The 69,898-nt window shown below is 46.7% G+C and overlaps 3 protein-coding genes across 5 annotated transcripts in view; all 3 read left to right on the top strand.

Annotated features, from left to right (window-relative positions):
- Positions 1–11,175: 11,175 nt before the first annotated feature.
- LOC121342402 (suppressor of cytokine signaling 1-like) lies at positions 11,176–15,621 on the top strand. The gene is made up of 2 exons (XM_041416806.1): positions 11,176–11,247; positions 14,414–15,621. The coding sequence occupies exon 2, from the start codon at positions 14,480–14,482 to the stop codon at positions 15,161–15,163; it is 684 nt and encodes a 227-aa protein (XP_041272740.1). The 5' UTR covers positions 11,176–11,247; positions 14,414–14,479; the 3' UTR covers positions 15,164–15,621.
- A 10,244-nt stretch (positions 15,622–25,865) lies between these two features.
- Positions 25,866–46,116, top strand: NFAM1 (NFAT activating protein with ITAM motif 1). 2 transcript variants are annotated; one of them, XM_041416946.1, is made up of 6 exons: positions 25,866–26,235; positions 31,736–32,074; positions 33,122–33,231; positions 35,712–35,813; positions 40,305–40,391; positions 43,783–46,116. In XM_041416946.1, exons 2-6 carry the CDS (start codon positions 31,828–31,830, stop codon positions 43,840–43,842), a joined length of 606 nt encoding a protein of 201 aa, XP_041272880.1. In that variant the 5' UTR covers positions 25,866–26,235; positions 31,736–31,827; the 3' UTR covers positions 43,843–46,116. The 2 variants fall into 2 exon arrangements, with proteins under 2 accessions (XP_041272880.1, XP_041272879.1); XM_041416945.1 differs by lacking the exon at positions 25,866–26,235 and adding an exon at positions 29,470–29,673.
- Positions 46,117–55,146: 9,030 nt separating this feature from the next.
- Positions 55,147–69,898, top strand: part of TCF20 (transcription factor 20) — a 130,479-nt gene continuing 115,727 nt past the window's right edge. The window contains exons 1-2 of one of the 2 annotated variants that reach the window (XR_005953523.1): positions 55,147–55,407; positions 66,772–66,882. The gene's annotated coding sequence lies outside the window, so the exon portion shown is untranslated. The remainder of the gene's footprint in view (positions 55,408–66,771; positions 66,883–69,898) is intronic. The other variant, XR_005953524.1, reaches the window with a different exon arrangement.

The raw sequence follows: 69,898 nt of genomic DNA on the forward strand, positions 1-69,898 counted from the left end.
GTTTGTATAGAGCTTTTTCAACAGGAGAATTCACCTGGTATGCACACACTAGGGAATGTGTGCAGCATCTAAAGAAAGTATGTAGGTGAATGAGAGCTCTGATTACGTGATCAAATCATAGCTTCATTACAGGTTAGGCCTTTAAACTGTGAGGTTTGTACTGAATTCCAAAGTTTATCTTTTCTTCTATTACATCTATTCTCTCTGAGCAGCAATATATTTACAGTAGGCACCATGCTGTGCACTATTTATATTTCATATCATAACGTTTCTCTGCATTTGCAATTTTTAACATGATTTCCAGTATTTTAATTTGAACCAGCAACGCAACAGCGCGCGTTTCGTGGCACGCTCCTTAAATGCGTATTACCCTGCCACACGCGCTGTGCTTCCAGGGTGCCCGCTGTCCTTCTGAGAGCTCCTGCAGTGTCCGAGAGGAGCTGGGGGAACTCTGGCAGTGAAGGTCAGGGGCAGGCTCTGCTTTCCGCTGGTGTAAAGAGCCCGCAGCGCCCCCTCCCCGCCCCCCCTCGGCCCTGGACATTGCCCCTTCCCCAGAACTCGCGAGTCCCGGTGCCCCAGCCCCGCGCCGCAGGGTAGCTGATGCTGGAGGGAGAGGGAGGGAGGGGAGGAGGGGCAGAACCCCGGCCGGACCGCCGCCTCCCCGGGGCGACACGTGGCTCCGGCGGGTCCCGGGGCTGGCGGATGCTGCGGTGCCCTCCCGGTGGGGTTCCTCTGCCAGTCTGCGGCGGAGGGGCTTTCACAGCATCCTTTTTTTTTCCCCTTTCCTTTTTTCCTTTCTCTCTCCCCTATCCGTCCAAGTTTTCTTTTACAAAAACCCAAACTTTTTTCTTCTTTACTTTTTTTTTTTTTTTCCCTTGCAAGAGCCACGCCGTGGAAAGACGGCGTGGTGGAGGAGGGAGAAACCCCTCCCCTTCCCCTCCCCCCGTGGCTCCTTCCTCGGAAAAGAAACATTTTGGGGGTTTCCTCCCCTCCTACCTCTCCCTTCCCTTCTGCGCCGCTCCGCTCCCCCGAGCCGAAGCCGCCGCCCGCCCCGCGGCCGAGGAGGGCCCGGCGGGGCAGCCGCGCCGCCCCCGGTAAGCCGCGCACCGGCCCCTTTGTGAGCAGAGGGGCCGGGGGGGGATGCGGAGCGCGGCGGGGAACGGGGCCGCCTCCGTTTGGCTTCGGGGCGGGAGAGCGGCGGGGGCCGGGCCAGGCAGCGCCGCTGTCGCCCCGGCACTGAGCGCTCGCTCGCACCGGAGGCAGCGCCGCCCGCCCGTGGCCCCGGAGGTGCCGAGAGTAAGTTGTGCTGCGTTAACTGGAAAAGGCCTTTTTGGGGGGCGGGCTGCGAGGAGTCTGTCTGTCTGTCCGTCTGCGTGTCTGCTCCGATCCCCCCTGGCTTGCGAGGGGGTGCAGCCCCCGCTGATTTGGCTGCTGGGGGCGTTGGGGCCGTTCTTGGCTGGGAAGAAGGAGCGTGTTGGGGCTTGGGGGGCTGTTCCCGAGGAGTCGAGGGAGATTTGGGGTGCTGGCATCTCACTGCCGCTCTTGAAGAGGCACATGTGCTGTATTGGGGTGGGGTGCTGGGAGTAGCCTGGGACGCTCCATGGGACTGTCCTGCTGTCAAGGTGTTCTTCACAGCGTCAAGGCAGGGAGATGTTTCTTTTAAAGTGAAACCTGCAAATTATGTAATGTCTTAGATGGGTCTGTAGGGAAGCAGTCGCACAGGTCCGGGTAACTTGGTCTTCACAGCTCTTCTTTCACATAAAACCCTGGAGAAACGATGCTCAGTGTTACACTTAGCTGGAAAAGGGAGCTGCCTGCCAGAAGCGAATAGCTCTTTCACATAAAACCCTGGAGAAGCGATGCTCAGAGTGTTACACTTAGCTGGAAAAGGGAGCTGCCTGCCAGAAGCGAAGGCGTTACAGGGAAGAGGGGTAACTGTGAACCGGGGGGGTACATGCCCGTTTGGGGTTGCCTTGGAGGGCGGAGAAACTCGCCATCCTCCAGACCTGGCACAGGCAGAGCGCAGCCTCACACCTGCCGTTTCTCAGAAGATCAGTGCTGCGCGCCCATGAAAAGCCTCGTCGCAAAGGTTATCGCTAAATCCTCCTTCTTTATGCAATCTGAGTCACGGTGCCCACAGCCATGCAGGATCTGCTACTCACTTTTTCCCACAAACGCACGTGCTGTTACTGAGAATTTTGGAATGGTTACCACGTAAACCTCAGCTCGTGCTACTCTTAGGTTTTGTTGTTTTGTTTTTTGTTTTTTTTTTTTTTTTAACTCTCTTTTTTAAAAATTTAGTTTAAGTGTGTATTACTTTTTGCTTAATAGAAGCTTGGTGCCGGATCTGGATGAATCTCAGAGGTAGCTGAGAAGAACTCAAGAATGCTAAGTTAATGTCCCTGGCTTTTTTCTTCTCCTACATGGTGAAGAAGGGGGATGTGGCTTGACCATTGTTCTGGAAAGTTGAGGGTAAAGAGTATTGTTAGCAAGCTGCTATTTAGGACTATGTGGTCCAGACAGTGCCATTTACTAGTTTTAGTCCTTGAAGCTCTCAGAGAATTTCAATGAAAAACCCAATCACATGTTGACTAAACTGTGAAATGGGGTGTAATCAGAAATAACTAGTTTCCTGATGTTTCATTCTCTATTGACTGTGTCCTTAAGAAGGTATGCAAGCATATCTTCTTTCTCCAAACAACTGCAATTCAGATGCTGTGTGAATGTCAAATGGCCCATTCAGTCACAGCAGGGCAATGGTCATGTGCTTTAAAGTCATGCACATGCACAGAAGTTTGTGAGACTGAGGCTGTATTATCACATAATGTTGCTTTTAGTTGAATCAAGTTACTACGAAATGTGGCCAGTCGTTGCAGATGAAGCCAAGCTTTGTTTCTGTGTTCATGAGTGATTCTGCTGGGTATGTGATTTAAAACATAGTTGTTGAAGTATGGATTCTTGTTCCCTCCAGAGGGGAAGGCTCTTGGGCACAAACTCGCAGGATTACTGGGATGCCAGCCTCCCACACAGGTTCCCATGTTTTCCTGAGTTAAACTGGGATCTGGGCCTTTGTTATTTCTGTGCTCCTTGTTAATATTCTGTATATTGCATGTCCTTTAATAGCCTGGCTTATCACTTACTTAAGTGTAGTGGGGTTGAGTGGCAACACAGGGGTTTTCTGTAAGATTGTGTTGGAAGACACAGGTAAACTGTGCTAGGGTCCCCAAAAATGGGAACAGAGGAGCGCTGGGGAGAGGCTGAGCTTCTTCAGATCCTCCCAAGTGTGTGTCTCTGTCCCCAGTCTGTGCCGCTCAGAGAGGGCAAAATTCAGTTTCCAGATGACAGCTTCAAACATGCAGCCAATGCCTCTTACCCTCCTCAGTGCAGCTGGGATTTCTGTGAAGTTGGTGGTCGGTTTGCGCAAGGATAGAGCTGGGGTTGGGTGGTGTAAATTCTTAATTGCTGTCACTAATACTGTGGTTGCATTGCTGAGAAACAAAGGAGAAAATGTGCCTTTAGAGCTATGTTTTTTCCCTTGTTTCTCTTTTTCTCTGTCCCCACTGGGAATGTTTTGCTCTTTTCTCCTAGTCATTCCCTGCAGCTCCTTGCCACCCGCTCTCCCCTTGCCACCCAAAGGCTTCTCTGTCCTGATTTCTCCAACCTTGGTTTGGTCAGCCATAAAGAGATAGTGCCAATACTTAAATATGACATCATTTGGTTCGGGTTGATACTGTGGTTAGATTAATAAAAGCTGTGGGGAGGTGGTGTGTTCCTGAGCTGTTATTCCAGGCCGCTGCAGACCTCAGCTGGTGGTGCTTGCCAAAAGCTCTCAAGATGGGAGAGGAAGGCACATGCATCTCTGTAACTTAAGATGTGGATGGTGTGAGAGCTGAGTAAGCCATACAGGAACCATATCTTTTTAGAGAGTAAAGGTGTTAAGTGTATATGTCATAAGGAGGCATATTTATTTAAAATAATGCAACTAAATGCTACATTAATTAGATCCTTGATTACGTGTAAGTAAAGGCAGAGTCAGGTATGATAGCAACTTATCCCCTTTTGTCCTGTCAGTCTACTTCATTACAACCTACTCTTCTGGTTTGCATTTGTGCACATCCTGCATCCTTCTGCCTCAGCAAGGTATGTATTAGCTCACCATTTTGCTGAAATCAGTCTCAACCTTTAAAAAAAAGGTGCAGTGCTGTTTGCTGTAGCAGGATTTGGTGATTTTGTGTTAGTGAGTGGTCAAAATGACGAGTAGAATTCTCGCCCCTCACCCCTCACCAAGTGCGAGATTTCAAGTTAAGATTTAGAAGTGAGAGGTGTAGAAAATCCTACTTTTTAAATTTCTGGAACTCAATGCTTCTGTTCAATAGGTATTTAAGAGTGTGAAAATGTAAATTCAGTTTTAGTAGAATGGTTAAATGCTGGTTGATGTTGTCTTTGGAGAGTTCAGAGCTGCCCCTTATTTCCATCCTCTTCAGTGGAGAAATGAAAAGGCCTGTGTGCACTTCACAGGAAATGAGTGTCTGATACAGGCTTGCAGGCTGCACATTTCCAAGAACCGCTCTCAAGGTATTTTGATAATGCACATTCTCTCTGCCTTCTCCCTTCCTGCTCCTCCTGCACTTTGTGTGCTTCTGTTGTTCACAAACACATGCAAAGTTGAGGGGAAGAATCGAGTGGTGCCACTGTTAAGTTTGCAGATGGGCTCCTTTAGCTTTGTACTGGAGCAGTCAGTGGCTGGGTTAAGCTGGCAGCATTCACTTGCCTTTGTTGCTGAGGGTTTTTGTCCTTCCCCTCACTCCCTGCAAATGCTGAAGAAAAATTTTGACTTCAGACTATGACTTGTGCAATGAGGGAATTTTTTGCGTGTATGTGATTCTGCAGTTCAGAAACAGTTTGGATCTACTTTTGTACTTCCTCAGTAGCAAAGTTTATTTGGAAACTTAGGCTAAAGCTAAGAAAATGAGTGTGGCTGTTAGCAGTTGGAGAATGCCAGAGATCTGCAGTCTGTACTGTGTAGCTGGGCTTCTGCACATCCTGCTGAAGCCTTGCTGAAGCTAAGGGGATTCAGCATAAGTTTGCCTTGGTTGGCACACTAGTGGTGATGAGCACAGGTTTGATTGTGTGCAGGAATGGTTTGTTTATGCTTTTTGACAGACCAGCAGTGTTGTTCTTTATCCATATTTTAGTCCTTCCTTGTTTTCTGGTGAGATTTTCTGGTGTGGAAGGAGAGAAGTTGGAGCTGGAGAAACATATACTGCTTTAGCAGTAAAGAGTGAAATCTGCTGTTGTCTAGGGGGCATGCTGATATTCAAAGAAGAGATGCTGTTCTTTTTAGTCATCAAAGAATGAGGAAAACATGGACAGAGCTATTTTAAGTCTGCAGCAGGTCCATAGTTGACTCCTCATGTTGACTTCATATGCCCTTGTTTACTACTTCAGTTTTGCACAAAGGGCATTTATGCCGTGTGCTGGGCTCCCCTTACTGTTGTTAGGTTTGAATGGTTAAGAGGTGACTTAAAAAGGTGTAGCTCAAAAACCCAGCCCTTTGCTGCTGGATTCCTCTGCTTAAGGTCTACTAAAGCATGATGTGGTGTGTACAGCACAGAAACAAAGCAAAGACATTTGAGAGAGAAGAGAAATGAGACTTCTCAGATCAGCTTTCTCACTTTCCCCAGTCTACATGATTGGAGTTTTTTCTTTTATGAGTTTTAAAATTAGTTACTTTTCAGTCTTGGTCACCTTTGAACTTCCTCTCATCTGGTTTTCCTGAAAGAATACAAAAAGAATGTCCTGATTGTATTGTATCTTTCTCTGGCATCCTCTTATATATATATATATATATATATATATGCTCTCTAAACTGAGCAAGAAATTTCTCCAGTCTCTCTCTGTACAGTTACGTGTTACTTCTTATTACCCACCTTTAGGCCTACCCTCTTTGTTTCAGCTCTCTGTGTTTTTATTTCAGGTAACTAGAACTGACTGTATTCTCTCAGGTGGTGACATTACTGTTATGTTCCCATCCATTTTGCACCCTCCCAGTCCCGCTTGCCTCTTGGTTTTTAAATGACTGCTTTTGCATTCGGAGCTGGAGCTTTCCTTAATGAGCCCTCAGCGCTGTTACTCGGCTCATTGGTCAGCTGCACCACTTAATTTATTGCTCTTGAAAAGATAGACCCAGCTGGTTTTTCCACAAGCCTGCGTGCATTTGCGTGTGTCAGGACAGAGTCTTGCCTGACCTCCTGCTGCTTTCCTGCTGACAAATTTTTAATGACCTCTGACTTCTCTGTCCTGCAGGGAGTGAAGTGATTTTGTCACTGTTTACCCTGGGAAGGCGATGGAGAGGGCTCACTACATTTTGAGTTGTCTGCCTAGATTTAAGTAACACGAGGCTGTGAGCTGCCTGCTGGGGAGCAAGGTTAAGCCTTGGGGGTGTTCTGGGTAATGACAGCTTGAAGATGGAGAGACAATTCTAGGAAGAGACCTGGGTCAACCTGTGAGTTTGCACAGTCGGGGGGAGGGAGCTGCTTGCATAAAAGATGGGGGAACCTTTGGGCTGCTTGTACCCACCAGCATGTTGAGGAGTGAGGTGGGATGCTCTGCAAAGTGGGCTGAGTCAAACCAGGGGAAAGATGCAGTGGCTGGGAGGGTGGCAGAGAGGTGACCAGATGTGCAGGGGCTGAAATGCCTTGGTTTCCTCTGGCCATCCCTCTTCCGTTCACCCTGTGGCATGACTGCCCCATGCCTTCTGCCCATCTGCTGGTACAGTTCCTGGCGTGCTGCTGACTCTTTAGCTCGTGTAGCTGTCTTGCTTTTTGACTTGCTTTGGGGAAGCACAAAGTGTGTCCTGTCATCTGTTGCTTCTTCAGGTGCCATCTGCCTGATGGGGAACTCTGCCTGGGAGTTGGTTCTCCCCCCACACCAGGTAGCCTTGTGCTGCTCCTGCCTTAGCAGCACATGTCAAAAAAAGTTCATTCCAATACTTGCAGCACTCTGGCAATTGCTAGTGCAGCTGATTTGCTTGAGGGAACACTTCTCTTTGTATCTCAACCATCCACTTCCAGTTCCAAATCTCCAGGTATAGTCCACCGTGCCCGGCTTGCTTTCTGCTTTAATGTCACTTTTCCCTGTCTTTTCTGATAGAACACTCTTGTTTTTCCTTTCAGGTTAATCAGCATTAAATACTGGGAAATCTCCTCAACATCCTGTGCAAGAAAAAAATAATACCTGCTTGATTGTGTAACTTTACTGCAGTGTCCCTGTCCCACTAGCTGGTATCTCACTCAACTAAATGATTCCCCCCGAGGTTTTCTGGTTTTGATAAACTGGAAATGCCATATGTTTTCTGGGTTTTGTTTTGTTTATCTTGGCCACCTACTGTCCCAGTTTCATGACAGCCATCCTCATATAACTTTGTTCCCTACTGTCAATAATTTATATTCCTTTATATTGGCTCCTCCAGGATTATTTTTTCATCTTCTGAAGGGTTATTGAGGTTAGAGAGAGATTTGAATAGGGACTGTGGTTTTGTAGTGTGTGTGTTTGATGTCTCTGATGCACAGCAGAAGCCCTTGCCAGCTGTTGCACCTACAATGATACCTGCAGTGTGTCCTGTATTGTCCCCAAGCCTCAGGCAGCATCTCTGTGCTGTCATTTGTGGGAGCTCTGCATGCTCTGTCACTTAAGATTTCCTAAATAACTTTTCATGACTTCTTTTTTTTTTTTTTTTTAATTTTTATTCTTTGTACTTTTGACTCTCAGGACTAGTTTCTTTATTTTGTGTGTTGGAAATCCCCCACTATAAAACTTAGTGTTGTGGTCTGCCTGTGCTTTCTGACCCTTGCCCTTTGCTCTGAAGGCACAGTAACTGGTGCTGCATAAAGGCTCCTCACATCTTTTGAAGCTGGTCCTCCTGAAGAGCCAAGGCAGGGTGTTTCCCTTGTCCCCCTGTGCTCCTGTTGGTTAATCATCTGAGACTCCTCTAGCAGCGTCGTTCTGGTAAGGATACTGAACCAGCTTTAGCTGCAGACACTGCTAATTCCTCAGAGTTAGCTGCTTCTTTGAATTCCTTTCAGGCTTAGTGTGATGGTTTTTATAAAAAGCTCTGGTTGTGGTCGGCACAGGGACCACTGATGGCCTTTGTGTCTCAGGATTTACTCATTTCCTCAAACAGGGTTCTGGAACAAAGTCCGTTTAGTAGAGAGAGGCAGAGGAAATGTACCTGTGCTGCTGGTCTGGGGGTGGGGGACGCTGGTAATGCTGAGGAGCCATGGTGGGTTGGAGGCAGCCCTGGGCATCGCTACCTCCCTCCCGCTGATCCCCCTCTCAGCAGGGAGATGGGACAGAGCAGTTCAAGTAGGGAGACTTGAGGGACTGCTGTTATCTTGGCTTCTTTCTTCTTCCTCCTTGTGCCCTCTCGCTGTCTCCTTGTTTCTGCCCCCAAAGTGGGGAGAGCTCCAGCCACCTTTCCAGAGGGCTGCTTCCTGAGCCGGTGTGTGGTGTGGAGGGAGGGATGGCAAGGCAGCAGCACAGATTCTGTGTTCCCTGGCCAAGCACAGGGCTGAGTTTTGTGTAGCTGTGCAGCGCTGACATTCACAGGAATGGCTGCTCGCTGTGATACTGCAAAGGTCAGGAGCAACGCCACTGGGCTTCCCTCACTTACCAAAAATGCTGTTGGCCAGAGGCAAGCAAAAACTGTCTTTGCTTAAGCCATAGCAGGATAGGCTCAGCTGCAGCTTTGGAACTTAGTAGTAACTCCTCCTGATTTCCTTTTTCTGTTTTTTCTTCTTGTTTCCCCAGTTACAGGAGAAGGCAGAAATAATTCAGTCTTCAGTAGAAGATGTTTTTGTCAGAAGTCAGATGGTAGTTTTGTTAGTTTTACTTGCTGTGGAATAAGCTGTAGTTGCTTGTGGCTACTGCAGAGCAGCCTCTGAGTTCAGGGAAGTGATGACGCTTCTCTGTTCTGAAATTGCAGGATTATAGTTTCACATTGGACTATTTAGATGAGGAATAGGCTTTTATTTGAAAGTATTTCTGAAAGTGCATAGCATTTCCAAGGCTTGAAGAGGGAACCCTAAAAATGGATGTCTTTCTTCCTGCTGCTTCAGTTAGCCCAGTAAAGACAATTAGTTTTTCCTTTAATCTGCCACCTTGGTGGGTTTTTCGTAATGTGTGTCATGGAGAAACCAAAGTGCTTGCAGACTTCCCTGCCTTGAAGAGTATTTGGCACACATCACAGTCTTGTTGGTTTTCTTGGAGTAAAAACCTTTCAGCCCCTATCAGCAAAGTGCCATATTAATTCAGAAAACACATGTCATAGAAAATTATGTTAAGAAGTACCAAACAATAGTATTAGATCCATGAAAGTTATTTGTGGGTTTTGAAGTATGTTCTCCAGACCCAAAATGTCAGGAGGTGTTTGATAAGACAAGTGTTCTTGCAAGATGTCCAGCTGCTGATTCCCAGAGCCCACACGCAGGATCTTCCTGCACTGTGTCTCTGCTGTGTGAAATAGGAACTGCCACAGTGTGTGTGCTGCCTCAGCTTGTTTTATTTGATATTGCATCCTTGGATGCTGGTTGTATAGGGAAATGCAGTTTTGGTTTGGGGTCTGTATGTGTGGTGTGGTTTGGTTTTTTCCCCACATATTCTCTCATGTGTCAGACATAATGGCACCATGGCATCAAACTGCCATGGCATAAAAGACAGAGGGAACTGCAATGTCTCCAAGGCCTGCTTTGTGCTGGAGAAATTGGCTGTGATTAACACTGGTCCTCTTGGCTGAGCTGGGCCACATTCCTCTTCTAACCACAGCTCCCTCTGTTCTCTTTGGCATGTCTGTGCATCTCCTTTCCCTTCCCCCTCCATGATCCCTTTCTGGATCAGCTCTGGTCACCTTGGCTGTGGCAGGGTGCTCATGGTGAGGGGCTTTGGTGTGACCGTGCACCGTGGCGGTGACAGCGCGATTCCAACCAGTGCCGGTGTGTGGCAGGCGGTGGCGGCCTGAGAACCAGGCTGGCCTACCATTAAAACCCAGTGCTGCGTGCTTGGCTCTTACCAGGGAGGTTTCTTCCAGCCCTTTGCTCAAGCTTTCCTTTGGAGCAGCCTTCCCAGCCACAAATCAGTAGGCAGCGCATTTCTGTGGGATGCGGACGTGCAAACAAGCGACGTCTGCTCCGACTCTGCTGCCTGCAGTAGGGACGCTGTCGCAAGGGCTTGCAGGGTACGTCAGGGAGAGCTTTTCCTAATTATCCCAGCCTCCATCTAACTGCTCTGGGGACTGCAGGGTTGATATCTGGGAGATGTCAAAGCCCAATGGAGCAGTAATGGGAAAGTGTAATAATGGGATGGACCTGCAGTTTTGCTAGTGGCAAGTCAGTGTAGCTTGTGGGGTGTGTGCCCAGTTTGGACTGGGCTGGGCTGGAGGGTGCAGAGAAGCAATGTTATGTGGGTACAAGTGAAGCTGTGCAGGGCCTGCCTCTGAAAGGCGTGCAGAAAGCTGGGATTGTTTTTTCAGCTTGCTGATGGATCCACTGGCAGACACGTGACTGCATACGTGGTGGTCTGCTGCTCCACCAGGTCAGTGGGTTTGCTTTTCTGTCTGCATGGTGAGGAAGAAAAGTCTTGAGAGCTGGGGAAGCAGGGCAGAAGAGCATGGGCCTGAACAGATTGAGTCACAGTGAATGGATACCTGTGTGGTATCAAATTAGATACTCTAAATGTTGTGTTTTGTATTCAGAACAAGTTGGGACTTTGCTGTTCTGAATCCTTAGGTTTATTTCTGTTGCCATGATCTCTTAATTTTTGGGTTTTATGGTTCCTGCTTTCAGAAGATGATGGCAACTTTATGATCTTTCCACTTGTCCTTGGGCCACCTGTAAGCTGCCTGGACCTAATCAGCTCATGGCTTTGTAAATAGCAATAATAACAACAGCAGCAACAATCTGCTGTCTCTGTTGCTATCTGAAGTGCTGTATACATGTTTCTACAGTAACACAGATCAAAGAGATAGAGACAAACAACCTGTCCCCAGATTTGTTGTATTTTAGATCCACATTACAGCAAACTAATGGGCTTAGTCACCTGCTTGATGGATGTCTTTTTCTTTTCAAAGGATGGATTTGCTCTTAAGTAAAGCTGTGCAAAAACTGGGAAGTGCCACATCAGAGCTTTTGAATTTGGACCACTTCCAGTCCTGACATTCAGAAACTCATCCCTATGGGTGGCAAAGACAAAGAGGTAAGCTTTTTCAAGTGTCCTAGAAGAAGAGTGCGAGGATGCATCATAGCTGAGTACTTGAGGCTGATGTTGAACATGCCAGATTTGTCAAGCCCCAGGGTGCAGGGTTGGCTTGGCTGACACCACACAATGTGTACAGTCCCCTGGTTTACTAGAATTGTCTCCTTATATAAAACACCCTACCTTGCCTGGGTCATGAGTGAGGAGGAAAGCAGAATGCCCTGTGTCAAGAGCACTTATTTTGAAAAGCTCTTGAACTTGCAGTAAATCAGAAAGTCTGGGAAAACTTATCCAGCCTTTTCATTAGCAGGACACCAGCTTTTTAGGGTACGTTGCTTTGACTGCAAGCATTGTTCTGACTTGCAGTAGGGAGGTAGTAACTTGTTTGGGTGTTGGGGTTTTTTGCGTTTTTTTTTGAAGGGGAAAAGAGGGAAAGCAAATCATGGTGTGATAAGTCAGCAGAACTAATTATGCATGTATGTTTTATTACACCCCTGGCTTGGTTTATTCCTAATCCTGGGTCTGCACGTCCTCCTTGATGTGAAGGCCATGTACGCCTAGGACTTGTTGACCCATTGAAAGTGAACCTTAAAGTTAGAATCAGGAAGCACTTCTAGGGCCAATATTACTGTAAGTAATGCTGTGCTGCAGGCCAGGCACTTACCTCTTGGAAATGGGTCACTGAAGCTAAACAAATTCTCCCTATCTGAGGCTCTGACCTATATGTAGATTTCAAGCCAAGTGAACAAATTGTCAAGGTGCTATTTTTGCATTTACTTTGAGTTTGAAATGATGACAGTCTCAGTTCTTAGTCAGTCAGATTTCTAGTAGCAGTGGATTTTTCTTAAAGGACTTGGGTGAATGACTGAAGGTTGAAAACCGGGACAAACCAGTTTGGGGTTTTCTTCTGTCAAACAGAATCTACAGCCCTAAACAAATTATATATTTGTTGTTATTTTTAAAACTAGCCTGGAATTGAAAGACAGCTGCCTGCATCTGTTTTTGTGCTTGAATTAAATTTCCAATCTCTACCCGTGAAATTGGCAAAATTTCCATTTGGATCCAAGAGAAATTGCTCTTTAGGAAGGTTCTTTATCACTTCTTTTGAAGCTATAGCCACAGCCCTGGAGGCACCTGGTGGATGACCTTTGTTTTCTATAGGAGCTGATGTCAGAGGGCCCTATAGCTTCCTCACCCAGCAGAGAGAAGAAGGAGAGGACAGAGATGCTGCAACTACTTGTGGTGCCTTCTGTGCTGAGTTTTCAGTGGTGATAGATGGCCCTTGTTGCTGTAGTGGTGACTGTGTTTGCTTGCATCCTGCTCACTAAATCACCTTCACCTAAGATTTATTCTGACTTGCTGAATGGTCTGAGCAGCTTTCAACTGCTGCCTTTTTTTTTTTTTAATGGAAAAGAAAAAACTCAACTTGATTAACTCCTTCCCACCCCTCCCACCTTTCTCTAAGCACGGAATTTCCCTCCTACTATGAAACTAAGTAGAGGGCAGGATGAACAGCACTCAGAACAGTACCAGGGACGTTAGCAGCTTGTGGACTGCAAATGACAGGGCTATAAGCTGGATAAGCTTCCCAGGCTTGCTCTTGGAAAGGATGCTTATGGCTCCATATATGAAACGTGCCTGGCAGCTACATTATTGGTATTACTGTTAAGTATTGAGAGAGATGTTAGACTAGAAAAGATGTCTGTAGTGAGGCACTGCCAGGCGCCTGCCTGCTCTCCCGAACTACTGTGCCCCTTGAAAGATGTTTGTCCTCTCCCAGGGCACACAGTGTGGCCACCAGCATGGCCACCCAGCTGGCACCAGCACCAAAAGGAATGTGAGGCTTTTGAGTAGCTAGCAAAGGGTGTGAGACAGGGGAACCTTGCAAGGAGCTAAGCTTAACTTGAAGCTCTCCCTGCAGAGCAAGCCCAGCACAGGTCCCTGCACATTCCCTGGGGGGCTGCCTGCCTGAAATGAGCCCTGAGCCCCAATGCTCTGGCAAGTCTGTGTTGGGGGGGGCTGCTGGAGATGAAGTGTGTCTCTTCCTCTGCTGCAGGCTGTGCCAGCACTCTGTTCTGCTCCAAGCATGGCTGTGCTGTGGGTGAGTATGACTGGGTTAATGGAGTATGTCAAGGGAGCGAGGGCAGCGTTTGGCAGCGAGCTACTGACTTGTCAGGCTTGGGGAAGTGGTATGTTACAGCTCAGCTTCTCGCACAGAATGAGCTTCTGGCTTAGGGCTGTGGTTTTTTATTTGTGCCTATACAGACACACATATTTAGAATATGTACTTTTTTAATATAATTGAAGTGACTTGGATGGCTGTTGGCAACACTGGGTTCAGAAATTTGCATTTCTGAAAACGGCCTGACAATAACGAGGTGCAGGAGATGAGCAGGGTCGTGACAGTACATTAGAGGATGGTGACTGGGAGAGGGCAGCATTGTCAGCAGGCAGGGGGAGTTTTTCTGGAAGAAACAGAAGTTAAGACTCTGGAAGGGCATCAGCAGTGCCTGGTACCAGTGTTAAGCGAACTCATTCAAGGTAGTCTCAGCCTTGAAGTCGATGTAACATTTCTTGAAGAGGTCTTGATGTGAGACCTTTGCTTTCTCCTGACATAGTGCAACAGGCATGTCTTGGGACAAGGGAGTGGTTCCTGGGATTTCTGCTTTTGCTAAGTCTCATTCCCAATCTTTTTGTTGGAGAAAGGGCTGGAGAAGTGTGAGGAAACCTTTCTACCTTTCACTGAATGACAAAGTAAATGATACTTTCCTCCTTTTGGAAATCTTTCCCTTTTGATTTGTGGTGTCATTTCCAATCTCAAGGCCACTCTGAAGAGTCCTGAACGTTTAGCAGGGGGAAATCTTGAAATGTTGAGATCTTCTGGGTTCAAACTAGCCTGCTGGAGGGTGTGCAGGAACCCCTGGCTGTGAATCACAGAAACCCAGGGGATGCAGAGCTCTGTAAAGTGCCACCTTGTGCTGGTGGAGACCCAGCTGGAGCCCTTTCTGCACATATATCCTCGGTTCTCCCTGCAGCTGGGGGTTGGTGACATGCAATAGCTCCTTAGTACCCTCTTTGGTACTCTTGCTGTCTTTTTCCCTTTGGAAGTGTCTTGCCCAGGATGAAGAAGGTATTGAGTTTGCCTCACTCTCCTTCTGTCCCACAGGCTGGATGCAAAGGAGGAAGCATGGTAAAGGCAGCATCTTTCCAGGATTCATGGGCTCTTTGAGAGATGATCAGAGGGAGGCCAGATGACCTGCACAACACACACACCACAGTTTCTCATCTGCAAAGGCAGCATCGGAGCGTTCTCCCCAGCCCCGCGCCACCCGGCTTGCCCGATCGTTTCCGGATGTTTCGCAGCTGCGAGTGGGAAGTCCTGGAACGATCCCTCAACATCCTCCAGGCCAGTGACTTCTACTGGGGCCCCTTGTCTGTGGGGGAGGCTCACGCCAAGCTCCAGCGAGAGCCTGTAGGCACCTACTTGGTGCGGGACAGCTCGCAGGGGAACTGCTTGTTCAGCCTGAGCGTGCGGATGCCCACGGGGCCCGTCAGCCTTCGGATCTCTTTCCAGGAGGGCTATTTCCGCCTCAAGAACTGGTTTTCAGACTGTGTGGTCCGCCTGCTGGAGCTGGTGGTGGCGGGGACCCGGAACAATCCCTTGCACTTTGATGAGATGGGGGGAACTCCCCTGGTCTTCTCTGAGCCCTTGTGCCGGAGCCGCCGGGCAGTGCCCACGCTGCGGGAATTGTGCTGCCGGAGCCTCCCTGCTGGTGCCACGACGGAGGACAGAGCAGGGCTGGGGGGCTCCTTGGGAATGTGTCTGAGGGAAGAGGTGTTCTCACCCCTGGACAGAAGGGGAGGGTCAGAGGGGAGCATTGGCCCCAGCCCCTCTCTGTCCTGGGCTAGGAGATGATGCCATGCCTATGGGAGATGAAATGAGATGCCTCTTTTGTGGCTGTGCTGGTGGGATGTGTGCCGCACCAGTGATGCTGGACTGGCTGCTGGGAGAGGAAGGGGGAGGGCAGAGGGAGCAGAGCTTGAACCCAGTGGCTGTGACAGATGTGTCCTCATACATACACAGTAAGTGTAACTTTCCCAGACGTGCCTGGGATAAAGCCAGACCTAAAGAGCAGACATTGCCACTGCCACCAGATCCTGCCATTTGTTCCATTTATAACTTAAAAGCTCCAGAAAAAGGTGAGTTGCCTGTCCTCCCAGGTCAGCCCTGTGTTCTTTTCTACCCCAAAGTGCTTGAGCTCATTTCTGCCTCAAGTCTGCCCTGGAGGAGTGCAGCTGAGTCCAGTCCCACAGCAGTGCAGCTTGGACATCGATGGACATGACCCTTGTGCTGACCCACGAAGCTGTGGTGGAGCAAGAGCACGTTTCACTCCTTGCAGCACGAATGTGATGCCTGTTACTTCAGAGGCCCGTGTTTGCACCGGGTGGAACCACTGCAGCCATGTACGATGCATGCAGCTTCACTGGCTTTTGCATTGCTTTATTCGATTGGATTTTTGAGAGCCAAGATGGGTTATGCTGTACTCAAGGGCATGGCATTCCTGAAGAGATAACCCTGGTCTGGAGAGTTGTGTCTGACCTGGGAGGGTGTGAAGAGATGGGATCCTGCACCCTTCCTTAAGCTCATGTGGTAGTGTGCTGCTGCCATCTGTCGAGCATCAGAAGATGTTTTGGTTTTGCCTCTGAAAGGCAAGGAATTTTTTATATAAAACTTCTAAAATTTTAATAAAATTTTTATATTGATTTTTAAAAGTCAATGAATACATGGCTATAACTTCATTCCCTTGTAATGTTGAAACCCCAGTTAGTTTAGCACCCAGGCTTGGCAATCAAACTGAAACTGAATAAGTGACTTTCTCATAAAGAACAAAAGCAGAGCATAAATGAGTGGTCCTAGTTGGGAACATTAAACTTAAATTCATCTTGTAGTGTAATATAGTGAAGAATTTTCTAAACAGAGAATACTTCTGAAAATGTCAGCCCTACGTTTGTAGAAAGTTTTTTTAATACCTTAAAATTTGTACTGAGTGTTTGAAAAAAGAGTAATTCAAGATCTTAGAACTGGGCACAGCATCAGAGAACTTAACTGGTGAGTAAGAGTATAAATGGGAGGAACACAGTTGGCTTAAACAGGGTCATGGTTCATTTCAGGGATAGTCGGTGTGATGTCTTCAAAATAAGTGACTGAAAAGAGCTACATGAAAGAAGAAATTCAGATACTCTGAATTTCTGAGCCAAACCATTTTAAAGGCTGCTAAACATCCGTAGCTGGGCAGGCAGCCTGCTTTGCTCATGCTGACTTTTCTCTTCAGACCTGTGGAAGAAAAAAGCTGAAGAGGGGAAGAGAGTACAGCGACTTTCTCTATTGTCTTCAGCTGTTTTATCTGAGGAACTAAAGTGTGTGGTTGGCACAGAGAGAGATACAGGTTGTGATTCATCACAGGAGCCTAACTTAGACACTCTGAATTATTCTCTGGAGGGCTTTGTTGCTCTGCTGGCAGTGAGGTGCCTGGCTGCCTGTCTCAGGGCATTGGCTTATCAACCAAGGTGGTTAGGTAAGTGTCAGGGAAGTGGTGATCTTGTCCTTGCTGTGTGCTCCTTCCAGCTGCAGGGAGGCCAGAGGCAGCTCGGTGGCCCTGCAGCTACTGCATCTCAGCCCAGTGCAAAAGCAGGAGTTGGGATTGTTCATTTCTGCAGGGCGTGTGCCCTGGGGTGGCTGACGTGTGGGCACAGTGTTGCTTGCTGCCAGCATCTCAGGTGGCTCTGGGCACCTCTGGGACCATTCCCGGGCTCTCGGGTGAAGCCCCTGCCTCAGCAGGGTCAGCCACAGAGCTGCCCTCCCTCTCTGCCATGGAAGAGTGGGACTGGATTTGCTGGCTCAGGCATCATGTCCGCCCCTCGATCCTTTGCTTTCTTGAAGGTGTCTGCTGAGGTGCCTTGGCTCCCTTCCTGCCTTCCCTTCAGAAAGCAGGGGGGTGGAGGAGCAGTATAATTTCTTCCATGTTTAGAACTGAGCACAGGAATGCTTCTGTTTTCTGGCCACGGTTATACCTCACTGAGGGAAGAGCTTTCTGACAGTATTGCTCTGACCTGGCTGTGAACTGTTCTCATTTGGCCGCAAATGAGCATCTTGGGTTGTGTAGCTGGGGGCAGCAGAGGAGCCCTATTTGCAGCCTGGATTGCACTTTAGGAAAATCACACCATGGGAGAAAGAAATAGTTTGGATTTTAATAAAGTCTACTTTATTTTGTTCTTCTTTTTTTTTTTTTTGTTTGTTTAATTGCGCAGCAAGCAGTTGTCTCAGTCTTACAAGTAAGTCAATTCCATGCAGTGCTGCAGCGAATTGATTTGAGATCTGTGGATGAAAAGCAGTGAATTACTGCCAAGCATTGTTATATTGTGGAAGTTGAAAGCACATCATGTGTGAGTATCCTCATTATTCCCAAGGAGAGGTCACTCTGCAGATCAGGATTGGTGCAAGAAAGGAAATCAATGTAGAAAGAACAGGAAAGTGAAGAGTGCATTGGCTGAGGCAAACATTAGAATCCTTCGTTCTCTGCCTGGATGTTGGAAATGAAACCTTTTTCTTTCAGCTCTTGAGAAAAAAGATATACAAAGGAAAAGGGTAAGAATTTACTTCCATGGGGTGACACTATCCTGCTGCTTTCATTAGAGAGGGAGACGTTCACTTTAATGACCCTGCCTCTGAATGGGTCCCTCTGTCACGTAGGAGTAGCTCCTGGTGGTCTGTATCCAAATGTTTCTTTTGGTGGCTCCTAAGGGGACTTAAAAAGAAATTGCAAACTTCCTCACAACCTCTTGAGCACCATTTGGGGAATAGAAGAAAATTGTTTGCATTTTTATATGTTATGTTATACATTTCTCCAGCTGACTCATTTCACTTTGTTGAGGAAACTTACACAGGCTTTGCAGATGGTTTTTTTCAAGTGTTCTTCCTAACAGCAGAAGTTGAAAAGTTTAGTGCTTGTGAGAGGGGCTTCTTCTACCATGCTGTGAAGGGTCTGGATCTCAGTCCCCACATGCTGCAGGCATCCAGCAGGAAACTGCTCTTTGTCTGCTCCCAACCAGCTGTCTGTTGGTAATGCTCTGGGGCCCCAAGGGTTAATTTCCCGAAATTCTTCACTGGAACTTGCTAATAACTTCCATATGTAGCCATGTGTGTGCTCAGGAGGGGCCCCACAGCCATCAGCTCTTGTAATAATACTTGATTACCTCTGACATGAAGGTCTGTATGTCATTAGGGATCAGGATTCACCAAAAGACACAAGTTTGTGCAAAAACACTTTAAAAATGTGTTAACATCTGCTCATCTTCATTGATAGGGAAATGAACTCTTAGGTAGTCAAGCTTCAGATAAAGCCTGTGTACACACAGGATCTCCGTTTTGACCCTTACCCTGATGTCCCTCTGAAAACCTGTATTTGTGTTATTGGTCTTTAAGTGTGCAAAACCCCTTAACTGACAATGCACCTCGGTTAGGGGAATGTGGTGGCTTTGCCTGACTGAGCTCATTTTGCCCCAGTTCCTTAGATGTTTGGCATCTGTACAGTTAAAACTGCACGCACTGGAGCTTTCTGCCTGCCCTGTGCCATTCCCTGGTGCAAAGGCTGGGCTACTGAGGGCAGCCTTCAGAGAGAAAGCAGGTGTCGGAGGGAGAGGGAGATGTGGCAGAGTCACTCTGAAACTCCTGATGCCTCCCTGCAGAGCTGCCTGGGTCTTGGCAGGCTCCTGCTGCCTTCTGATCTCAGCTGGGGCTGGCGGAGCTGAGGTTTTGATTCAGGCAAAGCAAAGTACTTCCAAACGCTTCCTGTGCAAAGGTTGGCTCGATAGTAGGACTCTTCAGCCAGAAAAGAGATGGCTGAGGTCTGTGGCAGAGATCTGTAAGGCCTAAATGCCATGGAGTAGGTGACCATGTGTTTTCTTAAAAATCCAGGGAGGCATCTGATGAAATATACTTCAAGATTCAAATACTTCAAGACTCAAAAGGAGACGTTTCTTCATGTGACATGTAGTAGCTTAAGCTGTGGAAATCTCTGCCACAGGCCACCAGCAAGGCTAACCTCTGTGTGGGTACAGAAAGGGATTTAAGGTGATTGATGGAGCACCTCTGGAGGAGGAGAAGCAGAGTCGGGAGAGGCAGGACCCAGGTGGAGCTTTTGAGTTCTGTGCCTTGTAGAGCAGACCTCTGCTATGGCAGGAGTGTGGGAACAAGCCAGCCTAGGCTCAGCCTGAGGCTCAGCAGCACAGGGGCAGCCCAAGCCAGCTGAGCCAGTGGCTGGCTGAGGGACAGCTGTGCTGAGCTCCCAGAACTATGCTGGGCCTCTCGAGACAGAGGGGTCTGCACCTGGCAGACCTGTACAGCCATCCTGCAGTGCAGTTGCGTGCCCCAGCAGTTCGATGGCAGCCCCAAAGGGAGCAGCCCTCGGGCACTTCTTCCCAGCTTTCACAAGCAGAAAAATTGGGACACCCATCTGATGCCTGGAGGCAAGCATCAGCACAGGCTGAGGATAAAAACATCACCATCATTCAGAATGAGTGAAGGAGCCTGAATTGTCAGCTGAGGGCACTGGGGGAGGCCAGCATCAGCCCGAGGTGATGGCTGGTGAGGGCAGAGCTGGGGGCTCCCAGCCTGACTAACTGCATGTCAGAAAGGAGCTGCAGAGCTTTGAGAAGTAAAGCACTAGGCAGGCTGCTAGGTTCATCCATCCCAGAGCAAATGACTTGCATACACTTTTAAATATTTTTGGCTCCTGAGCTACCTGCTTTCCCAAGACACCACCCTTGCCATCAGAGCTCTTGATCTCTGAGCTGGTCCCAGATGCCACAGAAATCAATGACCAGATTATTGTTCCTCTCTGAAGATTTTGGGTTAGGCCTCCCTGTTTTGTCAGGCTGATATGAGTAAAATGTGGGTTTTCCGTACTAAATGTAATCAAAACAAACCCTGCTCCCACTGGCTTGTGCAACAAATCATGCTGGGGGAATTGCTGGCGTTCGGCATGATTAGCCCAAGTGCAGATGCCTTCCAGCTTGTAAACAATAGCCTAAAGGATTGGAGAGGATCACAAACAAAGCACTTACAGAGAAGACAGCATTTTCAAAAGGGACTTGAGAGCTTATGTCCATTGGGGGTTTGTCTTTTAAAAATAAACTAGAAGTAAACAAATCAACAGAGACTGCTCTGAAGAATCTAGGAGAATGAAAGTGAGGAGACTGGATGTAATACACCAAAAATTAAGTAGGGGAAAACTAGACAGGGCTAATGGGTCCTCTTAAACTTTTCAACAAGATGTCCTACAGCCTTAGGGATGGGCAGACATTAGACACCTCATTTGTCCTTGTGAATGAAGCCAGGTGGGATATGTAAGGGATGCAGGAGAAAACCCTTCTTCAGTTCAGGATAAAAAAACCCCTAAAAAGCGGTGAGAGGAACAAAAGGATCAGGCAACTTGTGCTTGTTTTATGGTGATTCAGTCTGAAAGGGACATTCCCTCCTCAAACTGCAAACTAGTGACAAATTGCTCTGATTTTCAGACTGAAAAGTGTCCAAGTCTTGTAAACCATACTTTTTGTATTGTGCTTTTAATTATTTTTTTAAATCTCATTTTTATATAGGGTTTTTAAGTACGGGCTGAATTATTTTCAATTATGTCTCATTTCTCCTGGCCCTGGCAGAGTGAAGCAGCAAGTGCCCAGCTTCACACTCAAGAGCTCCTGCAAGGGGACAACAAGGTTTGTGACACTGATGGTCACTCATTTAATGACATGGTGAATGGCAGTTGCAGCCAGAGCGCAGCAGCGTCTCTGTAACTGAGACGGCGTTGCAAGCAATGCTAAGTCCAGAAAGATGTGAGCACCCTCACGCTTCCCCTGCTTCTGTGTCTGCTGGAAACACACAGTTCATCCCTTTGTTTGAAAGGTTCAGGTAGCAGCTATTCTGATCACAGAGCATGAGGTGTTTGCCAGGTCCTTGCTGCCAGACTTTCAGTGCATCTTGAGTTGTTTTGGAATCCATGGAATCTCAAGCCTAGAATAATACAGGTGCAAATCCAGGTGTTCCTGGTAGTATCCAGCCTCCATGTTCTAAGTGCTTCAGTACTACAGTTGTACCTTCTGCAGTACTGAGTTAGGAAGGAGTGATGGTTCCTTTTATCCTTGGTCTTCTGTAAGGAGCTCTCCTAGGCATTGGGATGGGAGAATGGGGTGCAGATCTCTTCCGTGGCTCTTCCAGACTGCAGGGAATCATCCAGATAGGAAGGCAGTCTAATGTACGTGCTGAGATACCTAAAATAAGCCATGCAAACAAATCAGTCGTATGTTATCCAGATGGGACTGTTCAAATCCAATAATAGCAGTAAAGTGCTCCTGAACTCTGCAGAGAGAAAGATTATAGAAGGATCAGGTATAATTATAGTGCCTTATTATTACCGTTCTCATCATTCTTTCTAACAAAGCTTTTCAATAGGATGGAAAAACTTATTGCAGGAGATCCTAATGTGTTTGCTAGCACAAACACATTAGGAAGGATTTTTTCATTCTTCCAAGGCTGTTCAAGTCAGCCCCTGTAAGTGGCATTACTAAATATCATAATCATCTATACTATCTTTCAGATGAAGCCTTCTTCAGCATCTCTTTATGGCCTTGACTGCAGCAAACACTTCTACAGAAACTCCTCACTGTTGCTACCTCTAATGAGAGCACCAGCAAAAAAATACACCTGTGCTGCTCTGATCCTTGCCTTCATACAAGCCCTTCCAAGCAGGGTTAAGTAATACCCTTGAAATTAAATGTTAGTGTCTGCAAGTGGCTTGTCTGTGTACTGCTCCATGTATTCCACCTGGAATATAGGTGGAATCATTCAGCAAAGATTCTCTACTTTGGAGAAAGTCATAGAGCTGGAGGTATAGATCTGCAAGGTGTTCTCCCGTGCTTCAGTCCCATCTCCTCTGAACGCTAGTGGTGCTTGTTAGAAAAGCCCAGGGTTATCAGAATCAGACCACAGGCAAAATGGGTGAAGGAAACACACTTGCCTTGCCTGCAGGTTGGTCCTGTGGGCTGGCACCACTCAAGAGAAGGAAAAAAACCCTGGCATTTATTCAGCAGTATCCTTTCCCAGATCACTGCAGATCCCTGGAAATACTGCTGTAAGAGGAGCCTGACAGTGCAAGTGAGCCAGCTCACCTTGGAGGCACAGCCACACAGTAGCTCTGAAACCCAGTGTGGACTTCCCAGGCAGGGGATTTTTCACAGGAGGGAAGTCCCAGGCAGCACTTCCACTTCTGCAGCTCCCCCAGCTTAGGGAGCAACTTGCTATGGGGAAAAGCTGTTGGTGAGCACGCGGATGGTAAAAACTCTACCAACACATGTTGTTCTTAATCTGCAGCACACCCTGCACTGCCATCCTCATGGCCCTGATTCAGTGAATCCCTTGCACCTCTCTCAGCTTGGGGACGTGCCTGTACCTGTGCCTGTGTCAAGTGTTGCAGGACAGCATCTCTCCCAGGCTTCACGGCTCCATGTCCTGCTCACCTGCAAGTCCTGGGCAAACAGGGAGGAGAGGCGATGTGGTCTGAACAGATGCAGCAGGTTTGGAGGGGATGCCTTAGGTTTATTTCTTGGGCTGGGGGGAAGGGGTGATTTGCTGAAATGGGTCTTTCTCTTCTCGTCTCCCCTGAGCACCTTGGCAGAGCCTTGCTCTCAACTCAATGAAAGTAGGGCAGAGCCTAACCACATTTCAAGCTGTCTGTGTTTTTTGGATTCTGGGTAATTGTGATCTTTATCTGTTCCTAGAAAAGATTTAAACAACTTATAAACCACAAGTGGGCAGAGATAATAAAGGAAGCAGTACTGGGGTGGGGAAGGATTTCCCCAGAGTGTACAGAGTGAGGAGAGAGTGGTCTGCAGGAGAAACCATGGGTCCAGCTGTGATGGAGGGTCTCAGCATGGCTACTTGGGCTGTAGGGGGACACAGAGGAGGTGCCTTAGGGAAACCTCAGCAGTATTAGTAGCTAGGTATAAAATGTGGGTACATGTACATACATGCATATATATATATATAAAGAGCAAGTGGAGATAGAATAATTAGTCACAGAAGATGTCGGAGCCCTGCTATGGTATCTATATAGTTTCAACTCCATGCACTTGCTCCCACTGAGGTTTGTGTCTCCATGCAGACAGGATATGCTTCCTCTTATACTCAGGGTTTTTTGCATTTCTCATCCCTGTGGGATCCACATCTGTCATCATGCAGTTCTCCAGGGAAAGGAGACCTCCTTCCATTGGAGAGGTTAGAGTGGGTTCAGGCTCAGTGCCTTTACCTCCAGGCCCACAGGGAGGTTCACAAAACCCCTCCCAAGTCTCCCCATGGCCTGCAGCAGCCTTGGATGCTCCCAGTGCACTCAGCAGTGGTCTGTAAGGGTTTGAAAAACAAAACCCAATGATGTTTCTCTTGCATTAGGTCAAAACTACAAATCCTTGTCCTGTAGTTCAGTCAGCCAGGAATGTAGCCAGCAGGTGGGAAATTCAGGGGTAGGGAGGAAAACAGAATGAAACACATTTCTGTATTGGCAAAAATCCTAGCAGAGATGGGGTTCTTCCAGCACATGTTTTTGCCAGGATCCTTTATTTCGTTTTCATAGCCAGAATAGGGCCTGGTGGCAAAATTATGTTTTTCCACCCTAGGAGAGTGTGCTATTACAGCTGTATCAGCCTGCATATTCTCCACAGTCCACAATCAAAGCAAAGTTGAGGAATTAATAGAAAGAAAAAACAATATATTCACTTGCCAATGAGATACTTAGCTACTTAATCCTTTCCCAGCTGTCCTCCTGGGAGCTGGCAGAAGCCTGGAGTGCACGAGGAAAGCTGTGCCAATCTAAAGCAGGGTGTGAGTGCACTCAAGTGTCAGCTGTGGGGGTCCATGCTGGTTCCCAAGGTCACTGCAGCTGTGCTGCCTGCTCTACTTCCCAATGTCCTGAGCTGAAAAGCTCCTGCAGGCTGAAGAAAGGGTCCTAAAAAGAAACCAAGAAGAGGGAAGACATTAAAAGGAAAAAGAAATAAAAAAACAAAAGCCAGAAAAAAAGGGAGAAAGAGCAGCAAGGGAACGAGGTGGTTTGGGTGAAAGAGAGTGCAGGGATTTCTTGAACAAGCTCAGGGGGAAGGAGCTTAGATTCGGAGTCCGCTGTGGGGCAGGCTTGGGTACCTGGGGGCAGTCAGAAATTGTTGCCAGGCTGCAGGGAGCTGGGGTTAGCACAGCTGGCTGGCTTGAAGCAGGGCTGAGGCCCAAGGAGTTTTCCTGTACAGACAGGACCAGAAGGGCCATCTGGCGAGGCCATTGCTGGCAGGAACCAGTCCTGCGGCTCTCTTGCAACTGCTGCCATCTTGTCCAACACGATCCTCCCTGTGTGTGCCCTGCACAGCATCCAGCACCTGCCAAACTTGCCTGCCTGCCCCTCTTCACCCCCAGCAGGGGGGATGCACAGCCCTTCACTCAGTTTCAGAGCCTGATGCGCACACCTCAAGGCATGCAGCTGGCGAGCAGGGGCTCCTGTTGGACAGCACTGCTGGCAGCCTGCTCCTGCCCAGCATCCCACCCTCGGCATTTTTGCTGCTAATGAGAAAGTTTGGGCTAGCCTGGTCGGGGCATTGAGGGGCTGGTGACACATCCTGTGACCGTGGGAGGGCTGTGTGCCTGCTACTCCTGTACTCATGCTCCCATGAGGACTGTCGAGTTGTGCGAGTCTGTGGCTGTTTGGGATGCTCCTTTGAGCCTGCCCCTGCTGAGAACAGCAGCAAGCTGAACACCATTACCAGCACCTTGACTAGTGCAGGATCACTGGTCACTGGGATGAAATAGGTACTTGGGCTTTGCTTGTGGTGGGAAGCACCCACGCGTGGTGTCAAGAGGCCTCTGCAAGTTGAGAACTGTCATTCATAACAAAACTGTGCTCCTCACTAGCACCGGCAGGAGTTTCCAGAGCACCCTCGGCATAAAAGGGATGGCTTGTGAGTGCGGAGGCGGTGCCGGGGCTGGAGGCAACGCTGCCGGCAGCTCGCTGTGCTTTGCCCCCGGGCTGGGGCTGCTGCCCCCCAAAAGGGCTCAGCAGAAGTGACTCTGCTGCCGCTGCCAGAGAGGGCTGCGAGGGGAGTGACGGTGGTGGGGCAAGAGGTGTGTGGGGGATGACCGGGCTGGGCTGCGGCTGGGATAGCGACTTCTGGCGCAGAGAGCGGCGACGAGGGCAGGGCCCGGCGGGGATGGGTTACACCCGCGGCAGAGCGGTTCATTTTCCTTTTCCACAGCCGTCTTCTGCTGCCCCTGCCTGACGGGCGACCTGCCACTGCAGTATCTGCAGCTTGCCGAGTAAAAGTTGTTCCTCGAGCTGTTGATTATGGTTCATTAGCATTAATTTTGCCTTAAGTGGATCCTAGTTGTGCTCGTTTTCTCCAGGGTTGCAACTCCTCCGGTCTCCCGGTGCCCTGGGCCCGTGGTGGGTGGGCGGGCGCGGGAAGGAGGGAGGGGGCGGCCGGGGCGGCGGCGCCATCTTGCGGGCGAGGGCGCGGGGGGGCGGGAGCGGCCACCGCCCGTCCCTGCCCGCCCCGCCACCGCGGCACGGCCGGACCGGGCTCGGTGTGCGAGGCTCAGCCTCCCGCAGGGGCCGGGGGGGCCGCCCGGGGGAAGATTTAACCCCCTGGATCAGGCAGACCTAACGTGGCCCGCTCCGCCCTGGCCTCGCGTGAGCCCCAGCCCAGCCAGGCGGATGTTCTTCTGGAAGGTGTCACCCTGAGTAGGCAAAGCTCTCCCAGCAGGCGAATTCCCGCTGGCCACAGCTTGCCACACAAGGAGCCAATGAAGGAGAACGGGTGGGATTCACCGCGAAGCTGAGGCACGGCCCTCAGAGTGCGTCAGGCCTGTGGTGGTAACTTAGTCACTGGGAATCTTTCCAGCAGGTGAGCAGAGAAGAAGCAGGAGTGGGTGATTTCTAAGGCAGACTTGTTTTGCTGGTGAAAGGGAATCAGAGAACTGTCCCCTCCCTTCCCCATGGTGGTGTCAACACCTCTAATTTTCCGTTTTCCCATCAAGTCACTGATAATTCTCTTCCCTGCAGCATTTGGGTGGGTAGAGCTGTAGTGAGGGCATTGGCAGCTTTTACCTCAGCATCATGCAGCCCTGCTGAGAGGCACTCGACACACACCAGTGGTAAAAATGCTGGCAGGGGTACGGTCCTGCTCACGCTGGCTCTGCTATCACTCCTGCTGCCAGACAGAGGGAAACTCTGTGCCTTGGAGTCTGGGGTTAGATGAGTCAAAGAGATTGTGAATCCTCAGAGGTGCACATGTTGCCACTGGCTGGCTTTCCAGCAATGGGGGTTTGAGCTGATCTCTGACAAGGCAGCAAACCCAGAGCTGCCGTGCTGGGGAATGCTGTGAAGCACTCTGTGCAGTCAGGCTCGCTGAGCTGCTGCAGCTTTTCTGTGTGCCAGGCGGTGTTTCTCTTTTGGATGGTAGTGTTAAACGCTTCAGCAATAAAGAGGCTTTGTTGTGGTCTCTGCAGCATTGCTTTTGCCTTGGCTAGCAGCAGCCTTTTTGTTTGAATTAATGCTTACCCTGGAGTTTGCTGTGGGGGGCATGTGTGGGCTCGTGTGTGTGACTTGAGTTGTGGGTGTACATTGGACACAGCTGTGAACAGGCACTTCTGGTAGGTGCAGCACTTGCCCAAACTTGTTGCTCATGCGTGCCGGAACAATGTGCTTTTCCTCACACTTGGGAATGCTGGCCACTATTGTGAGCTTTTTAAAGTGCTTCAGTGAAATTAATATCCACTTTTCAGCTACAGACAGAAACTGGCTTGAATCTACCCCAATCCTGTATTTAATTTCAGGAAGTGTCAGCATTTGCTGCATCAAAGGAAGGACCATGCCATACAGGTCCTGGCCAGTCAGTGCTGTGGTGGCTTTACAGCTGGCCAGGCTGTTCTCTCCTCGTCATGCTGTAGAGACTGGCTCACATGCACCAATCTACTGTACAATACATGAGTGAAGGTCATACAATGACCTGTTCCTTTGGCGCTTTTTAATTTATTTCCTTTGGCACAGGTATCCTGGTTAGTTCCACAGAAGTTTTGGGGAGATCAGTTCAGTCCTGCTACTGGCTGGTAATAGCAACTCCCCAGCTTTTCCTCATCTTCCTCCCATTTATGTCTCCAGGGTTAAAACTCAGTTCAGAATCCCCAGACCAAATTGAATTAGAATTTAACATTCAAAGATTCAGGCTCCCTTTAGGCTCTAAGGAACAGAATGTCATCCTGTCTCGCAGTTAATAGCTGCTGGGTAGTCGTTTCAAAGCCATTTCTTTTCAGTGAGCTCTACCATAGCAAATCCCAGCAGTGAATGTATTTCTGGCCTGGCTGTGCCTTTAATCCCACAGCTGAGTCTTATGTGTGATCTCTTTTGAAATGCTAGATTTTTTTTTTTTTAAATTCCAGACAGCGATATTTCTAGGACTTGGCATTTTGAGTGGCAACAGGATTGTTTATAGGAAGAGAACAGAAAGGACGGAAGGATGATGTTGACCTAGCAGCCCTACAAACCTACCACTCTCAATCCACTTATCACCCTGAATTCCTGAAGCAGATAAATGCTGATAACAGTTAAAACACATCACTGGCAGGAGCAGCATGTTCAGTCCTCTAGAAATACATCAATATTGGAAATTACAAAGCCGTGTGCTACCATGGGGATGAGCATGATATAAGAGCCGAGGAAGCCCTCACTATTCAGTGGAGTTTTTCCACAGGAAGGTAGTGAACCCCTGCTTCCTTCTCTCTCCCTGCCCCAGCTACCTTGAGATGCTGTTCAGGCCTGAGAAAGGCTTCTGAACACTGTTGTGACCCCAGGGCCACAGCTGTCTGATCTGTGCCTCCATATCTGAAATACCAAGTGGGCCCCGAGTGTCTTGTTACTGCTTTTGATTGTCCTTGCTGCTCAGCATTAAGACCTGTGAGGAGTGATTTCCAGCTGAGACCAGCCCGGTGCAGCTCACATCAGCATGTCTTGGGGAGAGGAGTTGGTTTTGGCTAATCTGAGCTAAACCTTCCCTGGAGGAGTGCAGCTGCTGCACCAGCCTTGCAGAGCCACACAAAGCCACTTTCTCCTCTCCCCATCTGTCAGGGCTCTCAGAGAGGTACTGGAGCCATCCCTGGGCATCATGCAGCTACATGTCCCCCCCTCCTGGGGACCTGTCCCAGGCTGAACAGGAGGAAAAATGCTGTAAACCAAAGGTTGTTTGGAGTAAACCTCGTTCCTATAAAGTCTGGAGGCATAAAACAACGGATGTTTTTGAATACATGAAGCTTACAGGCTCATCTGCTGCCTTAGGTCTTTCCCCACATGACCATCCCACACCAGTCTCTGCAGCCCAGCACCCCATGTGAATGGGCACCCTTGAACTTGCAGCAAAGTGCTTTCTTGTGGACAGTACAATTGTCTCACAAGAAGTGTGAAAGGAGGAAGCTGCCTAAAGAGAAGTGAAGACCTCTCAGCCTCAGGAGTTTTTATGAGTCAGATGCTGCTCAGATGTTGCATTGCAGATGTCTTAGCTAAAAACAAGCGTTCATTGAAAATCAAAGACTCTTCGTGAGGAGCCTCCCACAAAACGTGGTTTTTCTCCTTCAAAGGGCTCTCCTTAGATTTGCCTACAATAGATTACTTAAAGCTTGTCTGCATTGCAAAGCTGAGTCAGAGCCAGCGTGGTGCGGATCTGAAATGGTCCAGCTGTTTGGGACGAATTCACTGTCTGGTTGTTCTCACTCTGTGAATGTGAGTGCCTTCCTCTGAAGGGACCTAGTGGAGAAGTTGGCTTTGGAGGGCTGTTTTTTGGAGTCGGGGTACAGTAGAGCCTTTGCTCTCTACTGACTACTCATGTGTACTGGTTCTCCGTGTTGAAGGCAAAACAGGTGATCCCACCCTTTGTGGAAGGTGACAAAGTTTGTTGTAAATGCATGCAATATTTTACAGTCATCAGGAAGCAAAGCTCTGTGTGTTAAAGTGCTCGTGGTCTAGTCTTTGGACACCCACTAGTAGGTCTGACACCATCCTTGTAGTACAGAGAAGTCAGCCCTGGTGTGGGGAGGAGTCTGAGCAAAAAGCAGAAGAGCTCGCATCTGCCAGGAACTGCTTGCCAAATGCGGTGTGTGTACATCTCGCCTGTCCCTTCGCAAACAGGAGGGGATCAACCAGCTGCCCTGGCATGAAAATACCTGACAAACCCCCACCTCCTTTGCCTTTTGGATCTTTGTGTCTGGTTGTGTTCTTACAGCCTTTGACCTCCCCGTCATGATCCCAAATCTAAAAGTCATCTTCCTGTTTCTTTGGTTGCTTCATTGTGGAGGTAAACAAATATTTTCTTTTTGATTCCTTTTGTTTACTCTCATGTTTTTCTTATTGGAGCAGTTCCAGCTGCTATCTTTTGCTAATTTCCAGAGATCCCCTCTAGGAATTTGCACGCTGCTGCTATTTCTGTCTTTTAAGCATTTCAAAGCTAAGAGAGTGAATCCTCTAGAAAGGGGGAACATGGGAGAAGGGTTAGATAAACTAAATAAAATGCTTTGGCTTTTTCCTTGGTATGTTCTTTTCAACCTAGTGGCTTCTGAGAACAAGAAGATGGATCTCTCCTCTCTTTTGTTACAGTAGTGCTTAGCTGTGTCTTATATGGAAACTATATTCATGAGTGATCTGCTATGTAGAGATGGGGAGAAGGATGATGAATGATTTTGAAAACTACGACCCAGAATAAGCCAGTTGGGTTATCACACCCACATTGTCTGCAGGATTTTGTTACCACCTTTCCCTAATATTGTAACTAGTATACATACACAGGACTGAGCATGTCCCTGAGGACTACTGTGTGTATCTCACTTGCTTTTACAGCCAAGAACCTTTCTCTGGTGTTGTAACCTAAGCTCTTCCTTGCTGTCAGGCTGTTGTCCCTGGCTATGTGATGTATAGAGAATTTTCCTTAACATGTGGTACTTCCCGGCAGTCCTTTCTGGGCAGTAGCTGTGCCCTCTCTCCATTGTTGTCCACCACCACGAATCCTCAGTGCTCAGCATTCAGCAGTGCTGAGTCCGAGTTGCCTTTTCCCAATGCCAGCTCCTGCTGTGCTGAGGTGACACTGCTGTTGTGATGCAGCCTTAGTCCATGGTGATAGAAAAGCAAGCCTGGCTGTGCTCTGGGACAGCTTTAATACCTTGTTATGAGCCTGTTCATAGATGCAGAACTCCAGGGAATCCCATCAAAAACATAAATGGAAAAGCCTGCCCATCCCCTACTTTCTCTCTCTACCCTTTTTTCCTTCTCTTTTCATGTCTCTGAAAGAATCCTTCATTTTGTGAGAAGACTTGTAAGTGTCCAGCTTTCCTTTCTCAAAGAGCCTCCTCTTAAGTTGCTTTATATATGGTGTTATATCAGTTGACAAATAAATAGATCCAGAGACTGCCGGATATTGAGCCCAGATTTGGCTGGGAACCAAAGAAGTCCTGTACCCCAGTCTCCTTACTAGCCTGCTCCCTCTTATGTTTTTTCCTTTTTATTAAACAAAACAGGGAGTGAACTGTAGTATCTTCCCCATGTTATTCGTTCTTTCTTTTAACTTCTGACATCATTGTCTGCTGAATTACAGTGATAGATTACTTTAAACTGCCTTGTATGTATTAGAAGGAAGCCTAAGAAGGGCATGTCTCATTTCTGCCTAAGAATCTGTCATGTATAAATACTTAAGATCTGCAATCACCTGCAGATAGTTCCTGTAGCTAACATTGAGGCTTGTGCTTTGCTCCTGTTTTAGAGCAGCAGAGCTTTGGAGTGATTAAGCTGTGGCTTATTTCTCATGGCCCTGGTGCTGGCCCCTATATGGAATATGCAATCTTCTTCCTCACTTTCTATTCAGAAATACACAGCCCCACTGATAACACCTGCTTGTGTACAGCACCTTGTCTGCCACAGAGCCATCACACGGTCACATGTAGATTCCCAAACGTGGTTTATACAATGGGAGTTTCAGGAGATGTCCAGCTAGCATTTATCTTGGAAAATTGCTTTCTATTCACCTGCTGTAAATATATTCATACACCACTGCAAAATCAGTTCACTTCCTGCTTAATTTCCTGTCTTTCTGCGTGCTGCTGTTGTGTGGAGGAGCTCACAAGAGAAAAGGGGAAGCCTGTGAATGCAACAGGCTATCGTGGATCAGACAGCAATTACCCAAGAGATGTGGCAGATCACACAGGGCACATGCTCTGAATCACTCAGCTTCTGACAAGGGCCAACACTGCGTGCTGTGGGCGTGCTTCCTGGTGTATGGTTATTTTCAGAGTGATCCTGTCTTTGGGGCAGCCATCCTCTCCTCACTAAAACTGAGGTTAGGTGACTGCTAACAATTATTACCTTTACAGGAGGAAATGTCGATGTACAGCAGAAACCTCCAATCCAGGTTGCCTTTCTCAAGGAAGGAATATCCATCCCCTGTGAAGTCATCTTCCCTTACATGCCTAAATACACCAAATTTTCAATCGACTATTACTGGATTAATTCACTGGATCAGAAGACATCTATCTGTAGTAGGGAGGAAAATGTAGCCATTCCTTCTGGAAAAGAGAATAAGACTGCTGCCTTACCTTACAACTACAGAATCATGTCCGTTGAAAACTCCTCTTCTACTGGCACATACTACTGCAAGGTCAAATGGAATGATATCCAAAAAGTGGGAAAGGGAGTGTTTGTCCATATTAGAGGTAAGTAAAAAACCAGAAAGTAAGGGCAGGAGGTTAAAAATCAGCTGTATCTGGCTATGGAAACCTGATCTTTGCTCTTATTTTTCTCTTTCCACACATGCTATGAAGTCAGGTGTGAATAATGCTTTATGCCCAATACTAATTGCCATCAGAGTTGAAATGCACTTGGCACAGGTGTTCCGCTGTTCCCAATGTATAGATGGGGACATAAAGAGGCAGTAATTTATATCTGCCCTGCCAGATGGGAGTCAGGATCTATCCAGGGACCCTGATCTATCCAGGGATCCTGAGCACTGGATCAGACAGTGCTTTTAGGTGTCAGTGTTCAGGAGACAGTGTGGTTTGTCCTTCAGCAGTGTGACAGAGCAGCTGATAAGGTCACTCATTAGGGTGCTTGCTGTAACCACGTGTACAGATTCAGCATGCTCAGTTTTAGGGACTCATGAGCAGGTTATGGCCTCACCAACATGCCTCCCTCTTTTCCATTTGGTACAGGGAGTTGGTTGGTCTGTTAATGAGCACAGTGGAAAGCTTGGTGCAACATAAGAGGAATGTCAAAGAAAAGTGATAAGGAAGTGCACGCTGCTGACTGGCTGGATGTGCATTAATGACTGTTGGATATGAAGAACTTGTTAATGCAAATGCAAAGAGCTGTGATGAAATAGTTTTGCTATACTGGTCAGAGGATATCTGCAGTACCCATCCTCCCAGTTTGTGTGGCCTATGTGCATTCCACCATCTGTCTTTCTGCTCCTACCACTAAAAGACCTTTGCCAGCCTCTATCTACCAAATTTCTTGTCTCTCGCAGTTATATCACCTCTCTCTGTGAAGTGGAGCTGCTTATACCCTGCATCTTTCTGTGTGATTCTGCAGCTGCACCCTGCTCTCTGTTCAGTCAGAGTATGTTTTGAAGGGTGTATGCATTTCTGCCACTATATTCTGCACTCCTGTATTTTAGTTTTCTCAAGGCTCTTTCCAGTGTTAAAAATACAGCAGGGTTATAGCTTCCACTCACACTGTGAACCTGTTTGTCTTCTTTCTTACAGATACAGGATACATAAGTACCACTTCTGGGTGGGAAATCCTCGTTACCCTTACTGTTCTTCTTGCTGTATTGAGCATCACCGCAACAGCTCTGCTTCTGTGGAAAAGAAAGGCAAGTAATAACCAAATAAAAAGCAATACCTGGTGCATTCTAGGAATTAATTCCATTTTTTTCTAACTTGGCTGAATTGGAAGTCCCCATGCTGAAATTTTCCATGGTGGGTGTCTGATCCAGTTTATTTTCTTAAGTTTTTCTGAGAAAAAAAGATTACAGGAAAGACAAAACGAGTAAGTGATTTGCCCATTAAAGAAATTCTGGCAATTATTTTGACTACAGCATGCTCTGCTTTAGAGCAAAGATTTGACACAGGGCAAGAAGGCACACTAACAGTGTGCTGGCCTTGAGAATATTCAAGGAGATGTAGCCTTGTGATGGGATTTTGGAAAATTGCAGTTTGTGCATACTCAGTCATGGCTTTTGTCAATTTGCCAGTTCAGTTGCCTAAAACCCCTGTGAAGGGGCCGGTTAGACAAGTAATGTCCTGTGCACCCAAGCAAATCTGTTACAGCCCTGATGGCAGGACTTTTCCTATTTCTAATCCTCTTTCAAGACGGAGGTTACTCTTTCAAGGAGTCTGCAGCTGCATTCCTGAGCTCGGGCACCATAGCAAAAAAACTCCGCGGTGTGATGGGGATGGGGACCAAAGCCTTGGGCATCTGTTTGGCAGAGAAGACATTAAGAGACAGAGTGAAAGGGGAATGTCAGGTCAAGGATCCCAAGGATTTTCCCAAATAACTGGGAAAAACAAAAAAACCAAATAAACAAAGAAAAAGAAAAGATAAAGGGACGAGGATCAGACTATACAATCTCCAGGGACACCTTCCATTAGCAGTGGTTCTGTGAGGCTGGAAAAATGAGCCTCAGAGGGGAAACTGGGACTGGAATATTGAGTGAGGAAGCACTAGGAGGGTCTTAAGACTGGATTGCCAGAGCCCCTTGGGTGAGCAGACTGGTGTCCCAGGTTGGGACCAGCTGGGTAAGGAAGTAGAATCTGGGAAGCTGAGAGCAAAGGGGATACCAGGAGTGGGGGGAAGAAAGGATTTGAAGAGTGGGAGAAGAAAAGCCAAAAGCAGAGCTAGAAGAGCTGGATGAGATGGACCCTGTGGAAAAACCATCTGGAGTCATGATATTGGAATCCCTGTTGTTTGGGAAAAACCTGCTGCTTCTAGTACTGCCACCCTCAGGTGTTTCAATAGCATCATCTGCATTCTTCCAGAGATCTCAAGGCAGGCCTAAAAATACCCTTACATCTTCTAGAATGGAATTTGGGATTGTTGGTTTCTAGGTAGAGTATGAAGGTGCTCTCTGCCACCACAACAGCAGACTGTGCATGCTCTCTTACGTGGAGGCTGTGCTGTGTGTCCAGTCCTTCGACTCCAAGGAGCATCAGCTTTCAGCACACACAGCCAGAGATCATGAGGCTGAAAATGGCACGGCAGCAGTTGGCAGCCCAGCTGGTCTCGTGAGACTTACCTTGCAGGCAGTCTGATGTGGGGGATGGAGTGTAAGAGGCAAAGGGGGTTGGCTGGAGACAGGCCCCCATCTCTGTTTGCCTCAAGAGTTTTTCTGTGGGGATGAGGAGGGGAGGCACTGTCACGACTCACCAGTTGGCTTCTCTGGGTTTTGAGGTGGGCCAGTGAATCTCAGACTTACAGCCTCTCCTTGGGGTCTGAAGAGATTGTGCAGTCATTACATTTGCCCTCCTGCAGAACACAGCCCATATTTCTCACCACAGCTTGCTCAGACCTGCTGGTTTAAAAATGTTTATCTTTAAGAGAAGCTATTTAGCATCCTCCTTAGTTACTAATGGACTGGAAAGCAGTTTGTCGTTTTCATGTGATGTGAATATAATCATCCCACTTCTTTCTGAATTAGAACAGAGATACTTAGCAAAGCCTTCTGCCTTTTCTGCCTCTTCTCTTGCTTGCTGAGCAGGGCTAACCCTTCTCTGTGTGTGCATGGAATGTGTTCAAGGAGAACTCATCTGATGCAAGAAACATTCAGATGAAGGGACCTTCTTCCTTCAACTCCATGCCAGACTTGTGCATCCATGTATCACTGACTAGATGTCACCATTAATGATTGGTCTGGTGCTCTTCTGTAGACTCTTTGTATTAGGAAAAGCTTCCCTGCCAAATTCTGATAAAAGTAATTGCATTTTGCCTCTCTGAAATTCCTCTCTGCACAATGACCAGTGCCCTGCTTTACTCCCTGTCTTAGCATTGTTTCGTGCTGCTCAATACTTACACCCTTCAGCCAGTAAGGTTTCAGTGGTGAAAGTGCTTTATATGTACACATAGAGTCCAGTTCTCCTTTCCACTGCTCCAGTGTAAGTCACTGGATTCTGCACTTGACCATGTAGTGAGGAAAGTAACCAGTACATGTTGTACAGACACTGCCAACACTCTTTCTTGTGGAAGCATTCAGGAGGTGTGCAAACAGCTGGCTTTGATATGACATTGGTATTCATTTTAGCTTTGGGGACATGTGGTTTTCTCCAAATGTGTTATTTGGTGTCTTGTCCTGAGCAGGTGTTGTGCCCTAGAAGGAACCAGCCAAATATCCTGAGACAGAAGGTGGAAACACAGCTCCCTTCAGCCAGCCCACCACCACTACCACCTCCTGTCTATGACGTGAGTATCAGAATCGCCCGTCATCTCTTCTGTCCACATCACGGTACAACCCTTCCCTTCCCTGCCGTGCTACAGACAATGCCAGTGTCATGGTGTGAAACATAAGCAATATCTTCATACCAGCTTGGTCTTGGTGACCTTGCCCTGCTTAGCTTCCCTCAGGACTGGTGTGTCTCCGTCCTAGTCCCAGTCACGGCCTCCCCAGTGCCCAAGCTTTGCCCCATGGCTTGCTGAGCAGCACAGAGCAGCAAGTGTGAGGCCAGGGAGGGTTCCTGGTGGAAGAGATAGAAGGGTCTCCAAAAGTCAGGAAGAGAAACTCTGAGCCCCCCTTTGTACTGCAGAGTGTCACGAGGACATGGCCTTCCCAGCTGGAGAATGGTGCCTCAGGAAAGGGGCAGAGACATGATGCCCTGACCAACCGCCAGCTGTTTTGGGCCTCTGCTGTGGCATCTTCACTGGTGTCAGTGTTACAGACCACTGCAGTCCTGAGCAGACACCCTAGCTAGCAGGGGGAGATGGGCAAGGAGAAAGTAAAGGGAGTTTCTTTTTTTTTAAGCATTTTCCTTTTCATTGTATAGGATTTCCTTTTCCATTTCCCAAACTGCTCCCACTCCTTGAGACCAGTAGCCACAGTGTCCTAGGTAGTAGAATTGAAGTAGCTCCCCTGAAATGTCAGGCCTAGACCTCAGCTACCTGAAATAACCATGACTCCTAATCCCATTTACAACCTGTCCAGCTCCATTTTATATGGATTCCTTTTTCTCCTTTTACGCCCATGGGATGGCTGCTCCACTAAGAAGGAAAGGGTTAGGTTTTTTTTTCTTGTGATCTGTGGGACCAGCAAGGAGGAATAAAATGAAAGTGAGTAGAGAAGGATGTTGCCTGAATATTCGGAAACCTTTCTGTCTGTGAGGTCTAGAAGGGCTGGAAAAGTCTCTCCAAGGAAAACCTGTGAGCTCTGCTGCATTAATCATTTAAACTAAACAAAGCAAAGCTCTGGAGAATGTACTACAGAGAGGAGATAATCTCTGCCAGGGAGGCAGGAGACCTGATCAGGGCAGATACCTACAAGAGGATGGGCCTGCCCCTTCTCATTCTCACTCTCTGGGGGTGGGGGGAGCACCATTTTGTGGCCCTTTAATTTTTGGAGTAGCAGTTTAAAAGAGAGCACTATGTATTGTATGTGATATGTTTATTCTGGGCAAAAGGCAATGCTTTGGGTAAAGGAGGTTGCAGGTTATAAACCTTTTCATTTGTATCAAGTAATTTCTTTTTAATTCAGGCTTATAAAAATCCGAATGGGTAGTTTCCTGCTGAAGTGGATGATTTCTGCAAGGAGACAAAAAAAAAATCAAATCCATTTCTCGCTCAGTCGGCCTCGTCATGCATCCTTAGCTCCATCTTAATTACATGTTTCATCATGTTATTCTGTTCAGGCTCCACTAAGGCTAATATAGCAAGCCAGCAGAGCCAGCCTTAGGCACAGGCAATCCCAGGAGCTGCCTGAGCCCCTGTGCTTTGTGCTTGCAGGAGCCCTATGGACCTGGCCCAAGAAGCCTTCCTGTGAAGCCTTTTAACCACACACCAGCTGTTCAGGGCTCGTGGCCAGCCTGGTGTGCAGGGCAGGTGGCTTGGCCCTCTTTGGCAGGGCTGCAAGCAGCCTGGGACCATCTCCTGCATGCTGGGGGGTATGAGTCTGCCCATGGGAGTTTCCTCTGTTGTGGAGCAGCTGCTGCAGTGGGAGGGCTTGAAGCAGCAACTCCCACTCCAGACAAGGCACAGGCTGACAGCAGCGAGCACAGCCCTGCAAGGCATAAATGGGCAGGGGAGGAGAGAGGGTGAGAGCCCTGGGATGGAAATCTGTGTTGGATGTGCTCTCAGAACAGATGAAGGGAATAGAAAGTTGACAAATCTTATTTCCTTTAAATGATAACTCGTGCTCCACAGCTAAATTTTATTGGGGCTCTGCATGGTGTAATCTCAGCCCTGCAAACTGTGTTTGAAATAAGTGAGTTGTGAAAATCTATTGGTGGGTGTTGAACTCAGTGCTTAATTCATGGGGAAGGAAAAAATCTGTGATCAGCATTAGGGTAATCTAAGGCAAGGGAAAAAAGGAAGGACAAGTGAAAAGTAGCTCCCAGTGATGAGATAAAGAAGGAGGTCAGAGATCAGGGGCTGGACAGGAGGCCAGCGCATGCTAGCCATGCTGTCTGTGTGGGAAAGCAAGAGGCTGGAGTCTGGAGGAAGGTGAGGCCAGGGAAGCACAGTGTCCTTGCAGGTCTGAAGCTGGGAGCAGAAGCAAGAGGAGGCAGCAGTGGACATCAAAGTAACAGATGCTGTTGGAACTGGCTGGCACAGCTCATTAAACACTCTGTGTTATCTTACATGGTAGCATGGCTCATCCCTGGTGTGGGAAGGGTCCTAACACACCTTCTGCAAAGTTGTCTTGCTGAACATTCCTGGGAGAAAATACCTTCCCCAGTGGCTCTTCTAGATGCCACTATATATTTTGTAGTCCCTGGGGGTGGCTGTATGCACTGGAAAGCATACAAGGTAGCAAAAAGCCTGGTAATAAGGGAGCAGCTGGGAGCCCACTTTGTTCCCTCTGTACTGCCTTCCTTGACCTCTCTGTCCTCCTGCAGGTGTAGAGTAGCTCTACCTCACTGCACTGCCCAGAGCCAAACCTGTGTATCCTCCGACTTCCAGCTTAGATGCTCAGTTAACGAGCAGCTTGGAAATAACAATCTGAGGGACTTGCTTCATCTGTTTTACACTTCAAACAAGCTTTTTTCAGCAGCAAACAGAACTCCTGCAGTGCAGGTGCAGTCAGGTTCCAGAGCACAGGAGCTTTTCCAGGTGTGAGGGAGACAGGAGGCTGTTCAGGGATAGGAAGGCATCTGTCAGCAGGGAGGAGAGTGGCCTGTGTGCCTTCACTGTGACAGTAGCAGGTGATCAGTGACCAGGTAAAAGTAATTAACTTGCAAACGGTGGTTGGAGGCACCAGCTCTCCAACTGACCGGAAAAGGACCAGCACTGTTAACAGCCTGCATGAGAAGAAGGGATGTGGAGGGAACGGGATCTGTTCTGGCCGTTGAACCTTGCTTGCAAATAGCTTCAGACTGGAGTAGAGAAAGAGGCTGCCTGTCCTGCCAAGGGGACGTGGAGCCAGGCTTCTGGAAGCTCAGCACACAAGACGAGGTTGTCACTGTGAGCATCACAATGAGAATTGAAAATGAGTGTGAGGAAATAGAATTTTCTGTGTGCACGTGCAAATGGTGGGGATGTCTGAGTAGGCAGAGCAAGTTTTTGGGAGCAGGAAGCAGGCAGGTGAAATAATTTGACTGTTTCCAGAGTAGCAGTGGGAATGTGAGAGCCATGTGGTTCCCCATTCACTGTGGCCAACTCATGTTTAAGTGCCTGTTTATTCCAAGGCTCATTTCCCAGAGCTGCTTCTGTGTCCTCTGGCCCTGTTCAAAACCCTGTCCTGCTGGCCATGATCCTTAAAGATGCTGAGTGTTTGCAACTCCACATGAAATTATGAGGGTTCAAGTGATTGGCAGTCCCCAAAGAAGCCTCCATGTTTACTCATCCTCCTCACTGCATTACAGGGTGCCTTGCTCTCTCCACTAATACCATCTGCCCCTCTTGCAGCCGCAGCTCCTCCCATCTTCCTGTTGCCAGAGAAACAGCCACCTTGGCAACCTGCTGTCATCCTTGAAACACACATGGAAAAGTCCTCATGATTGTTATGTTTGATCCTTCAGGCAGATCTGGAATATCACTCAAACTGACATGCATCTCTTGTGACACGATTACCTGGGGGACAACGGGTGCATATGCATGCAGGGTGTGTGTGTGTTTCTCTGTGTAGCTGAGTGGGACCATGGTAATATTTGAGGGCCTGGGAGCATATGGATTTTTTTATTATTCTTTGCTCATTCAAAGAAGAAAGGAGACTTCTGGCTTGGGAAAAAAACCCCAACAGACAATAAACAGAAATCGTGTTCATTTTCGACAGCTTCTGTACTTCAGGACCCCCAGCCTCTCCTGTTTGTCACCTTTGTGTCCCCAGAATAAACATGAACAAGAACTTGTGGTTGTCAGGCACCTAAAGAGTCTTGGGTGGTGCAGAGCACTGCCTCTTACCTGTGGTTGCCCTGGTGCGCAACTTTGCATTCTGGGACTATTTTGGAGCAGAGGGAGGCAGGGGCATTGGCATTCTTCTCCATTGCCTTACACAGGGTAGGCAGCATCAAAGCCTGTCTCTGTAAGCCTGAAAAAAAGATGATGATGCAGCTGCACTATAGGGATTTCAGGGGAAAAGGATTTTCTGTTTGCCCAAGTTAAGGTCAGGAACTTCAAAATTTTGGAGGTGGCAGGAGTTCCTAAAAAATGTCAGGCATGATATGGGGAGCAACCCAGTGGGTAATTAGTTATCTTAAACCTAAGTATTTTATTTGACACCTACTTTCTTCTCTCTTCTCTGTGCAGAGCCTGGATGTGCAGCAAGTTGATGTCTATTCTAGCCTTGAGAACAACACAAACAACCCATCACACAGAAAGAATCCTCCAGGGAAGGTAAGAGCCAGGGCCATGTTTTGGAAAGTTCCCATATGCCCTGGGCAGCTGGGGGAAGAAACCCCACACAATCTCATGACCTAGCAGGCAGTAAACGTGTCTGCAGTCCCACCAAAAGGGGAAAATGAGATGTGACATGCACTCACCAGCTGGGCTGCACATGTAGCCTCTCTTCCCTCTTCCAGCGGAGCCCTGGCTCCTGCAGCTCTGCCAGTTCTGGCACTCACGGTTTTGTGCAGATGCTTTGCTGTATGACGTATGCTGAAAGGCACCGAGGGGTTTGGCATCACTGCTCCCTCTGAACAAGACAGGCATTCATGAAGAGTTGGGCAGGTGCTGCTCCTGTTATTGCCCTTTCCAAATTATTTAGGCAGCTGAGACATCCTCTGGGCTGAAGGAATCAGTGCACCAGCAGCAGACCCTGAACACAACTTTCCTCTCACCAGCATTAAGCACCTGAGAGCCATTTCATGGCAGCAGAAGCCAAGATGGTTTGAGCAGAGGCTCGGCTTTTACAGTCTCTGCTGTCAGCTCTAGTGCTCAGGAAAAGGCAGTGTGGGTATGTTTTGGACTTGGATCTTTTTCTTCTTGGGCTGAGAATTACGAGTGAGAGACAAGGAACTAAATTTACTCACAGTGGAAATAGAGGCAGCTAGGAATATGCAGGTGTAAATCAGTTGTGGGGGCCACATGAAGCAGACCAGAGGCCCACACAGCCTTCTACCCTCCCTTTGGCAGGTATCAGCTGTTTCATATGGACAAAACTTGCATCAGGCACCCCAGGGAACATTTCCTTCCTGTCCTCAGAACCTAATTTTTCTTTTCTTCTCCAGACCTCTTACCTGCTTAAAAAATATATTCTCTTCCAATGCTAGAAAATGTTCCTGGAAAACACCTGCTGCTCTCTCCCATTAATGTTATATTGGGGAGAGTTTCCTTGGTTGCACCAGCCCTCTCTTTCATGAAGGACATGTGTCCAAGACATTTTCAGAGCTCCCACCTTTTAACAAAAAGTGGTCTAAAATCAAGCAGCCCCCTTTGTGTTGCTTTGCTGTATGACGTATGCTGAAAGGCACCGAGGGGTTTGGCATCACTGCTCCCTCTGAACAAGACAGGCATTCATGAAGAGTTGGGCAGGTGCTGCTCCTGTTATTGCCCTTTCCAAATTATTTAGGCAGCTGAGACATCCTCTGGGCTGAAGGAATCAGTGCACCAGCAGCAGACCCTGAACACAACTTTCCTCTCACCAGCATTAAGCACCTGAGAGCCATTTCATGGCAGCAGAAGCCAAGATGGTTTGAGCAGAGGCTCGGCTTTTACAGTCTCTGCTGTCAGCTCTAGTGCTCAGGAAAAGGCAGTGTGGGTATGTTTTGGACTTGGATCTTTTTCTTCTTGGGCTGAGAATTACGAGTGAGAGACAAGGAACTAAATTTACTCACAGTGGAAATAGAGGCAGCTAGGAATATGCAGGTGTAAATCAGTTGTGGGGGCCACATGAAGCAGACCAGAGGCCCACACAGCCTTCTACCCTCCCTTTGGCAGGTATCAGCTGTTTCATATGGACAAAACTTGCATCAGGCACCCCAGGGAACATTTCCTTCCTGTCCTCAGAACCTAATTTTTCTTTTCTTCTCCAGACCTCTTACCTGCTTAAAAAATATATTCTCTTCCAATGCTAGAAAATGTTCCTGGAAAACATCTGCTGCTCTCTCCCATTAATGTTATATTGGGGAGAGTTTCCTTGGTTGCACCAGCCCTCTCTTTCATGAAGGACATGTGTCCAAGACATTTTCAGAGCTCCCACCTTTTAACAAAAAGTGGTCTAAAATCAAGCAGCCCCCTTTGTGTCAGAGCTACTTGTTGTGTGGTCTGGTCCCATGGCCACTGGTCTCCTGCAGTTACTGCTGTGACACCACCGTGGTGGTGGTAGCAAAAGCAGTGGCAGGCTCCTGGTTGTTGAGGGGAAGGATGGGTTGTTCCATATGGGCTTGTCTTATATGATGCACTGGTAAGGACAGCATCCCTGCATTTGTGTTTTGCTGCATTTTGAATTATTTGGATAGGGCCCCTGTTTCTGAGCCTGTTTATTCTTCTGTGTACCTTTACCAGCTGCTCCCTCTGAAATGATTCAGTCTGGATGGTAAGATGAAGTATGTGTGCGGTTTTTCCCTACCAGGGAGCTGTCTAGGCTATGCTGAGTTGCTTGTGTGTGGCCCACACCATTCAGCTGTTGCTTGGAGGGACAGAGGGTCTGTAAAACAGAGCAGCAACAAAGCAACAGCAGAGGAGCATCTGTGTGTGAGTGGGTCTGGCACTGGCAGCCTCGGCCAGGGTGGGGTAGAGGCAAAGGAGGGATGGGAGAAAGAGAGGAGAAAAAAGCAGAGAGGGGATGGGGTGAACTCTCACACTGAGGGCAGACAGCTCCAAGTGTCCTCAGTTCTTGTGCTGGTCTGGAGGAAGGGAAGTGAGTGGCAGGATCCCATGAGCTCTGCACTGGAGAGTTTGCACTATCCACTATGATTGCAAGCACTTTGATCAGCTTCCCTCAGTCATCCTGGGCTGTGACCCCTTGAGACACTTGTCCTTCAGCTGTCTTTGCCAGAATATAGGAGGGTGTTTTCCCTAAGAGTGAGACTTGTGGGTCAGTGGGTTTGGCCTGTGAGTGGGAGCTGAGATTGCTTCAGAGGGTCCAGCCCTACCCTTGCTGTGGGAGCCTGCACAATTGAGGGGGAGCTGTAAAGGGAAGCAGGGCAGAAAGCCTCAGGAAAAGAGCATTTGCATGCTGTCACTCTGGACTGGTGGCCAGTTTGGATAGCAAGGGGTTAATCCTGCATGCTTTGGAGGTGCCTCCACTCAGCACTTTTGTAGTGTTTCCCTTTGGTGGTGGCAACAGAGAAAATGCTAGTGTAGGTAGGGCTCAGTTCAGCCGGTGGCATTTCAGCTGCTTGCTGTGTAACCTTGCTTACAGCAGGCCTGTGCCACACAGCACTTAAAATATCAGTCTGTCAGCGCCTTGTCTACACAAGGAACGGTCGTGAGGAATAGACTCAACTGTTGAAGAAACAGGATTGAGGAGGTCAGGGAATTCCTCCTTCACAGAATCCAAAGTGATTTGTTTTCTTACAGAGTCCAATTTTCCCTCCCCTCCCTGTCTGACAGTTTTTTTGGGGAAGAGTGACTAGTAAAGGAGGCATCTTTATCCCTTGGGCTGGATTAGTCACGTTCGTCTCTGGTGGAGCAGCATTTCTCACTGTAGTGGCTTCTGTTTCAGCAGACCACTTATAGCCATTTCTAACAGAACAAACGTCAGTGTCTGCTTATTAAGAATTAATTAATCATCTTTTGAATAATTTTCCTCCGTTTCATTTTTCTCCTTTTCATCATTCTGCAGACACCTAAGAAGCAAGAAGCTCTAGAAGAATCCTCTGATACATTGTATGAGAATATCTAACAGGGAAGACATCTTTCTGTATGGCAGAGCTACTCTCTTACATCCCTGATGAGATGCAGATACACGGAGAGATCCACACTGACTTCAGAGCACAACCACGAGGGAATTGTGAACTCTTTGCCCCTTCTAAACTGCCCTTCATTAACAAGAGAATGTATCTGTTGAAATCCCTCGGGGCTCAGTCTGCATTGATGCAGCAAAGCTATTTTGCAGCAAAGCTGTTTGATGCAAAAGAAAAGCTGCTTTTGTCAAGCACTTATCTTGGGAATGGGCAATCTGTGAAGGTTTCTCTCACCTGCCCCGGCTGAAATACTTAACTGTTGATCCTCTGCAAGTGGCAGGACAATCCAGAGACTTCCCTGTTTGCTGGCTTGATGTTCCGATCCCGATCTGCATCCGCCCATCTGATCCTATGCTTGCGGCTTTGCCGAAATGGCCATCAGGACTTCATGCATAGTTTAATCAGATCCAAGCATTCACCTGCCCATTTCCCTTTCCCAGGAACCCCACGGCAAACACGCTTTCTCATAATCTGCTAATCCCATCAAGTAGTCACAGATGCCTGCTGCGACTTTACTAGGGCGACTCAAATCAGTGCCTCTAAGAAAATGCTTCCCCTTCAGCAATATCAGCAGTACACGGTGAGGACTGGATGCACTGATGGAGATAAAGGTGGAGAAAAGGAACACAGAGAAAATATCCCTTCCTGACAACATGTCTTAGTGACAGTGCCCATTCCAGAACAAGAAAGAGGAACAAGGAGGTGGGAACGTGAGGAAACTCTTGCTGGGGCTGCTTAAGCCAGGCGGGTCTGGGGCCAGGCTCCAGCCTGCCGAAGTCCAAGGGGAGCTCGCCAGTTTCCTTTTCTTCTTGGCAGTGGGCATTGTCATCGCTTGGGATTTTGAGCCTCTGTGGGAGCAGGCATGGTACCTCTGCCCCACCAAAACCAATCGGTTTGCCTTTGTTTCAGCTGGCTGTTGTAGAGTATAAAGCTCCTTTACACGCCCCCACCGTACATTATTGGCCAGGGAGGTCAGTTCTGAAACTTAGAACGACTGGAGGAAGGAGGAGGGAGGCTTTAGACGTTAATTTGCTATCCTTGCTCCCCTGTCAGCTGGAATTTGCCTACCATTTGTGTTGATGCATATTCTGGTTCTGATAGGGAAGATGTTATAGTAAATAGCTGTATAACATGATCAAACCAGCACATCAAAAAGCTGAGGCTGTTTTAGCTCATATTAAAAACAACAACGCAATAACCAAACAAAGCCAACCCAAAATAAGAATATGCAGCATAACTTGAGAGGAATTGTAGAAACCTCTTTAAAGAAGAAGATCAAATTAAAATTGAGCTCCAGGGTCATAGGACCCTCTCTAGCTGAAGATAATGTTGCTATGTATCAGAGATAGAGGCTGTGGAAAATGTCTCCGGGGCCTCCAACCTTCCTATACCATGTTTAAAGAGATAATCCGCTTATTGCTTTGCTCTTTTTATTAGAAACCATTTCAAACATGCAATTTGGACTTTCTTTAACCACAGAAAAATGTTTTTTCTCTTCCCAGCACTGAGAAATTCATTTCAGAAAAGGCAGTGAATGGACAGCATGTCTTATTAGATCCATTTATAATTTCTTAAGTGATCGTAACAATTATAAATATTTTTGAAGTAAGTTTTACATTTTACTAATATCACTAATATTTTTACTAATATTACTACATTTTACCAGGCAATATTTGTGTTCACAGAAGAATTTACAGAGGATTGTACAGGTATAACAATTCCTTTCCTTAACAAATTTGAAGAAATGATGAGATGAATTATAAATATGTTGCAGTATGGCAATAAAATATTCAGCAGATGCTGGTGGATTAGATGAAAAGTAAAAACTTTCAAAATAATGATGCTTAGGTTTTGTGTTTTGTTTTTTAAATTTTATAAATGTTAAAAATACTGGATGCTGCTGGAAATTTCCTGGCAAGGATCTCTCTTTGCAGTGAGTTGATTTGTCTTGTGTTTCTGTTACCTTTTAAAGTAGCATGTTTCTTACATTTATGCCTGAACAATTCTATATTAAAAAGCTGAAGCTGTTTAAAATAAAACATGAGAGAAAGAACAGTATTTGGAATGGAAAATGCTATTCTAGAACAGTCAGTGCTGAAGTACTGGAAGAATCACACCAGGTTCTGATCAATTAAGTGAAAAATGAAAAATTTCTAAGAAACACTGGCAAATGTGAGGATTTGGGCTGTGTGCCAAACTTTGTCAAAATCAGGGTGGGGGTTGCCATGTTGATTTCAATGGCTTTTGGGTTGGCCCTGAGGAAGGCAAAAGGCTGCTGCATGAGGAAAAGGAAGTTTAAAGCTATGAAGCCACAATCTAAAATCACTTCTTTAGTATTATGCACCATGGGCAGCCACAGCAGCACCAGCTTGTGTGAGAGAGAAAAGCATAAAGCAGGAGGCTGTGAGAGCAGGGATGTTTTTAAATGGTATGGAGTTTTCCAAGGTGGTATGAGGAAGTGCCTGAAGGCACAGGTAGGAGAGACTATGAAATATAATTTATATAATATTGGTATAGCTACTTTGTAGCAGAGATTTGTTCAGGGAAAAGGCAGTCACTTGATCTTTTTGTTGTCATTTGGTCTTTTTGTCTTACCTGGCTCTGTGGCCCATGAGGATAGGTGCAAAAAATGAGTGCTACTAGCAAGAGGAAATGTGTTCATTTCTAAGTGTTAGGCAATTGGGGAAAAAAAAAAAAAAAAGGAAATGATGGATCAGTTTCCCCAGCTCCACAAATATGAGAAGCAGTGACTGGCTTATTGTGTGTTCACCCTGTACATTTTGCTTTAAACTGAATGCTGAGAATGGATTCCTGTTAAAAACTGTGTCTCTAAGGGCTTCAGCTTCACTTGCTTCCCCCAGCATGGTGCTGTTGTGCACAGAGCAGGATCCCTGGTGGTGGTATAACATTTGATTCCCAGGTATTGAATTTTCCTTTTCTATTGGCAGGATTTCAGGGAAGTGGGGGCCTGTTACCAAAGTAAGCAGTGGTGTGAGGTGGAAGTGCACCGCCTGCCTTCTTCTAAAGGAGGTGCTGTGTTAGGACTAGGATCCTTTGCCCTCATCACCAGACATGAGCCTTTGGTCCTGAGAGTGCGTTGCTGCAAAGGATGTTGCTGACACTGAGGTCATCTATTCCCTTTAAATGGACTCCTCCATAATGCTTTACAGCAAATCCTTATTTGAGAAGGTAAAAACCAGGGTGCAGTTGAGAGGTTTGTTGATTTGATCTTTTTCTGCAGAGGACAAGCTCTTGCATGGGTACTGGTTTGTCATACAAAACAGTGCAAACTATATTTTGCCTTTATCTGCAGACAAGACCTTACTGTGGTAGATAATGCCAGTGAAACGCGTGTCCAAAGTGTTCTCCTTCATCACTTCTGTCTTCTCTTCTTTAGCCTTCTCAGGGGTGTCTCTACTGCAAATCATCTCTAAATACCCAGCTAGGGCTGGGTCTTTAGATATTATCAAGGGAAGTGCTTGACTGCACAGCACCCAAGAAAAATGGTTGCTAGGCTCTGGTTTGCACTGCTGTCCTACCCAGAGTGCCCTACAGGTGTGTGAGTCTGGGCCAAGGGCAGGGGTCTCCTCTTCCAGCTGCGCTGTCTCTTGGGAAGACCTGGTGTTCTCTTAGCCCTTGGCCATGCCATATTATGACCCCGTGAGACAAGGATTTAGGGAAGGCAGTGAGTGAAGCCACCAGATGGTGCCCTAGGTCCTCTCTGCTCTCTTTCCTGTCCCCTGCGTGCCCACATGCCCCCGCCAGCTTCCCTGGTAACCCTCAGACCACAGACTCCCTGGGGGTGGGCAGCTACAGGCATCCCCGGCCAGGACTGTCTGCTACCGCTGTGGCTGGAGACTGACACTCCTCAAAGGTCTGCACCTTGGCCCAGGTGCCACCAGCACCTGTGAAGAGATGGGGACAGAACAGGGGAGCCTGTTTTGCATCCATGATGTCTGGAGCAATTGCTTCATCAGATACCAATGTCTTGGCACAGGACTGCCCATGCAAGGGACAGGAGAGTGGCTGCTGACACCATCACTGGGTCAGAGTGGCATCTGAAATGCAAAATTAGCCAGATATTGGGAGCTGCTTGGAATTGCCACCACTTTCTTTCACCATTTGGAAGAATTTTATCTTGGGTTTGGGAAAATGTGTGTCTGTGGTGAAAAAAAATCCTTGGCACCATATGCTGCTGCTCTTCTTTACTATGTCAGGAAACTGATGAAGGCTCAGATATTGCTCTTTCTGTAGTGGTCAAGATGTGCAAGGCACAGTGAATTATCATTGAGAGTTTATAAAGAAAAAAGGAGCAGCTCAACAGAGCACCAGTGATCTCCAAGAGAAGAATGTGAACCTTCAGTGTCTTCTCTTCCTTGATTCTTGGACAAGCCAGGCTCCACTTATTGTGAGGGATGAAATGTTTTTCTTTCTTAATGATGAAGTAGAAGTGCAGATTACTATTAGTAACTAGTATGTCACTAGGTTCTTCACTATTAATAGCTAGGCCTGTAAACTGCTGGAATGTGTTGTGAGCTGTGAATCTTCAATGTTCACAGCATCTGTGCATCAGAGAGCTGCCACTGTGCAGCTGCCTGGGGACAAAGTGTGATGGTGCCCTGACAGTACCAGGCAGGTTCCTGTGGGAAGTGACACAGAGAAGCTGCTTCTCAGGGAAGAACTGTTTCAGCAGGAGGGGAGGGCTCCCATTCCAGGAGGAAATCTTTCTCACTAGCTGATGAACCTCTCCTAGAGCTCCTCTTTTCCTTCAGCTTTTTGCAATATGTGGGTTGTGTTGTATCACTCTGGGCCACATGAAGATTTGGATATACAGCTGGTAGGGCCAGGCAGGTCAGCCACCCTGCTTTAAAGAGTTAGAACGTAATTATCCAAATTGGAACAGGGTGAACATGAAAAAGCTAACATATGGGCTTCTTCAAAACGTTATGTCTTTTAATAACCTGTCAGGGCCTCTGGTTTCTATCCCATCTGAAAGATTCATCTGCCTACAATTTTGCGCAATGATATCTGAGCACTTCCAGGGGTAATAATTGTATCCAAAATACCTGTGACACAGTGAGCTTCCCTCCCTTGTGAGAGAATTAGTGCTGTAATGCCTGTAATGGTGCTTTTGGCACTGACACGTACTATTAAAATCAGAGGTTTCAGAAGTTCTTGCAAGGCTCAGTATGTCATTTCAGCTTCATGCATGGAAAAAATGGAGACTCAGGAGCTTAAATGACTTTTCCAAGACTACAGAACATCAGAGGAGAGGTGAAGTTTGGAACAGAATTCAGGTTTCTGTGTTCTTAATTCTATCAGGTTGTCCAGAAAGAAACCAGTAGCTGGGTAAGTAAGAGCTCCTGAGCTACTTATAGTTTAGGGAAAAATAAAGTTTCTTCCTGAGTCACCAACACTGGGTTCTGCTGCACTTTGCTTTTCACTTTTGATTTCTCCTGCAGGTATCAATCAGACCTGCATCTGCCTAGCTGAGGTAGTGAAGCTGCAGAAGAAGTTACTCCTCTCTTTTACAGAGGCATCCATCATTTTGACAATAAGGAAAGCTCATCAGATCCAAATTACCATAAAAAGTCCAAATATGTATGCCATAATTCTCCAAATAAATGTTTACAGAGGGAATGTGCTGAGTTGTTGCACATCCAATCCATGAAGTCTTTCTGATTGCTGAAGAAGTTCCTGAGCTCATGGAGAGGAAACCAAATGACTGCAGCTGAGTTGCAAAGGCTCTCTCCACTCCCAAGGAAGGAGGCAGGGAAGTCCCTACCATCACAACAATTAGATGCTGGAGAAGGAGGTGTGAGGAGAGGTGATAATGCTGATAGTTATGTGAATATAAATGCTTGCCGTTCTTTTTAATGTTTAAAGGAAACCAGAGTTTTGAAGTGATGTAATTCCTGCTCACTTGGGTTGTTTATTCAAGCAGTGCAATGCAATGCTGTGCTGGCACATGGAGGAGAGAAAGCAAAACTTCATTTTGGCTCTCTTGGGATTTCTGTACGCTTTCAGACTCATTCAGGTAAAGGCAAGGTGTGAATGTGAAGTGTGCAGCTCTTCCAGCATGGCCCTCTGTACAGACTGGCCCTTTGCTAAGAAAGGTGCAGAACGCAGGTGGGGGTTCTGAAGGAACCACTTTAATAGAAGGAATTGTAACCGCTCTCCCCAAAAGGTTTAAGATCTCGCTGTCCATAAAAATCAGGTTAGCTATTTTGGGTTCTTGCAGAGCTAAAATGAATGCAGCATCTCTCATTTCCAGTCATGATAAGTCACTAGATATCAATTCTTAATTGCTTGATTAATCTTGAATTTTCAGAGCTGACAGTGCCTGTCCAAGCACTTAGACAAGAACTACATTTGAAAGAAAGGAGAAAATGCTTCTTTTTTCTTTTTTTTTTTTTTCCTTTTCTTTAAACATGGTCTGCAAGGTAAGAGCATGAAATTACAGAGATTTATAACATATGTTGTCCTGAGAAAGATGGACCATTAAGCAGAATGCAAAGGAAGCAGTCACAGGTTTGTGATAAGCTGGAGGGGCAGTGATGGATTAATTCTAGCATATGCTTCAGCAATTCCTTACAAGATTATATCAAATATTAGTACACTTACATTTGCTGTATATTTGTGTGTTATGCCATGTTTTTCATTTACATAAATAAGCAGAAAGGTTTCCTTCATGAAGCTCATGACATTTCTCTGTAGAGGAAGACAATTTAAGGTCAGCGCTTATGGGGGACTATACCTTTGTGTGCTTTGTTATGGGTGAACTGATAATGATCACTGCACGTGCCTCCCTAAAGGGTGGTGTTAAAAAAATATAGACCAAATTAAAAGGAATAGCCATTCAGACTCTCTACAGAACATTTATAAAATTGTTTGAGTTTTTTGTTTCCCCTGTTTTTTCTTCCCCCAGCAATGAGTGTGTGGCACATCTGGGCTTAGCAGTGATATGGTGTATCAGCCCTTGCTTTGAAGCACCATATTAAACTGTCAGGTCTCCTTTTCTGTATAGCAGGCAAGCTAGACAATATGATGGCACAATGTGATGTAACGGTATTATGGGTGCAAGCTTTCCTATGTTACCTCTTTTACATCCTATCTTGGTTTCATCCCTCAACTATGGAATATGAAAGATTTTTTTCATTCTAATTAACAACTGTATCTGCCACAGACCTTGGAAGAGGTTAGTGCTGTCCAAGACATCTACTCCAAGGTCTATGTAATCAAATGAATGTTTATTAAAACATCACTGCTGTTTTTTTGCAGATGGTGAGCCAGTGACATCTCAAGGAAGTCATAGTGATAAAAGGGAAAAATTCTGACAATAGACTTTCCCCATCACAGCCCCTCTGAATACAAGACTCCATCTATGGTTACCCACACACATGGTTATTTTGGTCTACAAGTGCTTCCAGCAATGGTGTGGAGAAGGGAGATTTCTGTGTACTGGGCTGGGACCTATTGCTCTGCAGATGTCCCAGTGAGCAGTTAAATGGTCCCAAAGGCATCTTGTCCTCATGTAATCCTTTCCTGCAGTCAGGGTTTCTTTCCTGGTTTCTCGTGTGTTTCGCTCCATAGTCTTGTGTGATGTGAATCAGGTGGTGGGAGCTCCTGTGGGATGCTATCTTGCAGTCTTGTAGATTAATGTTTCCTTTACTTAATTTTCTTTATATTTATACCATCCATTTAAACTCAGACAACCCTAAACATTTTTTCTTGCTCCCTGGTGCTTCTGCGCCCCTGAAGTTCTCACCTGCAATTCCCATGGTGCTCTTCACAGTTATTTGGCCAACCTACACATGCTGTAATCCCTTCCATCTTTTTGTGTTCCTCTTGTTTTATTTCCCTCCAAGTTGTTGACATGTAGCTAGCACCGCGTTGTCCAGAACTAAACGTGTCTTCGAGCTGCGGTCTCACCGCTATATTAAAAAATGGGACTATTGCCTGTGTCTCTGAGAAGAGGTCTCTGCCTTTACAACCCCAAATTAAATTAAGTGCATGATTTTTGCTGCCATATCACATTGCAAAAACATATTAAATCTGCTGTCTACTGTCTCCCCGAGGTCTTCTGGCATTTCTGCTTTCAGTGCTTGAGCACAGATGATTCCTCTCTTCACCTCAGTTTCTGTCTTTCAGTAGCTCGTATGTTGTACCTACTGCCTTTGTAGACACGTGGGATCATTCAGGGTTCCTCTTTGAGGAACAGCAGTGTGAATCCTTACACATAAGTAAATTCCCTCTCTTTTTTTAGCATGAATTAATCTGTCTCCACCATTTCCCTTCCAGGCTGTCCTATGATAATCTGCCTCGGTGCAATTAAAAGGCGTGTTACTCTTTTTGGTTTCCAGATTTTCCTATTTATAACCGTATAGAGCGCTGGCCTGTATGTTAATAATCTGCCACAATCTGTTTGAACGTCGCATACTGAGGATCACAGGTTGAAACTCTTTTTCTGGAGAAAAGAAAATGCTATTCTTGCCTTAGGAAGTTTCTGTCCCAAATGTCAAGAATATGGATTAGCTTTTCTTTGGTGGGGAATGACATAGTAAAATGTTGCTTTGTGCGGGAGACTGTTTCTATGGGTGGCACAACACTCTGAAATTAGCTTCCTTGGGAAATAAGGTCTATCTATCACATAAACTGCCATTGTCCTCATTTTCTATGGTATAAACACAGAGCAACATGAATAAAGGGGATGAAACAATCATGAAACCAAAACTTTGCTCCATGCATCGTTTTCTTTCTGGGGAGAGAACAAAAAAAATAGAAAAAAAAAAAGAAAACCAATCCCTTCATATGACAGAAGGTATTCAGAGATTCAGAGCAGCTAATGCAGTCCTAGAAAGTGCTTGAATATTATGTTTATGAAAACAGTGTAAGAAGTGATACAGAAGTGAACACATTTTATCATATTCTTCTTCATAGATAAGAGAATATGGAAGAATCAGTTAAGGCAAAACATTAAAATGGTATTGTAGCCATGATGGTGTAAAGATCCTAGGGAAGCAAGGTTTGTGGTGAAAGGTAATATCTTGTATTAGATCAACTGATAGAACTAGAAAAAGCAAACAGCTATTGGGCTCAGGGTCTTTTTATCAGATCTGACAGAAAACAGCAATATTCAAGCTAGCTACAGGTTAGATGCAATTGCTCTTAGTTTAATCTAATTATATTAATCAATTGGACTACTTAAGAAAAAAGAAAAAAGGAGCACCTGTGAAGTGGGAGTGTAAACAGCGGTGACTGGCAGGCTGCTGGTTTTCTCATGGACCTCTAGTGAAAAAGGGCTGCTTGTGCTGGTGACAAAGGAGAGGTCAGCAGGGAGGCTGTAACAGGCTAGGCAGGCAACATCTCCTTTAAATCCATAGCTTTAGTATCGAGGGATTATAAGTTTTAGTGGCAAGCTTTAGCCTTTGGGAAGGTTTTGGTTTCCTTTGGGGTAAGGATTGAAGCATTCACGTTTTTGCTGTCTGACAAATACTCTCCTAATGTCCTTTATTGGCTGACTGTATGTGCTTGTTTTAAGACAGCAATTATTTAGTTTCATTCACATGGTTTCTGTGGGGGTATCTCCTGTGCTGGATGAAGTGATGAGCTGTAGAGATTTGGAACAAGCACATGCAAGAACAAAGAATTTTGGCAGACTTGCTTTGGGAGGAAGGGCATTGATTATGCTGTCTGTGAGGCAGTACTGACATATTTCATATTTGATGCTGTGGTGGTATCTGGTTCTTTTTCTTATGTTTGCATCTGTCCTGTAATGAGTTGCAAAAGGGAGAGCCTGAAGGTTAGCAGGAGAGACATGGGGGAAAAAACACCCTTTCAGAGCCAGTAGTTTAAGAGATTATTTTATGAGTACATTTTAGCATGGAGTATTATCATCAGCAGGAGCACGTGGTTGCAGGGGAGAATGCTACAGCAGAGACTAAAATAAAAAGCAGAAAAACAGATTTGCAGAGAGCTAATGTGGTTAGAGACTTTGCCAATCCCTGTTAATTTTGATAGCATTAGACGAGCACCAAATAAGCCTCGATTCCTTGAAAAGTTATTTTCCAAAATTGCTGTTGTTGCTACCATATCTTTATACCATATCTGTAGTAAATTTGTATCTATTTTACAGAAGAGTGACCTTGGTGTATAAAGCAGCTCACTGGTGTTCCCCTCAGAGCAGGTGTAACAGTATCTGCAGGACTGGCTGAATTTCACAGCTTTTTGTTGTGTTGTGAATGGCTGCTGATCTTATTGCTCCTGCTTTACAGAGCACGTTTGATGGTCTGTAGGTTCTCGGTTATGTGCTGGCTTTTGGGGTGCCATTTTTAATGTCAGCTGTGGTGTCTAGGAAGGTGATTCCCATGGAATAGCAATCTTGGGATGGCAGGGAAGCAGAATTGGTGGTTGTGTTTGATGAGGGAATCCGAGGTTTTCTGAGCTGTCTGCATTTTTGATAAAAATGTCACTTGTGTTTCCTCTACAAGGCCTGGCTTGTGGTGTTTGTTTTTCAGTCTTGGATTGTGAAGAAAAACGGCATATTGGGGTTTTAAAGACCTGCAGGAAGGTAATCTCTCTCTGCCCCCTACTTAGAGTTTGGCAAACAAAAGGAGATGATTAAATGCTCTCTGGAGAAGAAAGCTGGATGCTTGCTGCATGATGGAGCAGACACAAACATTTCAAATGGTTCAAAACCAAAGATATTGAATGCATTAAAAAAAAAATCCTTTGAGAACTGTTAAATACGAAGACCCCAGCTGTTGGTAAGTGCCTGACCACAAAATCATGGTCATGGTCTGTTTCTTGTAGCCGACTCCTAGGGTTTGTCTGTGCAGCAATCTCAAAGGCAAGATGCTGATCTGATCCAGTGCTGCTATTTCTCAGATCTCTTCTCGAGAAAACGAGGGGTTTTCCTCTCTTTCCTTGCGAGCCCCAACTAGAAAGCACATAATTAGGTTTTTATTTACTTTCCTGAGTGCAGCGGCAGGCCCGGGCCTGTGCGGCAGGGCCCCGAGCGCAGCGCCAGCAGCCTCAGGAGGGGAACAAACGCCCTGCTCGGGGCTCCGTGTCAGCACTCCCAGAGCGGGGGTCTGCCGCGGGGGCAGGACGGCCCGCCCGGCCCCGCCGCCTCCCGCCGCAGGCAGGCAGCGCTCCGCTGCCAGAGCCCTCCTCGCCCTCCTCCGCGCCCGGCCCCGCCGCCGAGCCCGCCCCGCCGCCGGCTCCTCCTCCGCCGCCGCTCCGCCAGCAGCCAGCCGGGCCTGAGACCCGCTCCCGGCTGCGGGGCCTGCGCTGAGCGCCGGCGGAGGGCGGGCAGGGGAGAGCAGCAAGGAGGGGCGGCGGAGACCGAGCCCGCCGCGTCACATGAGCTGACAGGACCCGCTCCCGTTCCCGTTCCCCTCCGCGCAACAAAGGCTCGGGAGCTCCTGTGCCCGCCGCGGGTCGGGGCGGGGCGGGGCGGGACGGGGCTGCCATGGGACCCTGAGGGCCGCCGGCCCGCACAGGTAAGCGGGGGCGTGTGGGGGGGACCCCGGCGTGTGCGGCGTTTGCTGGGGGTGTTATTTGCTTCCCACATCCTCCCTCCGCCGCCTTCCCTCGCGTGAAGGGCGGGCGGGGGCTCGGGCAGCCGGGCAGTCCCTCGCGTGGGGGTCTGTCCGTCTCGTAAGTCTCCAGTTACTTCACATTATTTCATTTTTTACGGCAGTCAAACAGTTAAAACCGTGGGGGTTTGTGCGTTGCCACCCCCCTTCTTCCCCTCCCCTTACCCATCTCCCTCCCCTCCCCCCCTTATGGACCTCCACGTCGTGACCTTTCTGGCTGTTAAGGATAATATTTAGGTGATCTTTATTTTTGTTAAAGCGCTGTCCTGCTTACGAGCGTCCTTTCCCAAGGCAGATCACTGCTGGGGCGGTAGGCAGCCCCTCGCCCCCGGGACTTGCCCGCTGGGACGGTGGCTGGAAGTTGTTGACAGCGGCGGGCGCGCACGTGTGCCACACGCTCCTGGAGCCGCCGAGGTTTAGGGCTGGAAGCTCCCGCTGGGAGCCCGGGCGGCCGCACCGCCGGGGGAAAAATACCCAGCAAGGCTGGCGGCTGAAGCCTCTGCTTGTTTGGGAAGCCTTCTACCCGGCTGGTGGGGCGTGAAGGGCTCCCGGGGGCATAGATGTCAGGGAGAGTTTGTGGGTGGGTGAAGGCGGTCCTGGGGATGTTTGCTAGGGGTGCAGGAGGGGCTTGCAGGGAGCTGGCACGGGTGATGGGTATGAGGAGCTGTGGACAGCCTGGGCAGGGTTCTTGGCCCCTCTATTGTGTGTATGGTTCAGTGTGATGCTGCTGGAGGGAACAGTCTGAGACGTGGTGTGGGGGTTTTGTGTCTGGTTTTGGTTGTTGTTTAAGTGGGGTTTTTTTTGTTGTTGTTGTGGGTTTTGTTGTTGTTGGTTTTTAAAAATAATTATTTTTGGCTTGCGACCCAGTATGCAGTGATATGAAAGTAATCTCTCCTGGGCATGGTTAGCATCTTCCTTCATATGCCAAGTGACCACTGGCTTGAGTTTTAATGGCGGCGTCCCTAAACCCCGGTTCTGTCCAACTGGGAGTGTCCCTGGGAAGGAGTCTTCATCTTGGTTCTCTTGGCTTGTGTGGATGAAGAAGAAAAGGCAGCTCCCTTTCGAAGGGAGATGCTTGGCCAGCCTTTATAATTGTGTTAAATCTCTTCAAGTCAAAATTAAAAGTAAGTAGAACTACGAAGGGAGGAGACTGAAGCCACCTGTTGCCCTCTATGTGCCAGGTGCCGGTCAGGGCAGAAACAGTTTCTGGCAAAGCCATCTGTGTTTGGGTGGTATTGCAGGACTGTGGTTCAAGCAGTAGGAAACTGTTGACATGCCAGGGAATGTGCTGGGCAGTGAGGAAACCAAGGGTGTGTAGCATCTTCCAGTGCAGCTGATGTGTCCTGAGGTGTTTCACAGCTCCTCTGCTGCAGGGTTTGGAAAGAAGTGGGGTGCACGAGCAAAGAAGTTGGGCAGGTACTGCTGTTAGCCTTGACTGTTCAAAAACTGTGAATTAGGCCACATGTGCTGCCCCCACCCTAGCATTTTTAAGGAATTGGTGTCCTTCAGGGTGAACCAGATTTGCAAGTTTATCCTTATCTTCATGCAGTCTTGGACCTGGAGTTTATTTTTAATGGAAGCCAAACATCTTAAGCAGTGTGACTTTAGTTAAAGCAGCAAATGATCCAAAACTGGGCAAAACTGTGAAAACAGAGAATACTAATTTTAATTGTGCATTTTTCCACAACTCCTTTTTTTCCCAAGATTTCTGTCCCAGCTCTCCTCACTTTGTGGGTGTTTCTTGGTCGTGGTGGAAAACAGAGGGTAGCTTGTCAATAGCTGGCTCAAGTTGGGCTGCTGAGGATTGAGAATGTGACTGGTTTTTCATGTAACCAACTAGCTGTGACACAAGGGTCTGACCTGAGACCCTGAGAGTTTGTTTCATGTGGATCCTTAACTGCTGTGGAAGACCAAATGATTGTGGCTGACAACTTGTGTCTTCATGGAATAGGAGAAAAGGTTGGTTTTTTCTTTAGTGTGGATGGGAGGTTTGAAGTGAAAGTTAGTTCATCTGTCCCTTCCCTTTAAAAGAATGTACAGCACATTTTTGAAACTGAGTCATCAGGTACAGTTTATTTCAAGTATTTTAAGCTGTTATGAATTTGATGCACTTTGGCCACATGCTTACTGGAAGTTGTTAGACAGTCTTGCTCAGATTTGCCCTGGGTGGGCTCAAAAAGGTGATGAGGGGGTTTCCTTGCTGCAGCCCTTTTAGATCTGAGCAGAGCAGAAGTATCTTAAAAGGGGTGGAATATTTTGATGTCTTGTGCTCCAGACAAACTGGGAAGGGAGCATGCAAGGCTCTTATCTACCAGCCAAGCGTGGATGTGCAGTCAGCCTCCCACTGATAAAGCAGAGTTACTTTTTGGCTCTTTCTGAGCTGTGCTTCTTCAGAGGTGTAGCACAGGATTGGTGTGTGGAGGGCAAATTCCCTCCAAAGTCACTTTGTCATGGGAGTCATAAGGATGCACAGATTCAGGAATGATTGTTAGTGTCTGATGACCTGCCCAGGATTGTGTGATGACACTGAGTAATAGAGAAAAGGTTTTATGTCCCATAAACTTGGTTCTAGCTTCAGGGTAAACTGCAAGACTTTTGAAAATGTCTGAATTTGATGACTGTCTGGTAAATGCAAATAGGTGCAAGCATTAGTTCCTTGAAACAAGTCTTTAAAAATAAGAACAGACACAGATGCAGACTATAGGTAGGAAAGTGAAAGAAGAGCTAATTGCTATTTTTCAGTGTATTTTTCAAGTCACGTTTAATCCTGCGTATATGATTCTGTGGGTGACCCAGCAGCTCCAGCAGTTTATTCATTTATTTAAAACGGCTTTGTAGTTCACCTTGAAAACCACTTCCTGCCATATGGCTATATTATTTCCCTATGCCACATTTTTTGCTAATTATCAAGACCATTTGCTTTAAAATAGGTGTTTTTAATTTCACAGCCTTGTCTGCCTCTCCTGCTTGATCCTGCCCTGGAGTCAAGAGGCCGTGTCTGTTCATTCTCCATGGCAACAGGCTGTGATTTACTTATTTCAATTTAATTAAAAAGCAGATATCAAATTCTAGGCATTTTATATGTTTCTTATATTGGAAATATATCAGTGGATCAGTCTCCACAAAAGATCTACCCGTCTCAAAAGCAAAATTCTTGACCTAAGCCACTGGCTTCTTTCTCAGTCCACCCCTTTGGAAGAGTTTAGGAGAGGGGGGAGTGCTGTAACCTGTTCTCAGGTGAAGGAATTTGTATGCAGGCTAGAAATGAAGGCCTAAGTCCTAAATTAGGTTTTCTAGCTCTGTGATCATACAAATACTAATTTGTGTTAGTCATGGGTAAGGAAACATGGGCAATGACAGGCAGTTGCTGGCTAAAGAGGGGTTTAGGGTCAAGAAAGGACCTTGGGGATGGATGGGGGAGCATGGTGAGTTTACTAACCTACAGGTGTTAGGTTTGGTAGAAAATGGATGGAGTGGAAGCAGTGTAATTAACTGCCAAAATTAACACTCCTTTTTGCCTTCAATACCAGCACACCAATTCTTAATAGGATTATTTTCCCTTGAAGGGCCTGTTGAGATGACTCAGCCTTTGGAGTACCTGCATGCCAGTGGTGGTTGCTTCCTAGGAGAAGCTGTGCCTGCTGGATTGTATAACTAGACTGAGGTACTATTTCTGAGCTCTGATAATGTGTGGAAGAAGACAAGTTGGCTGTGCATTTTTATGAAGCCTAAAGGAGCAGTTATCATCAGAAGAGTGCCTGCACAAAACTGCACCTTTGGATTTTTTTCTTCCCCCTCTAGTGTTGCTACTCCCAATGCTTTTTCACAGTCACGTCTGGCAGCTATAACAACTGACGCTGGTTCTTGCTGCTCCTAGCCCTGCCAAAGCCCATGAGGCTGTGTCAGATAACACTGGACTCTCTCCTGGCTTGCTTATCTGTATTGATTAAAATTAAGTCCAGAGTTTCTAGCTGCAGATTCCTGGTGACCAGCTGGGAAGAGAGCCTCTTTGAGTCCCGAGGTGAGCAGTTGAGCAATGTTTACTAGTAAAGCAGGCATGTTTGGTCTGTGAGCGGTGGATCTGAAATCTCATAATGCTGTTCCTAACAATAACAGAATAAACGCAAGCAAAACCTCAAAGCAAGCCTTTGTTTGTTACTGTGTTTAAGCAGATGCATTCAAAGAATTTATATCCAACCGGCAACATTCTTAATCCTTTATTACTAGTTTTACTAGAGTACAGTCATGATCTGTATTCTTTAAGAGTGCATCTGTTACTCTTGCTTATCCAGCTTTGAAGTAGACCTTGCTGATATTAATTTCTGTATAGCCTGTAACCTCATCTATACAATGAAGGGAATACTTCATACAGGCAGCTGTGAAGTTACATTTATTGTCTGTAAATTGCTTCTAGTAATTGAGCAGAGGAGGTGGAGAGAAATAAAGACAGTGGAGTTAATATGGACTTTTTTTTTTAATAAAAGAAAAGCATAATTTTTGTTCATCTGATGATGCAGAAGCTAATGGGAAAAGAAAAATTCACCCTGAAACTAACTGTTAAGTTTATAATGAAAACAGACGTTTCTTTAACATAGTGATGAAGGCAGCCATCTTGTTTGATAATAACAAAGTCCAATTTAGAAATGGGGGAAATTATTATTAGAAATCCTGCAGTACCTCTTGTATTTCTGTCTAGTTTGGGTCTGCTCAGTTTTAGTGTTGTTTTTCATCTGCATGGCTGCCTTCATAAATGCTACTGGTGTGGACACCAGGTAAAACTACAGATAAATAGGTAAAACTGCCTGTTTTAAGAGTATTAGCAAACACCTCTATTGCAGGCTTTTCAGCTAGGCCACTTGTTTTGTGCTGACCAGTATCTTTGTTGGATGAAACTGCAGTTTCATGTGTGTTAGGGTGGATTTTCTTGCTGTGGCTGTCCCAATCTAACCACTTGCTCCTCCTGAGACTGGTGATCATGCCTTGCTCCTGGCTCTGTGGCCGTATTCCTTGCCTTGTGGATACAGCTTGCTCAGCCTTTGGAAAGCTGACTTGCCCAAAACCATAAAAAGTGAATAGTTTTCTCCTGGGACAGAGAGCTGAACCTGTTCACCAGGTTCAGGCTCGTATCAGAGCTGCCGCTAAGGAGGGGCAAGATTTGTTTTGCCAGCAGTGAAAGGTAAGGAATGAAAGAAAGGTGGAAAAGGGTCCCCCCTTTTCTGGCAGCAGTGACCTATCAGCCTGGTTCAGTTGTAATGTGAAGCCTCACCCTCAGCTTTCATTTTCAGATCCCTCCCTTCCCCCCTGCACCTCTTCTGTCCCTCAGATATACTCATATGCCTCCAGATGCTGACTTCATTCCCAAGCAGTATTTTCAAAAAGGGGAAAAAAGGGAAAAGGTTGAGTTTCACTGTCTCTGCAATTGGAGACATACTGTAGTTCCTGAGAGCCCATTGCTGGGAGCCTAAGAATTATTATTATTATTATTATTAGGCTCATGTATTAACAGGCTCAAAAAATAGTAGCTGTAATCATTGTTTATGAGAGGGCAAAAGGAAACTGCCTGGTGGGATAGCTGTAGGCCAAGTTTGTAAAAGAGCTTCTTCCCCAAACCTGGTGATGGTGGCTGTTTGGACCGAGACCCAGGAGCTGGTGGGGCCAGGTGCTCTGGGGTAAATGACAAGGAGAGGAAACGTCTGGAGAGTTTTCTGCATGCCATGCTGAGCCAGGCCTGAAGCTGGGTTCCGTGGCACCAGGAGGAAGTTTCTTCTTCTCTGAACTGTGGCTTGCAGTTGTTCCAGGTGCTACTGCCTAACTAATTTTTGGACACCAGCAGAACTTGGGAAGACCTTGCGGGACATTGCTGTGGTGTTGTAGAATAGTGCTGTCTTGCTCCAGTGATGTGATGAAGCTCAGGCTCTGTGGGAACTGGCCAAGGCAAACTTTGCATCTGCTGACTGGCAGGGATGGTGTTTCTGCCTTGGCTTTGCCACTGATGTTTTGGTGTATCTGCTTTAGCCCATGCTGGCTGTGGGGAGGACGTGTGTCCAACAAGACACGTGCCCAAGCATCTGCTTAGCAGGGGCACAGTGCAGGTTGGAATGTACATTTGGAGATGAGATGGGGGCATCTGTCGGCCTACAGCAATTGCCTTATGGCTAAAGGAGCAGAAACAGTGCCTGTCTGGTGAGTTGTGTACAGCTTGAAGGTGGAGATGATGTCAGTGCAGAGCAGTGTGCAGAGGCAGCAGCATGCAGTGAGCCTGTGCATGTGTGGACTGACCCAGCGGCTGCACTTGGCAGGAGGGGCAGGTTGCAGTTGGTGTGGTACACAAATTAGAAATGTTTGTGCAGCCATTTTCAAGTCAGAAGAGTCACAAGGAGGGATGAGAGAATTCGCTCCAGTTTTGAGGGTTAGAGATTTGTTTCATGCTGTACTGTAGTTGGGTTGGGTTTTTGAAGCATTTAAACCTAAATTCTTCTCATTGGTAGCCAAAGACATGGCAAAAGAAAGGTTATTGTAGGGTTGTGTCATGTTGAATGGTAAGATTATACACTGTTACAGTGGTTTTGTGTTCCAAGGATGGAGTGAATAAAGGAAAGAATCAGTGCATTGATATTAAATAATGATGCCACTGGATATGGTGAGTACAACGTGTCTTTGTTTTCAAGGCTATGTTTGGGGTTTTTTAAAAACTGACACATTTATAAGCCAGCTGCAATATTTTTTTAAAAGACACATTTGTAAGACTGGGAGCAATATAGAAAATGCTGGAAGTAATCTCATTGAGAGGTATGGGTTTTTTCCATTCCTTTGCACATGCATGCAGCCTCTGGGGAAGATGTTAGTGAAGGAGCTTGGATAATCGGGGTCTTCTCTGGAGCTGCCATTGTTCTGATTGGTGTAGTGGGTATTAGCTGGGGAATGTGTACAGATGCACGAGCTGATGGGCTGTCTGGGGTTTCATCTCTGCAGTCTCCCTTTTTTTCACTCCTCCTGGATAGAGATATGTATCCTGGCAGATTTGTCTTCCACCTACCTCTCTTTCTCTTCTCATGTAAATACTTGCCGATTTTTAAATTTTTTTTTTTAATTGTTGTTCTTCTGGCAAATATTCTACTGTGCTTGTAATGGGTGACTTTTCTCCTCATGATGATGGGTATTCCTGTAAGCCAGTCTCTTCCTGGATTTCCTGGATAATTTTGCTGAATTTTCATGCAATCTGCCTTGTCTGGGGGCAGCTTATCTGCTCTTGTGATGGTTGCTCTAATAAAGATCCAGGTATTGTAGCTGACTCCAGCAATGCTCTAGCTGCCCTTTGGAGTGAAGGAATGCAGTTAAAAAGCAGCCTTTTTGGGGTCCTGTCTGTCCTCAGACCTGAAATTCTGAGAGCACGTTAAGAGTTCCCGTGTAGGACTGTAATAATTAAATAGTACTGGAGGGAGAGGGAGTAGCAGAGCATGTGATGGTCATTTCAGATAGATTAACAAAGAGGGGCTATTACAGTGCCAGGAGAAGGCATCCTAATCTGGAGGTTCCTAGCCAGCAAATATTTTAAAAAGCTATTCCAGAGAGTAAGAGGGAAGCCTGAGAGGTCTGTGCTATAATTAATTGCCCAGATACCACTGGAGGAGCAGTTTGAAGAAGGGAACTCATATGGGAGCTGGGTATAGTGTAGAGGGGGAAATGGGAATTTCCTGACTTTTGTTTGCAAAGATCAAACGTAGAAGAAATTTTAGACAAAACAGGTGCAAAGAAGGACTAAAATTAATAGGTAATTCCCTTTTTTTTTTTGTTTTTTTGTTTGCATTGCATGCTCCTGGCTGGTGTTACTTGAACATCAATTGGGGCAGTAGAGAGCATGCTTGAGAACTGGAGACATTAAGCAGAAAGAGAGTGAATCTGATTAGCTTTGCTTTTCGAGCATTAAGCAGAAAGACGGGCTGAAATGTGATTGCAAACAGATAATAGCAGCAGGCTCCTGAGGCACCACCACAACCCAGCATATGGGGTGATAGATCTAGCCATGCCATAGAACTGTTTCTTGTAATAGAAGCTGCTTGTTTTTATGTTGTGGTTGCTGTTGTACTTTCTAATTATCCTATTCATCGCTGTCTGCCATTTTGAGCCTGGCCACGTGGGATGGCTCAGCCCCCTGGAATGTGTGCCCTGTGGAGCACTTCTGCCCTGAATAGTAACAGGAGCTCTGGTAGCCAAAGGGTGAGAGGGAAGAGGTGCCAAGGCTCGAGTCCTAGCTGTTTCCCCCTTATTTCCAAGAATAAAGGAAGTAACAGCTGCTGCTTTTGCCATGATGGAAAAGATGAGTGCTGATGTTGTGTGTAAATCTCCTAACTTCCCTCTGAATGTCCAAGTACTGGGACTTGTTGCGAGAAGGTTTCTAGTGACCTGAAAAAGTGGACATCTATCAGTTCTACTTGCAATTAATAAATAGAAGCTGGCCTCGCTACACCAGTCATTTTTTTGGCACAGTAGCAGAGATCCTGGAGCCACTTCCAGTCTGAGGCCTCTCTTCCACACAAAGCAAATGCAGCAAACAGGCAGAGGCTGGGCTGGTGCAGGCTGGAATTGGAGCTGCTGACAGAGCATCCAGCACCCGTGCCTGCTGCTTGGGGCGTTTCTGTCTGTGGTGATCCTTTCCCCAAAATGCCGGCTTTCCCTTCTTTCCACCCAAGGCTTTCATTGATGGAAAGTCTAAGAAACCATTCCCAAAGCTGGTATGGATCAGGGAAATGTAGATAGAATGGGAAGAGCAGACCTCTCCTTAAAATGTCTGAACACAGCCCAGAAGCAAGAAGCTCACATGTGTGTGTATATATGTATGTATGTATGTATGTGTATATATATATATGTATGTATGTATGCATTTTAAGGCTAGGAGGGGTGGGTCAGACTAGTGTTTCAAGGCTTGCCTTTCCTGCGTGCTGTCTCTCCTTGCCTGTCAGGGGACTTCCACTTCCTTCCTGCTGACCTGCAGGGCTGCAGGCAGCTTCCCTACCCTTGTGGCAGCTCCCAGCTCTGGCTCTGAGCCCAAGCTAATAATCCTGACATATTTTACTGCCTTGTGCTCTGCTCCGTGCCTTGCTGTAGGGGAGACGGTGTGTGAGGTTGTGGTTTGCATGACTTAAAGCATTGCACTGGCCCTGGGGAAACCCAAACCTTGTAATAAGCACCAGCTGAGCCTCTGGTAGAGCCTGGCTTTGCTCAGCAAGGCCCCTTGCTTCCCTACTTGCAGGTGACCAGCTAGCACAGATGTCATCCAAACACACCTTCCAGTTTGGGTGGAAGTAGGAGGTGTTGATAGCCAGGAAAGGAAAAATTCATCAGGTACCAGAGAAGGGTAATGAACATCTCCTCTCACCACTCTCCCCACGCATCAAAGCACTCTTAAAAAAAATAGAGCACTCATCTTTGACCCCCATTAATGACTGGCTTGGTCTGTGTAAGGGTTTTATGAGTCTGTTGATGCTCCCACAGAGTTTAATTATTTAGAGCATGAGGTGGAGGTTTGTGCTTTCACTGCTGATGGTGCAGGGTTCAGGCCCTCCTGGTGGGCAGGGGGTTGGTTACAAAGGCAGGCTGGCTGGGAATGCAGCCGCCGGCTCTGAGGAGCCTAAGGGAGGCACGAGCTGCAGCTGTGTGGTCCTTGTATAGGCTGGGCAAAGCAGCGTATCCTTCTCACTGTGTGAGTTCCAAGTGACCTGTCATGTGGAATTCAAGGTCTGTGTCCTTGTTATCCGGGCACTTAATGGTCTGGACCTGAGGTACCTTAATGGACTACCTGAAGCTGCTGGGTGGACATACTTGTGGCAGATCCTGCTTGATGTGGAGCCTCCCCGTCAGTGCTGGAGGCTTTAGGGGCTGGTGTGAGACTTTGGCAGCAATATCTGATTTATCAGCCCGGGGCTACAGGCCTTTCCTGCTCACTGTAGTAGCAAGCCTTTGTCTGCCTCTTTTCTGTGACCAGCACCTCTTGTTCTCCCCAGATTCTGCTCTACACTCTAGCAACCAGTTTTCTACTGTAAAATCCCATCTTCAACCTGCTGCTTCCTTCCCTTTGCAGTACATCAGCTTGTTCTTGCCTTTTCTGCTTTTCCTCACCCAGCACTTCCCTGCTGGTAATCCTCCTGAGACTTGGGAACACAGAACAAATATAAGGAACAACCAAGGAACAGCAGGGTGTCCAAAGACCTTTGTGCAATTTGTGTTTCCAAACAGGCAGCTAGTCAGCTAGACCAGGAGTATTTTCCTGATGTCCTGCTGACCATTCAGCCAGGTTTCCCCTTCTGGTGGGAAAGTACCAGTCTCCAGGTTCAATTGAATAGGATGTGGGCTAGTCTGATGTGTGGGCTGGTCTGATGTGTCGGCTGGCCAGCTGGAAGGGTCAGATACTCACCTTCTGTCTGCTTCTGGAATGGGTTAATTCCTTTAGAATTGTGCCACCTCTCATGTTTCTGGGTCCTTAGGGCTTGCAGTTCTCATCAGCGCTGAAATGAAACAGCAGCGACTGTTTGTTGCAAGGCTGTGAGTGGAGGCTTATTTCAGAGCAAAAGTGATTAGTATTGGTGGATCTGGGTTTGGCTGATAGCCAAATAAATTTATGGGCAGACTGGGAAGCCTTACTTGGTGTGGAAAGTTCACATGACATTGCTAGTACCATACAATATCAATATTGATATACTGAAATACCTGTGATGGCAGACACCAAGCCAGTGGGTCACCTGGTGCTGCTGCTGAAGGCTGAGATCACTGCGTGTGCTGGTGCTCGCTGCTGTGCTCTGCTGCCCTTTCTTACCCCCTGAGCCCAGGGACACTTGAACCTTCTTCCCACATCTGCTCTCCCTCTGTCTCCTCGTACGTGCTTGATCTCCTGTTTTCTGCTGTAGCAGGGGCCTGTGTAGGCTCTTGGTTGCATGCCAATGGGCTTTTCATGCTATCCCTATTTACCCTGGTTTATCTCTTCCCACTCCTTTCCCTATTCCAATTTCATTTCCTTTGGTATGGGACTAATGTTCCAGGTTGTGTTGAGAGCCTGGGTTGAGCTGAAATGACAGAAAGAGGGTGGAAGGGAAAAAGGGGCTTTTGCTGGTAGATGTGAGTTTCTGTCATCAACTCAGTCTTCAATCTGTTGATTATTGTGGATCTAGCTAAATCAGCTGGATCTGCTAGACAAACATGAGGTGCTCTGTGTCCTGTATCCATATTCTACTCTGTTTTTCTGTTTTTCTTTTTTTTTCCCCTGAAAATTAATAGGATTCTACCCATTGATGATCAAAACAACGCCTGGAGTTTTGGAATGGATCAGATGCATCAATCAAATGTTACCACATTGCACCCAAAGAGAGGAATGCCATCCAGCTGGGGGTAGGGTCTATTTTTTCTTTGTCCCCATCAGTGTCTAGAGTTACTACAAACCTTTCTGGGTTATTAAATGTGAAAACTTTTAATAGAAAGTACTAGTTTAAAAATTAATGGCTTTATTGTGTGAACATTTGACTGGGTTTTTTTCTTTTTTGTTGGTATGGAGCACAGTTGTGCCTCTTTATATTCAAAATGTTATTAATAGTGTTGAGGCTTTGCAGGCTTTGGTAAAGAAAACATTTCAGTAACTACTTCAGATATTTTGGGGGTGAAATTTCATGTTTTAAATGAAAAATAAATCTATTCTGATTACTAAGAGAGATGAAAATAATTTAACTTTTTTTTCCAGAAATGTCAAAGTTCAGGTTATTTGTCCTAGTTCTTGAAATTAATATAAAACAGACTAATACCACTGCATGAACTGTTCACCTTGCAACAAGGGAGAGGAGGGAATATGTCAGTAGGAAGCTGTGTCTCTCTGTGTACTGCCTGTGGTCACGTGGCTACTGTGGCAGCAGGTACTGCCTGAGACCTGGAATGAAACAAAAGCTTGGTGGGAATGTGAATCTGGAGCCTTGCATGGGTGTAAAGCACAGGTTGCACTCCAAGAAACAAACTGAAGTGGCGTTTTGGCTCCCCTCCAGTTGGTAGAGCATAGCTCCCCATTGTCTTCTCTCTGGTGTGCCACTTGGCTGTTCCAGCAGAGAGGCTGGAGAAACAGAATGTTTACCTGGCTGTCAGAAGTGGGATGGGCTTTCCAGGTCAGGCGTGAGAAGATGTGTGTGTTGGGATTTGTGTCCGGAAGTAATGCTGTTCCAGTGTTGCTCACTTGAAATCTGAAGCTTCTTATGCTTCACATCAATTTCCTGTTTGTGTTAAAATTGCTTTTGCTTTAAAAATGAAGGGTATTAAAGCTGAGGGGTTTGACAGAGTGTGCTGCAGTGTGATTCTTTTCTCCTCTGTAAGTTTCCTGAATGAATGATTTTGAAGTAAAGTAGTATTTCCCTGCAGAGCCTGCCTCTGTTAAGTCTTTAGACTGTTACAGCAACAATGAGACTGCTAGTGCAATGTTAATAATTTATGTGTGTTCCTCATTTTGGACCTTTGTCAGTCATTTCAGCCTTGAGAGGCTGGAAGAGAAAAGTATGTATATATAAGTTTTGCTGCTGTTCCCTCTGCATGTGTTCTCAAGGTAGGCAGAGGATTTGGGTCTTCAGAGCATGTCTATCTGGAACCTTTTAGCAATACTGAATTCACAGGAGTAATACCAGAAAATAGCATAATGGTGTTTCATTTCAGTCATCTCTGCATAGGGTTGTACTGCTTTTGTTGGACAAGTGTGGCTCAGATGTTTGTGAGCTTTCCTCGGTTGCAGGAGGTGAGTGGAAGGTGAATGTTTTTATGGGTTCCTCCCGTGGGATGAACCCCAGCCAGGGTTTTGCTGCATGTCCATAATCAACCCCAAATGCATGTGTGCTGCTGAAGCTGCATGTAGCTTTCTTCAAAACTGGGCTTCATGTCCTTTATTCTCTCACTCTCTTCTTAAGGAAGGGAGATGGTCAGCTAGTTTGTGTGTAGGTTTGCTTGAAGGGAGAAGCAGAAGACTGAACCAAATGAGAAGGGGTCCTCAGAAACAAGGCTGATGAGAGGATGTCAGCAGAGAACTCAACTGTTTTAAATACAAAGTGTTGCTGAATTCTGTTCTGGAGTTTACTGTTGCAGGTTTGTGCTTGGCATTAGCATTTACCTGAGCACCTTCCAGCTTGGCTGCAGACCAGGTACTTAATCAGATCTTCTTGGAAGCATGGCAGTGTGTTTCAGGGAGCTTTGGAGGGCCAGTGGTGTAGAATGCATGAACTAGTTAAGGTGCTTCAGCAAGCCTGTGTTGTTGCAGGCAGGTACTGAACAGTTTGAGTCAGATTAGTCCACTTAAGTGGTATTTAGTAAGCAGGTAAGTAGTTTGCAGGAAGTTGGAGAGTTTGCTTCCATTTGTTACTTGTGGTCCAAAAGGGCCGATTCACCTCATGCAGTGGGAGATCCACAGGTTTTGTACTGCTGGGTCATGGATGGATGGATGGACAGATGGAAGGAACTGTGGAGGGGAAAGCAATGTTCTGCAAGGAATCTGTATATTAAGCTTCAAATAGGTTTCTAGAATTGTTTTTGGGGGAAAACTGATTTTCCCCCCCAGTTTCTTCAAAACTGGATTACATTGTTTCAAATGTAGTTTTTGACTGTGCTGGCTTGGAAGAAAGTTTGGCTCGAAAACGACTCTGTGTGCAGAAGGATCTGCAGAAAGATGAATGGATAAGAAGAAACTTGGTCTTATTGTTTTATGTTGCGCTCACTAAAATAACTTTTCATTTAAGAGTGAGTTTTTCACTATGCTTTGTACCTTTGTATTTCAAACATACTCTTTTCCTGGATTCTCTGTTCTGTTAAATCTTCCTAAGAACTTGTATGTAAAGCTGAAAGGAAAAAACAGGATGCAACTGACTTAAGATTTCTTGACCTTAAATTTTAATACTTAATTTGAATAACTAAGTGGGTTGGCTGCTGCGGGATGGTTATAGTTCAGGAAGAAGCTATGATGCCTTATTGGACTTCAGATGCCTCAGTTGGAGCAATGAGATTTTTTTTTTTTTTGCTTTTTCTCCTGTTTGGACTGATAAGCCAAGAGCCTTATTCCTGGCTCTGCACTTGTGTGCTTCATCTAGTGTACATATGCATTTGGAACAAAAGACTGCAAAGCAGCACTGGTTTGTTCCGCAAAACAGTGGGAATTGGGAAGCTGAGTTGAAAGATTTTCTTTCCTCTTTTTCCTTTTTTTTTTTTTGGCCCCCTCTCCCTCCTCTTTACAAGAAGTTACTTTAAATAGGGAGCTGTTCTGCAGGTTGCAACTAGAATTCTATAATAAGATCTCTGTTCGCTTTCCCTACTTTTTCACATGCAAAGTTGTGGCTGTAATTATATGACAGCTGCCCTCTTGGCTGACATGCAGCAGATTGAACTGGGGATC

This window comes from Onychostruthus taczanowskii, unplaced genomic scaffold, assembly GCF_017590055.1.
Source record: "Onychostruthus taczanowskii isolate IOZ18803 unplaced genomic scaffold, ASM1759005v1 scaffold53, whole genome shotgun sequence".
In the NCBI taxonomy this organism is placed as follows: Eukaryota; Metazoa; Chordata; class Aves; order Passeriformes; family Passeridae; genus Onychostruthus; species Onychostruthus taczanowskii.

Coding starts and splice junctions, on each gene's coding strand:
- LOC121342402 (XM_041416806.1), top strand. CDS start 14,480: ATGATCAGAGGGAGGCCAGATGACCTGCACAACACACACACCACAGTT.
- NFAM1 (XM_041416945.1), top strand. CDS start 29,619: ATGATCCCAAATCTAAAAGTCATCTTCCTGTTTCTTTGGTTGCTTCAT. Junction 32,075..33,121: donor AGTGTTTGTCCATATTAGAG/GTAAGTAAAAAA, acceptor TCTTTCTTACAG/ATACAGGATACATAAGTACC. Junction 35,814..40,304: donor TACCACCTCCTGTCTATGAC/GTGAGTATCAGA, acceptor TTCTCTGTGCAG/AGCCTGGATGTGCAGCAAGT.